This window comes from Coffea arabica, chromosome 10c (genome assembly GCF_036785885.1).
Source record: "Coffea arabica cultivar ET-39 chromosome 10c, Coffea Arabica ET-39 HiFi, whole genome shotgun sequence".
NCBI classification, from domain to species: domain Eukaryota; kingdom Viridiplantae; phylum Streptophyta; class Magnoliopsida; order Gentianales; family Rubiaceae; genus Coffea; species Coffea arabica.
The window spans coordinates 15,399,891-15,471,979 of NC_092329.1; the positions used below are offsets into that span (position 1 = coordinate 15,399,891).

General features: G+C 34.3%; 4 protein-coding genes, 1 long non-coding RNA gene and 1 pseudogene across 5 annotated transcripts; 3 read left to right on the plus strand and 3 right to left on the minus strand.

Annotated features, from left to right (window-relative positions):
• Window positions 1–24,091: 24,091 nt before the first annotated feature.
• LOC113713951 (NAC domain-containing protein 68-like) lies at window positions 24,092–24,718 on the plus strand. Its single transcript, XM_027237752.1, has one exon. The coding sequence runs from the start codon at window positions 24,092–24,094 to the stop codon at window positions 24,716–24,718; it is 627 nt and encodes a 208-aa protein (XP_027093553.1).
• A 5,038-nt stretch (window positions 24,719–29,756) lies between these two features.
• On the minus strand, window positions 29,757–31,530 carry LOC113713229 (probable E3 ubiquitin-protein ligase LUL2). Its single transcript, XM_027236903.2, has one exon. The coding sequence runs from the start codon at window positions 31,015–31,017 to the stop codon at window positions 29,965–29,967; it is 1,053 nt and encodes a 350-aa protein (XP_027092704.1). The 5' UTR covers window positions 31,018–31,530; the 3' UTR covers window positions 29,757–29,964.
• A 17,811-nt stretch (window positions 31,531–49,341) lies between these two features.
• Window positions 49,342–49,941, plus strand: LOC113713952 (NAC domain-containing protein 68-like). Its single transcript, XM_027237753.1, has one exon. The coding sequence runs from the start codon at window positions 49,342–49,344 to the stop codon at window positions 49,939–49,941; it is 600 nt and encodes a 199-aa protein (XP_027093554.1).
• Window positions 49,942–50,239: 298 nt separating this feature from the next.
• LOC113713953 (splicing factor U2af small subunit B-like) lies at window positions 50,240–50,987 on the minus strand (annotated as a pseudogene).
• A 1,530-nt stretch (window positions 50,988–52,517) lies between these two features.
• LOC113713954 (zinc finger BED domain-containing protein RICESLEEPER 2-like) lies at window positions 52,518–54,153 on the minus strand. Its single transcript, XM_027237755.1, has 2 exons — window positions 54,051–54,153; window positions 52,518–53,740 (listed from the first exon to the last, which is right to left on the minus strand). Exons 1-2 carry the CDS (start codon window positions 54,151–54,153, stop codon window positions 52,518–52,520), a joined length of 1,326 nt encoding a protein of 441 aa, XP_027093556.1.
• Window positions 54,154–70,488: 16,335 nt separating this feature from the next.
• Window positions 70,489–71,074, plus strand: LOC113714882 (uncharacterized). The gene is made up of 2 exons (XR_003453796.2): window positions 70,489–70,790; window positions 70,890–71,074. It is a non-coding gene; the product is annotated as an uncharacterized lncRNA (long non-coding RNA).
• Window positions 71,075–72,089: the final 1,015 nt, after the last annotated feature.

Below are 72,089 nucleotides of genomic sequence, written 5' to 3' on the forward strand. Positions count from 1 at the left end.
CGGTTGAGTTTCTAGTTTTTGATGGTGTAGTAGAATTTTCAGTTAGGGTTTGCATTTTTCAGTTTTGATTAGTATTGTTTAACTAGTAAATGATGTTATTGAGTTTGGAAATAGAACTTGTGAAGTGATTATGGGCTTGAGTGGGACTTTGTAAAGTTAAAAGTTGAATTTTCAGCATGTGGTAGTAAAATTTCAGTCCTGCCCCGTTTTTGGTATCAAATTGGGCTGCACATTTCTCCATATTTTAGACTGAATCAACTTTTGGACAAAACATGAAAGTTGTAGGGATTTCAGTTAACTTCGTACCTGCAAATTTCATATCAATCGGATCATTTTAGCTTACGATTTGGCCAGAGCACTCCTGACTGCGCAAAAAACTCTAATTTTCCTGATCTGTTTCTCATGTGCTTCTGACCGTCCCTTTTTGACCCTGAAAATGTGAGAATTGGGTGTTAATGTCTCATAAGAAATGTAGGTCTATGTCTTAGCTTCGAAACGCCATAAAAATTACCTTAATCCGATATAGTTAGCTGCAGTTATGACCAAAACACCGAAAGATGACAAATATGCCACTTATAATTTCTTCTTTAAAACTGGTTTCCATCTTTGATATTGATGGTTTCATTGCTAAATTTCACTTGTATTTGGATGATATTGAGCCTAGTTGAAGAGCTATTTTGTTAAGCTTGTTAATGTGTTGAATTTGGGTTGAATTGAGCAAAAACAATGAAGCCATAAGTGGCTGGAAAATAACTAAATACAAAGGGCATGCTGCCCAAATTTTCACTCAAGGGTTAGGCGTATGTACTCATGACTTGAACGAAGATTTGAGGTTGAATTGGAATTGATTTGTCTAGGGTATTCGAGTTTTTTTGGATAGAGGTATATAAGTTGAGATTTCGCCGGAACTCGTACCCTTGAAAAAGTGAATGTAGTGACCCTATAAAAATACGATTTTCTCGATTTTTTATACCAAGTACGATTTCAAAAGTATAAACCACTTCCTTATCAAAACTAAACGATCGAGCATGAAGTTTTTAGAGTTTGATAAGTAACTTGAATACTACTTAAACGAGTTTTATTTACTTGATCTTCTTGAAGCGAAACTCCTATGTTTTGAACTCTAGTTGATTTTAAACTCTTGAATAATATTTTATTGCAGGTTTGGACTCCATCCAAGGAGTTGCACCTGAGCGTGACCTTGAAAAGCACTAGACCTTTGGTCAGTGCTTCCAAGTGCATGTTTGTATTTGATACTTGCTTTTACATGTTTTATTAATGTGCTTGGATAATATTTGACTTGTTTGGACGAACAAGGGTGAACTTTATCGCACTTGTCCTAAATGAGACTTGTTGCTATGCCTTGATGGCACTTGACTTGATATTCTTGTCTGATGTACTTGTCTATGCGTGAGTACTCTCTGGAATTTCAGAAACTCTGAAGTTAGTTAATCGAGTCAAGTCGGCAAGGGGACTGGTCGATTCGATAACGAACCCTGAGTCTCTTGTTTTGTCTAATGGAGTGATACCTCCTCGACTAATCGATATACTCGAGTATTACCACATGTGTTTATTTTGGTGTTCGGACCCGGTAAGGGGGTTGAATGGTGGACGGATTGGTGTTAAGCGAAGCACTACGGGACTGGTTACTTTACTTGAAAGTTGACGGAGTGTCAACTACAACTTGATCAAGCTCTAGTGAAGCAACGGGAATTTGGCTCTTGAGAGCCATCCATATCCTTATATTTTGAAATGATTATTACTTTCGTGTTATTGTTTTTTTTTTAAAAAACTTTATACTCGCTCATTTTGAGATTTGCTACTTGAAGTGTTATTGCTCACTTTTATGAACTTGTATGCTCATTACTTTGCTACTTTGATATTTGTACTTTTAAAAATATGGTCACTTTGCTATTTGGAATCTCACTGAATTTTATCTCACCATATTCCGTTAAATTTGTTTTCTTACAGGAGGTATGAGCGAGGGTGTGAAACTGGTACAGGCTAGCATAATCAAGTTTTTGAATTTTTACGATTGTATTCGCGCTAGTACTCGTTTAGGATTGAATGTATCTAGAACTCAAATCTTTTGTTATATTTGGGATTGTATGAATGTATGAGATAGAAATGAATATACATCTACGTTCTAAACTTGGGAGCTATTATTTTATTTACTCTTGAGGTCGTAAACTATTTTATTTGAAGTGAGTGAGTGAGTCCTGACGAGAATTGGGCAGGCGGTCCGCTAAACCCTGGGGTACGCCCTAGAGGGAGGTGGGATCGTTACAAATAGTATCAGAGTTGTTTCGCGTGGTCTCTGCGTGAGGTGAGTTTGGACCAAGTGGTGATATGTTCCCAATTATATGAATAAGTATAGAGGACTAAGTGCTTTTCATGAGCGTAAATTGTGAATTATGAAAGTTATAGGCGTAAAACTTTTACCATGATACTTGAGGTAGATAGATATGTATGTCAGGTAGGAATCTTAAATTTAGATGATTTGTACTTGGGAGCGTACGGCCTGAGATGTGAATTCTCCTAGTTTCGAATTCTTGTACCTGAGTATAAAAAATGGAGAGCACTAGAATAAGAATCGATATCTTGATTGAACTTGAAATAAATTTGGATGGTAAAATTCAAGGTGTGAAAAGGTTCTAGTAATGGACTTGAGATTGAACTGATTAAAGAAAGTGGGTTAATGAGTGTCATCATGGACTAGTTTCGTGCATGTCTAGTTAGGGTTTCTGCAAATGATAATTAGTTGTGTGATCGTTGCGAACGTTAAGGCTCTGGTATTGTAGTTTGTTTTATTTCTCCTGTACATGTGTATCCTTGTTTCGTTTTTCTATGATTTTGTTGCAATTTGATTACGGTTATACATGAATTTCTTTTGAACTCGTTTTAACTCTTGCTTGACTATCTTTTTCTATTTTCTACCCTTCTACGATACCGCATAGGAACTTGACTTTGATTCATGTGTAAGGTTTGGATTATATATGAGATTTTGGGGACGAAAGCATGAGTTATATACTTGTATACGAATTTTAGCAGAATTAGGAGAATCATCCTGATGGAGGAGGGGAAAAGCACTTTTGAGGGGTAAAAGGTTACAATTTTTTTTTCTTGAGAGAGTTTATAAGTGAGTGTATACTAAAAAGTGAGTTAAAGCACGGAATTTATACTTTAAGGAATATAATTCTACATTTTGATTTATGGATAAGCGATGGCATTAATTGTCGTGAAAAGACTTAAGAATAGGAGTTAGTACTTATGTTTAGATTTCGTATCTACCTCAGTAGGGTATAATTAAAATTCATATTTCTTGGGTGACTTGCAAGCAAAAAAATGAAAGAGTAATACGGCTAGAGTTTCCAATTGTGATTAGTTATTCATTCCGATCCTTTGATTTTCATGGCAGGCTATCATTTGACCTTAAGAGAATCGGTGATATGACACATTTGGAAAATTTGCATAAGGAACTAGACATCCTTCGAATGGAGGTAGAATTTCAAAAGAAATTGGCTGACTATTGGAAAGGACGATAGAAACAAGAATATGCGGAGAAAATTAAGTTGCTTCACAAGAACATGGAATTGGAAAAGAATTATAAAGGGATCCCAAAAGAGGTGCAGAATAAGTTGAAATTGGTGCATTCGCCTAATCTAGTAGTATCTCAAAACCTTCCTAGTAATCAAGTTGACAGGAGTGAGGAAAGTTCCCACGATACTAAAGGTGATCTAGGTATGCCACCTTCTAAGGTGGGTCGAGAAGCTGGTGATAGAAGAATATCGGGGACACCGAAGGAAGTTCCTCCGAGAGGAGCCCCAGGTGAAGGAGGACAATCGAGAGGTGTCTCACAAGGAGTTCAAACCTCTATCCATCACTTATCTTGTAGATATTGTGGAAAAACCAACTATACTGAGGATAATCGTTGGAGAAAGACCCGAAAATGCTTACGGTGTGGTAGTGCTGAGCATCAGTTTGCAACCTGTCCCCTCAAGTTAAACCATAAACAATCAAATGTGGGAGGAAATAAACCCAGAGTGCCTGCCAGAGGATATAGCTTAAACCACTAACCAGTGCTTAACCCGTCTATAGTGGTAAAAAGTGTGATTCATGTTTTCCATTGTTAGTCAAAATTTTGGCTAATGGTGAGACCTGAGTTATTTACGAATATATGTATGAATTTCGAGGATGAAATTCTTTTAAGGAGGGAGAATATGACACTCCGGATTTTTTATGTAAGAAGAGGAGAGTGTGACGACTTGAAAATTTGCTCATATTTTCTTATAATTCCATCTTATTTTGAATAAACTATTATATAATTCCTTTACTATTACTTTACTTCCTCATTAGTTGTAATATATAAGAGAATCAAGAGTTTTACCTTTAGTTTTATAGTGTGCGTAAATTAGGGTTTTCGCGTATTTTGGCCATGTGATCACTTGGTGAGGTGTGTGTACTAAATTTGGTGGTTAAGAGTGAGTTTTAGATAAGAAAAAACGTGTGATTAGAAGTGTTGTTAATAACTTAGTGAATCATAAGTTAAAATACTAGCACGCGCGAGTTAAGGAAAATAGGGTTCAACCGACATGCACCGTTTGCTACCGATTGAGTGCACCACTTGAACACTACTTTATTACCTTAATCTCCTTGTTATTAATTGAGCAAAAGCATCTCCAAAATATTCCTCAAGGCAGCCAAAATTCTTGACTAAAAGAGTGGGAGAAAAGAAAGAAAAACAATAATTATTCTTGTGGTGACACTTGTTGGATGCCTAGGAAACTTTGACCAACCAATTTCCTTCCTTCTTATCCTTCATTTTTGGTTCATCTTCTTCATTTCTTCACCTTGGTGGCCGAAACTAGGAGAGGGGAAAAGAGAGAAAACCAACTTCATTTCCAACCTTGAATCAAGCCTTGTTTGAGTGAAATCAACAAAACCAAACCGATTAAACTTAGTTCTTGGTGTTTGGAAAGCCTGGTTTGGTGAAATTTTTGGAAGATAGTGGTTTGTTTTTCACTTGCATGCAGCTTTTGGAAGGTATAAGGCTTAAATTTTCTTTTTCCTTACTTAATCTTGTTAATTTTGGTTTAGAAACTTTTAATCTTGGTTTGCTACGGTTGAGTTTTTAGTATTTGATGGTGTAGTAGAATTTTCAATTAGGGTTTGCATTTTTCGATTTTGATTAGTGTTGTTTAACTAGTAAATGATGTTATTGAGTTTGGAAATGGAACTTGTGAAGTGATTATGGGCTTGAGTGGGACTTTGTAGAGTTAATAGCTGAATTTCCAGCATGTGGTAGTGAAATTTCAGTTCTGCCCTATTTTTGGCAACAACTTGGGCTGTGAATTTCTCCATATTTTGAGAACCGGTCAATTGTCCGGTCCGAGTTAACTCTAAAAATCGAAAATTTAAAGAATCGGTCAAAACAGGTCAAAACCCGGGTTTGAACCGGTTTGACCGAAAAAAAGAACCTGGTTTCCTTTTTTTTTTTGAAAGGTCAAAATATTTTAAATATTATGTTTTGACCACTAGGTTGTTAAAAATTATTAATATACTTCAAATATTTCATACTTTATAAATGTTGTCTTAAAGTTTGGTGTTATTTTTCAATTAAATCCATAATTTTGATTCTAACTTGTTAATGCTCATTAAATAACATAAATTGCTACTTGATTGTTCTAATTTCTTTGTATTTTCTTGTTAAATATATTTGAAATATCAAATATATATATATGAATATACCTTTATTAATATTAACATGTTATTAGGTATTTTACATATCATATTTTAATTTTTAAATAATTTTTATTTATGACGTCATTCGGTTCAACTCTTATCGAATTTGGTTGAACCCATTGACCCCTGACACCTGAGCTTGACCGAATCGATATCCGATCCGGTTCTGAAAACATAGGTTTTAGACTGTATCAGATTTTGGACAAAACATGAAAGTTGTAAGGATTTGAATTAACTTCTTACTTGTAAAATTTCAGATCAATCAGATCATTGTAGCTTAGGATTTGGCCAGAGCACTCTTGACTGCGCAAAAAACTCTAATTTTCCTGACCTGTTTTTCATGTGCTTCTGACCGTCCCTTTTTGACCCTGAAAATGCGAGAATTGGGTGTTGATATCTTCATAGGAAATGCAGGTCTATGTCTTAGGTTCGAAACGCCATAAAATTTACCTCTATCCGATAGAGCTAGCTGCAGTTATGACCAAAACACCGAAAGATGACAAATATGCCACTTATAATTTTTTCTTTAAAACTGGTTTCCATCTTTGATCTTGATGGTTTCATTGCTAGATTTCACTTGTATTTGGATGATATTGAACCTAGTTGAAGAGCTATTTTGTTAAGTTTGTTAATGTGTTGAATTTGGGCTGAATTGAGGAAAAACAATGAAGCCATAAGTGACTGGAAAATAACTAAATACAAAGGGCATGTTGTCCAAATTTTCACTCGAGGGTTTGGCGTATGTACTCGTGACTTGAACGAAAATTTGAGGTCGAATTGGACTTGATTTGTCTAGGGTATTTGAGTGTTTTTTGATAGAAGTATATAAGTTGAGATTTCGCCGGAACTCGTACGCTTAAAAAAGTGAATATAGTGACCCTATAAAAATACGATTTCTCGATTTTTTATACCAAGTGCGATTTCAAAAGTATAAACCACTTCCTTATCAAAACTAAACGAGCGAGCATGAAGTTTTTAGAGTTTGATAAGTAACTTAAATACTACTTAAACAAGTTTTATGTAACTTGAATACTACTTAAACAAGTTTTATTTACTTGATTTTCTTGAAACAAAACTCCTATGTTTTGAACCCTAATTGATTTTAAACTCTTGAATAATATTTTATCGTTGATTTGGACTCCATCCAAGGAGTTGCACCTGAGCGTGACCTTGAAAAGCGCTAGACCTTTGGTGAGTGCTTCCAAGTGCATGTTTGTATTTGATACTTGCTTTTATATGTTTTATTAATGTGCTTGGATAATATTTGACTTGTTTGGACGGACAAGGGTGTACTTTATCGCACTTATCCTAAATATGACTTGTTGCTATGCCTTGATGGCACTTGACTAGATATTCTTGCCTGATGTACTTGTCTATGCGTGAGCACTTTCTAAAATTTCAGAAACTCTGAAGCTAGTTAATCAAGTTGAGTCGACAAAGGGCCTGGTCGATTAGATAACGAACCCTGGGTCTCTTGTTTTGTCGAGTGGAGTGATATTTTCTCGACTAATCGGTATACTCGAGTATTACCACACGTGTTTATTTTGGTGTTTGGATCGGGTAAGGGGGTTGAATGGTGGACGGATTGGTGTTAAGTGGAGTACTACGAGACTAGTTACTTTACTTGAAAGTTGACGGAGTGTCAACTATGACTTGATCAAGCTCTGGTGAAGCAATGAATGTACATGTATGTTCCAAGCTTGGGAGCTGTTATTTTATTTACTCCTGAGGTTGTAAACTATTTTATTTGAAGTGAGTTAGTGAGTTTTGACGAGAGTTGGGCAGGCGGTCTGCTAAACTCTGGGGTACGCCCTAGAGGGAGCTGGGGTCGTCACAACAATGTCAATGATAAATCCAACTGATCAGAGTTCTTCTGATCATCTTCATCGTCATCATCATCAAGACTATTTTCTAATTCAATTTCATCGTCATCTTCAAGCAGATCATATAGTGCTTGTCGATCCTCAATTTTTTTTTAAGATGATGGTTTGGCTTTCTTGACTTCCATCTCATGATCAGACATTTCCTGATCAACATCAGCATCATCAAGACTTTCTTCTATGTCACTTATATCATCATTTTCAACCAGATCATGTACTTCTTCTTGATCTCCATTTCTTGATTCAGATGACAATTTGGCTTTGTTGACCTCCATCACATGATTTGACATTTCCTGATCATCATCATCATCATCATGAGGGCTTTCCTCTGTTTCATCAAGATAATCTTCAGGCAGATTTTGCATTTCTTGCTGAACATCATTATCTCTTTTTGCAGCTGATGATTCAACTTTCTTGGTTTCTTTGTAGTGTTGGACAATGGAATCGACAGAAGGATGACCAAAGGCAAAGATATTGTGAGAACTCGAATTTTACTTACTTTTATTTTATTTTATTGGTTTATTTAATTATTTATTCAGCCGTTTTCTACGAATAATTTATTTCAACCATTTTAAATCCATTTACATAGAACAATGCCTTATTTATATTTTTAAAACGTCTCGTTAGCAAATTTAATTTTTCTGTGACTCGTTTAGTAAGGAATATCGAATACACATTTTTCGAGATAATATTCGATCTGAGAGTGCAATAATCTTAAAGAATTAAGAATGATCAATAGTAGATTAAGAAAAGTTAATTGAAGGATTAGATGTGAGTGAGTTCAAATTAAGCTTTTACCGCACACGCGTCAATAGTTTTCCGAAAGTCGCGCCGGTACGACTAATTGGAGATTTGAGGATTTGCTACTAGATTCATAAGAGTGAGTAATTACAATGTTAGAGAAATTACCTTGAAGGATTAGTGTATGAGTGTATCAAACAAAAGAGAAAGTGATAGTACGAAACCCTATTGAGGCACTATTGAGGGTTGACTTTTGCACCAACTTAAAGTAGCTTTTTTCATTCTTTCTCTCCAAGTTTCCAAACCATAACCACTCCCTCATCTCTCTCTCTCTCTCTCGGTCGGCCCTAAGGAGAAAGAAGGGAAAGAAAAACTCCATTCTTCTAGCTTCCATTTCATTTGCAAATCATCATCCAACTTCATAGATTCTTGGGATTTCATTCCATCTTGGAGAAAGAAGCAATCTTGTGGAGTTTCTTAGAGGAATTTTGGTGGAAAAATCTGGTTTTTATCTAGGTTTAAAGGGTAATCACTCTATCTCTTTAACCTTTCAAATTATAAGAAGATTAGTGGTTAGTTTCATGGGTTTGAAACCCTAACTACGTTTATAGGCTAGCGGACTTGAGGAACTTTATTTCTCGCTTTAAATTGTAGGTTAGCGGTCTTGACGAGAATTGTAGGTAGCTAACTTGAGGCATTAATGTTTGATTGTGGTTATTTATGTGATATATAGCTTGATTTTGGTTAGAAAGTTGGAAAAGTTGGGAAAGGCAAGCTGGCCGAAATTCTGTCCGTATTGTTCTGTTTTCAATTCAAAATTTTGATACTTGGTTGGCTGTTAAATTGATGGATATATGTTGTATTATGTGTATAGAAAATGCCTTTCAAAAATCATGTCGAATGGTCGCACAAAACTTGAGTTTTGGTTAAATTTGAATCTGAAAATTCACTAGCAGGATAACCGGACAGTGGTTTATTGTTTGAACATAACTCTTTGAGCAAAAGTCAAAATTGAGTGCCGTTAGCGACATTCAAAACTAGATATTCATAGCTTTCAAATGGTATAAGAATCCCCTGTTAGTTCGTTTTGAGCAAACCGTGGCGACTCAGAAAAGTGAACTGTCCTGCTTTGCCAGTCTGTCCGAGAGAAACTGGGAAATTGCATATTGTGGCTTGATTTTGTTCCACTTGTGAAAAGATTTTCAAAATGATACCTTCTGATGAGTTGTAGCATATTGAACCTAGTTTCCAACGCCATAAATCATTATCAATTTGGATTTGTATAGAGTTAGATATGATTTGATTTTGAAACTGCAACAAAGCTCAAAACTGGAAAATTTTCCTTTCCCTGCTGACCGAATGGTCAAGTCTATTTTGGGATGTTATACTTCGAAAATTTTAGTGTCATTTACCCATAAATTACTCTTTAGATGTTTCTGGAATCTTGGTTTCAAAAATGGAACGAATTGGGGCTGATTTCGTTGGACAAAACTTCTGAAATAGAAAGAGAAATTGGGTTGGCAGATTAGCCTTGAAAAATTTCACAAAGTTTAGTCATTTCATCAACTGCCTTCCCGTGTAAGTTTTTGCCTTAATTTTGATAGAGAAATATTTCATATATGGAAGTTTAAGTGTACCAAATTTGGTGTAATTTCAATACCAGTTCGATAACCAAATAATGCCCCAGAAATTGCTCTTCAAAACTGGAAATCCTCTAATCAGGTTGTGAAAATCAACCAAATTTAAACTGTTATATCTTGTTGCTCAAAACTCCGAATTTAGTTCTGCTTATTTTGTTTGAAACTTGGTTTGGAACTCTTATTGTGGTATAAATTTCAGAGGCTGATTCACTTTTTGTGAATTTTGCCGAATTTCCAAACATTGCTGAAAAACCAAGACTGGTTTGTCCTGTCTTCTTGAAACTGCAACTTTGAGCTGAAATTTGAATGCTTTCTAGTTGGAACCTTCAAAAAATGTCTTCTGAAAAGTTTTAGTACTTTTAATTTAGTTTCCAACGGTATAAAGTTTTCCATTTTTAGAAGTACCAAACTCAAGATACGATTTTCCAAGTTTTGTCGCATAAAGAGGAAAATTTTCGATTTCGTAGAAAATGAGTTTTTAAGAACTTTTCACTTCCTTTCGATATTGATAGTCCATTTTAAACCCGATTTCATGGAGGATACAACTTTCCATCATGATTTTAAATCCTCACTTTTAAATCTCGATTTTCAATAGAGTGAAGCTCTTCTAAGACATTGCCTTAAATTTTAAACGAGTGTACTTTCTTCTTTGAATGTTAAGTGATATAGCGTATAAGTGAGTAATAGTTGGTCACTATTTCTTCAGGTGCTCAAGAGAGGTTTGAAGGGAATTCCGGAGCGGACATTAAAGACTTTACTTGTTCACTTACTTTTGATTTAGTGAGTGTCAAGTGCATGAACTGTTGCTAAATGCTTAAATTGTTCGTTATTAATTGAGTACTTTAGAATTGTCGAGACAAGCGTATACTTTATCGTACTCGTTCTCCTTTAAGTGAATTTATAATTGAATTATATGAAGTGAATATATAGTTGAATTGTATGAAGTGAAAATTATATTTATGTTTGGACTCAATGTCGATTGGAGTGAATCTCATCGACTTATACTTATAATAGTGGGGGACGCCCAAACTCATCGGCCAACCTTGCGACTCGAGCCGGCATGAGCTTGGTCGGGAAGCTTGGTGAGCCATGAGAAAATCATAAGTTTGATCTATTTGAGAGATCTCGCTTGACATACTCGAATAGTATCGCCTTATATAAAAGAAGTGCGGGCCCGGATCAAGGGATGTAACGGTGAACGACAGTGTAAAATAAGTGGAGTTCTACGAACGTAATACTTACCCGGTTGACGGAGTGTCATCACGTGGAGGTATTGGATCGAGTCTCGGCAAAGCAAGTGGAATCTAACTCCTGAGAGATCCTGTATCCTTATTGAGTGTGTTTATTGTTAAATTTTGAATTACTTGAACTTTATTGTTTTACTTTCCGTATCAGTGTTATTGTTACTTGTCCTATGTGTTTGCATGTTTTCTTGGCCTCACTGAGCGTTCGCTCACCCCATTAGTTTGTTTTTCTTAACAGGAGCTCGGATTGGAAAGAATTTTGGGGAAAGCCGACTTGATTACTTTTGATTAAGATCTTGGGATGTAATTGACTAGTTAGCTTATAGTGGTTGTATTTTGGGAAAGTTGATATGCTTCTGAGAACTTGTGATGTAAGACTTGAAAGTTTGTTTAAAGAAGTGACCTTTCTTTACTTCGATTTTTATTCTTTGGTTGTTTATCTTTAAGTTTAGATTTGACTTGCATCGAGTCCTGGCGAGAACTAGACAAGCGTTCCGCGGACATCCTTGGGTTCGTCTTAGGGAGAAGTGGGGTGTCACAAATATTGCAAGCTTCATTCCTGGTGATCATGGCTACCTCTGCATCATATTTCTAGCCTAGTTCCATAGCCATCCTGAACAGCCCTTTTTTCCTCTTACAAAACATAACTCGTTGCATGGCCTTGTCCTCAATTTTCTTAATTTCTATTCTTCTTTTTCCCATACTGAAGATCAAAAATCAGTATTTCTTCTTTCTTGATAGATGTTAATTCAACAAGTACTAAGCACTATGTTGTACTTTCTTGAAACTTAGCCCAGAGGACTACCAGAATTTCTTCAAGTTTCCTTCTATGGTAAGAATTGAAAGAAAGAGTGAAAATCAGATAAAGAAATCAACAGAATGACAATCCATCGCATATGCTTTTTTGCAGCTTCAGTCTGAACCGTCTAAAAATAGGTCGGTGCTGCTAACCGAATAACGGCTTTAACAACACAAATCAACTCCCAGACTTCTTCTCTCTTAAATGACGACTTTTTAGTTACTCAAACAATTTTTTTTCGGGCTTTTCATGTTTTATAAAGTAATTATCTATATGTATATATGTGTGTGTATTGCATGAGAGGTTTTAGTGGAGGCCTCTTGGATGGCTTCCAAATCTCCGATACTTTTTTTTCTGGATTTTTCATTTATTTTAATACATAAATTCAATTAAAAAGTTTGAAATAGTGATTTACAACTAATTTTATGACAATTCAAATTTAAAATTTAAAAACTTTTTCACTTAAAATGAGGCCTTAATAAATCATTTATAATTTGTTTTTAGACTTTAATCCCTTTTTCCTTCCATAATTAAAGAAAATAAATTTGGATAATTTGATTAGTCCCATAATAATATCATTCACCCCAATACAACTTTATCACTTTAGCCCATTTTATTCTTTGATTAATAAAGATTGATTTGTCAAATCTAAGGAATAATATGATTAGTCTCATTTTTTAATTATGTACATAGAAATATTTTTAGCACTTTCCTTCTAGGTATATACATAAATTTGTCAAACATTCAGGTGACATATCCAATTATAACATTCTTTAACCATTTAAATTATTGCAACTAAATCAATTTTTTAGGCTTAAACTTATTCTATTGGGCGATTATTCCAACCAATGAAATAAACACTCTGACATACAATGTCATCTGGATAATTTTTGACTTGCATAAAACTCCATCTGGATAATTTCTCATATAACATGTATATCAAAACGTCCATATAAAATAAAATTTTTCTATGAATTTTAAATTAATAAAAGGGGCATTGAGATTGTTGTTTTTGGGAGCGTTTATCAAAAATTTTAAAACAAATATTTGTTTAAACAATTATCTTGGGTGGTCATCACAAAAAATAGCAGTATTTCACCAAAATTATACCCAATTACTTTTCCTTGACGACTATAATTCTAACTTTTTATTTGCAAAAAAAAAATACTTGAAAAGTGAGTTAACGAATCCCAAATAATAAAAGGAATAGAAGAATAGGAGTACAAGACTGGGAAGGGTAAAAGTGAGGTTATGAATCCTAAATAGTAAAAGGAGTATAGGGTTGGGGAGGTTGAAGTCAAGGGAATTGTAGTTGTGGGTTGGGATGAAACTATCAAAATGAGTGATTTATGTGGGTTAAATATATATAGTTTTACATGATTTTGGTTATCTTATCAATTTACCATCCACTACAAAATTTTATTTATTTTTTCTCCCATATTCTTTGAGCAACAAAATAAGATATCATTGTAAAACACATAATAATAAATAAATAAATTTTTACCTAAAAAATACATAGAAGAACCAATAGCGGTGAGTTTCAAATTTTGCACTCTACAAGAATCTCAAAATAATTTAAGTGTGAATGCAAGAAATAAATTAATACTCAATGAGCTAATTAAAATTTTGATGAAAGGAAGGGAGGAAGTACGATCAAATTTAACAAAAATTAAAGAATAGGAAAAGAACATTAAATATACCTTTGCGAAAAGTAGAATATAATTATTGTATTGGTAGCGATTTAAATTTACTTACTAATGAATTTGAATCTAAGTCTAATTTAATTAGCACTAAATAAGCAATCCCAATCTATCCATTTAAAAGCCAATAATTAATAAGTTCAATTGGGTTACCCATTTGAAACTAATAAAATTGCATATCCATACTCATTTGTTGAATAACAAGTTGAAAAATTGGACACTATTTATAACTATAAATGGGTGGAAAGAGTAGTAGAATAGTGTACACACCAAAATTTTTTATCTTTATTTTTTATTTTTATTTTAAGTAAAATCATTTTTGTTTGGTTGGTTTTTGTAGGAAAATGAAGAAAAAGAAAATGAAACTGAAAATGTAGTTTAAAAAAAAATAACTCACACGCGCACTTCATCTTTTGAAACAAAAAAACGAATGCAAAGCTGGAGCAAATTTTTGAAGTAGCAAAGTCGAATTTTTCTTCCCTTTCTTTTCCTCCTAGCATACTAGTACAAGGAGCCATCTTACCTCTTGCGGGAATCATCAAGAAACATCTAGAAAAGGCCATTAAATGGCCCAAAAGAAGCCAACAAAAAAGGAAGAAAGACATTTCTGGATTAAGAGGGGAGGAAGTGAAACAAAAAACAGCAAAAAAAAAAAAAAGGGGGAGAGGAAAAGGGAAAGAAAAATCGAGAAAGAAAATAAAAAATTTCTAGAAAAACTTTACAGAAAAGGCTGATCATTCGGCCTGCTTGAACCCGATTTTCTCCTTCGATACTACTTCGTTGGATGAGCTTTTGATTTCTACACAATCTACGAACTTAGTAGAAAAAGTTTTGTTTAGAACTTTTCTGGAAATAACGTCCAGAAACCCTTCAAATTTAGCCCTAAAGTTGCTGCTTCATCTTCGCGCAGTACATGCTTGAACAATGATGGAGCCAAGGGGGGGTAGATGGGGGCCATGGCCCCCCCTAAGTTTTAAAAATTTTAATTCATAATATGTAAATATGTGTGTAAAATAAAATTGGCCCCCCTAAATTTTTACAATTTTAGTTTATATTATGAGAGTTGATATATATATATATATATATATATATATGAATTAGTCATCGAGTGGATATATTTCTTGCAACAATTGATTATCAATTGCAAGAGTTACATAGCAGGTTTAATGATCATACCATGGAATTGCTTGTTTTGAGCACTGCTTTAGATCCTAGAAATGGATTTATGCTGTTCAAAATTGATTATATTTGTAAACTTGTAGAGGAGTTCTATCCGAATGATTTTATGGAGCAAGAACTAGTACGTCTAAAAATAGAACTTCAACATTTTGAGCTCGGCATTCCAAATCATCATGAATTGCAAGAATTATCTGGTATTCATGAGTTATGTCAAGACTTGGTGAAGATAAGAAAATCAGTGATATATCCTCTTATTGACAGATTGATTAGACTTGTTCTTACTCTTCCTATATCAACTGCAACTACAGAGCGGGCATTTTTAATTATGAAAATAATCAAGACAAAACTCCGAAAACAAGATGGAAGATAATTTCTTGAATGATTGTCTAATTATATATATAAAAAAAAAGTTGCTAAAAAATTTAGCAGTGATTCAATCATAGATGAATTTAGTTCTATAAAAGAGCATAAAACTCAATTTACTTGTAAGAAAATATGTTGAAATTTCAAAGTATGTTAACATAACCTTTATCTTTTTTCAATTGAAAATAGTTACATTTATGTTACATGGTTATATAATATATATATATATATATATATATATATATATATATATATATATATATTACACAGGTGACATATTGGAGAGCATCTTCTCATAATGTGCAAATTGGATGGTTTGTGATGTTATAAAATATTTAATCAAAAGTTATTTTTTTGTTAGTTTTTGCTATGACTGTACCGCATATTTATGGATAGACATACCTTTATAATTAAATTTAATATTTGATATTTTTAGATGTCATATATTTAAATAGAAGAAAATTATTTTGAACATAATATATTAAGATAATTTTATTAGGAAAAAATTATGGCCCTCCGAAAAAAAAAATTCTGGCTCCGTCACTGTGCTTGAAGCTGCAGCAAACCTCCTTCCATTCGTGTTTTTCTGGTTTCAATCTAGTCCTAAATCATCCTCAGGTATTTCCTCAACTTTTCTCTATTAGATTCGATGTTCATGCAAGAGATTATGGAGTGTTCATGAAAGTTTAAGTATATGGACTTTGAATCTTATTTTTACATGATTTATGATGTTTGGGGACCATATTTGATGATTTGCATGAGTTTATGAGATTGAAAGGATCATGTGTATATCAAAATCTGACTTTAAATGCCCTTGGAAATTTTTTCCAGCGAGATTCCGACCATTTTGGCTGGAATTTTCCATATTCTAGTAGATCGACCCGCGAGAAACTTCATACCCACCAGAAACTTCATACTGATTTATTTCCTATTTATGTTCCTTTTATCTTGTTTTTGTCAGTGTTTTCAGAATCGGACCGGACCTGCCGGTTCAACCGGTTGGACCGCAAACCGGACAGGCCAACGGTCCGGTCTAGAGCTAAACCCGGAGAGTAGTCAAGAACCGCTGGAAACCGGATGATTCGGACGAACCGGAAAAACCCGCTTAGACCGTGAACCGACGGTTTTTGAAACTTTTCAAAATGAAATTCCAAATTGTAGCTGCCAAGAGTCGAACACCAAACCTTGTGTTTGTTATAAGAAGCCCTTACCACTGAGCCATAGGCAGCGGACAGGATTTTTTTGTGCAAATATCTACTTAACTTATTAAATGAAAAACTAAAAACACCCTAAACCTAAGATACATCAAACTTATTTCTTTGTATATAAAACATATATAAATGCAAAGATAGTAATAATTGTTAGTATATGTATATATATAATAAATTAGGTGTATTAAATGTGTTAGGACAACCGTTAAAAAAATCCTTTAATAAAATAGCTTTTTCAATTTATTTTTTAAATTTTTGTAGAAAATGTACGACAACGATTTAATATGTGTAGAATAAAAATAATCAAGAAATAAATTTGTGAAAAAATAAAAAATTAAAAAAAATGACAATCTAATTTGGTAACTAAATTGAATTGTTTAGATAAGTTATTGTTTTCAAAAATTTTAATTACATCAAAAACACTTGTGCTTTACATCACAAATATATTGTTGGTATATCTATGTTTGTTAATGTACTCCCATTGATTATTAATGTAATCCCCTTGATTTTTTAATTTGTGAAAATAAATAAAAATACTTAGACTTTTAATTTCAGTTACAATCTCACAATAAAATAATGGTTGAAATGCAATAATAGATAGAAAGATTGAGTTGGGATATTCTTGCTCAATTGACATTGTAGACAAGTATTTAGGAAAAAAATTGATAAGTAATTATTATTTTTAAAAATATTTATAATTACACTGTACACATTCGTACTTTACATCATGACTCCTTGATTTTTTTTTTAATTTGTGTGAATAAACAAAATACTTAAAAATTTTAATTTCAATTACAATCTCAAAACAATATCGTAGGTAGTAACATTGAATAAGGATATTGTTACCTAACTGACTGGTAAATAAATATTAAATAAGGGAACATTGATAAATAATTGGGCGCTAATAACAATTTTCTAGTGGACAAAAAATGTGAATATGGAGAATTTTTTTCTTTCCAATGAATATGGACTGAGTGAGAAAGTCAAATGGCCGAATTGAAAACACAAATTTGAAAAAAGTTAAGAAAGAATTATTTTTTTAACCCAAATTATTTAATGCTACAACCACTCACTTTTATCTCATTTTTTGTTTCTTATCAAGTTTGCATTTCTATTTTCGATTCTCTTGACTTCTTTCGAACTCCAAACTTTCTTTTTTAAATTGCAATTTCTAAATCCCAGAGGCATAAATTTAAAATTTAAGTTTACAATGTCAAATCCTCATAGACGTGAATTTTGTATAATTTCAAAATATTGTGATATTTTTGGGATAGATTTAAGATTATTTTGGTAGATATAATTGAAATTGAAATGAAATTTATTTGTTTTAACTTATAATTTAAAAAATTTATTTTTGAAAATCCAAGTTATTCAAAAATAGTAAACTTTTCATCATATAAAGTTTTAAATTAGTCTATTGCATGTCTTATTTTGTGCATACATATATTTATATAAATTATTTTTTAAAAAATTCATTGAACCGAGGTTGAACCGGTCCGACCGGTTGAACCTCGACCCTTTCACTTCACCGGTTCAATTGACGGTCCGGGTTTTAAAACATTGGTTTTTGTTTATTACGGTTTGATTCTTCAAATCCGTTTGGGCTGATGTTATTAAATGCTTGTGAGCCAGATTAGTTGGGCTTGTTTTTATTTTGCTTGGGTTTGTGCATGGGTTTTGATGTTCAAACCCAACGATTTATTAAGGCATAGTTTAGTAAAATAAGTTGGGTTGATCTGTTTTTTTAACAAAACAACTGCTTATATTTGTTGGTCCGAAGTAGGTTTAGCCTAAAACAAATAAAAAAGAAAGAAAAGGCCCAGGTTCTATTTTTGTTACGTGATCAGAAAATGATTTTGCAATTTAGCACCTGATCTTCTGAATATTTTTAGTGTAGCCCTAAAATTTGATTTTTGTACTTAGGTCGTAATTTAATTGCATTTTGTTCCCTAAACTTTATTTTTTTCTTGATTTTGATCCTAATTTCTTTAAAAATTATAATTTGACCCTAAAAACTTTTTATTTTTTGCAATTGAGTCTCTAATGGTTTTGTTTTCTTAATTACAATTGTTTATCTTCTTTAAATTGTTAATCATGCTTCATTTAAATGCATCTAATTTATAAATTTTAGAGATTTTATACTTATGCATATTTCTTTAAAATAATAAAGTGAATTTGCTATATGTTTACATTTTTCTTTTAAATCGTTAATTAAATTGGTGCCTTGACCATTTTGTTGATTTTGGAGTATAAATAGAGCAAACTCTACTTCATTTAGCCACTATTTCACGGGAGGTACCCTCTGTTATTCTTTAAACTCCCTTTATGCTCCTATGTGTTTCCTATGTGTTTTTATGTTTGTGATTGCATGCTTTATGTGCTTTTTCTTTTATTTACTTATTTTATTCATTTTAAGGTTTCATTTATTTTATTTAACTTTGATATTTGTTTGGAAGGCATTTAAATGCCAAATTGTAATAGATAGGTTATATTCTCTTGTGCAAGAAATGTAATTAATTAGATAAATGTAGTAGATAAGTTTATTATTATCTTATATTCCCTTTTTTAGATTGTAATTAGAACTCTCAATGTAATAGTTAGGTTTATTGCTTGCATATTTGTGTGTTTATGTGCTTGCATGTTTACTTGCTTTTTTCTAAGATTTTGCATCTAGATATCGTGCCTATGTGCTCTATATGTTTATTTGCTTTAATTATATTCTATATGTTTTATTTATTTATGATGAATGTATGATGTCACCACACTAGTTCAACGCTAGTTGTGGTTTTTTCTCCCCGATTTTCACTAGTCCAACGCTAGTGAAAACTTGTAGAAATGGGTTAGTCCAATGCTAGACCCTTTAAGCCATCGATACGCTAGATTCATAATTTGGTATGACATTTATTACATCTCATGCATTTTTTTCCTATTTTTAGGTTATTTTCATTTGCATGATATTTTCCTACTATTATTCCCTTACCATCTATATGTTTGAACTATATCATTTAAAATTACATCTTATTTTAGGAAATTAGAAGCAAGTTAGTTCATTTGCTTGACTAGATTAGAAGAGTTGCCTTTCAAATATGGGAAATGAGTGAGTATGATTTTTTAACCTTAGCATGATATTACCCATTTATAAGAAGGAATATTGTGTCACGAATCTTAGTTTCCCGTCCCCATTATATTGCATTCCCCTCTTCTAGGTCATGTATATATCATAATTTCCTTTTGGAGTATCATCTTTTATATATTCGTGACCTCTTCGAGAAATCATTCTTGAGCTTCACAATTAATGTGATTTGTACCAATTAAATTTCAAAGAGATATCTCGTCCCTCTCGATACCCCCTAGATCCAGGTTTGTATCCATATAGAAACATCCAAATATGATAAGTTTTATAGGTTGGATTAGGAAAATGTTTGACTAAATCTTGCAACTAGCATTGGCTAGGTTGAAAGGGTGCCTTATATCAAATCTTTTTCTTCCCTTTTTCCAACCCTAACTTCCGAACTCATTTTCTCTCGTTTTTAAAAACCTGGAGTCGTTTAAAAGGATTTTATTTATTCTTTTCATTTAAAATATATTTTGGGTGATTTGGTATACTTAAATTCAATACCAAGTGGCGACTCTATTTTTTTTTCTAAAAATCCTTTTTAGATTATTGGGTCCAAACCGTCGCATTTTCTATGTCCCATTTTAGATCCTTTTTTCTTTATTTTCTAAAATCAAAAACTCATTTTTCTAATACCCTTTTCTATTTTATTTTTCTCTTTTATTTTCAAAAATGAGGTGCGACAAATAGGAGGTAAATAGGTTGCAAAATTGGATAAGAGATTGCGCAATTTAACAGAATCAAGGTAGGGTAAAGAGATAAAAAAAAAGGTAGGGTAAAGAGAAGGTAAAGTTTGTGAGAGGGAGAAGAGTTGGAGGGATGTGGGAAGTTGGGTTAGGAAGGTAAGGACGAGAGTAACGAGGAATAGGGGAATATTGAGGGGGAGTAACGCAAAAAGAGAAAACATGGAAAGAAGGGGTAACAAAATTGTATTTGGTATACTTTTAGTATTTCTTTAGGTATTTTTATGATCTTTGCTCATATTTTTTTAATATACTTTAAGGTTTTAAATAAGATACATAAATACAATATAAATTAGATACTAAAATAGTGCTCTTTTAATTTTTTAACCTTTTTTTCATGTAACAAATAAAAATAATTTATTTATTATTATTATTATATTAAACGTAAATCCGTGCATAGCAGGTGTTACAATACTAGTTAAGTATTAACCCTTAGATTACAAATGACTTTGATTTGAAGGTCGAAACTTTATTGCCTTTCATTCTTCACAAAATGAGAAATGGGTGGCTGTTGGCCTAATATGGGATCAAAAGGATTTTGAGAATTGCTTTATATAAGTTCAACATACAGAGAGTTGCCTCTAACTTTTTTTTTTTTAGACAGAAAGATCTTTAAATTTGGCTGACTATGTTCATTGGACGGAATGTGGTGGATTTGTTTGGGAAAAATAATACTAAATTTCACTATTCGGCCTTGTCCCCAATTTTGATTAATTTCCACTCCCCTGGTTCTTGGGCACCATGTTCATTTACTTGTTGATTGAATGTTGATTCAAGAGTTTGTGTGGTTAATTTCTTGAAACCAAGAGAATGGTGCATAATAAACCAAAAAAATAGAATAATTTATATCTATACCTCACTGATGATTACTGTTCAAATACCTCCCCCTCAATATGAGTAATAAATAGACCTACTTCCCTAAGCCTCTAAGCCATGACACCAAATCCCAATCCCAGGCCATAAGCATCCAAATCCCAGGCCATAACACCCTCTTCTAAGTGGCTACTAGAATGGAAAAAAATCAGGCTGTAGGTTGGGGCTGGCTGGCTGCTCCTGTCAATGCTCCACTGCCAGATAGTGGATGTATACTATCTCTACATTGACTGCGGTGTACTATATCCATTAATACGTGCCTTCTGCCATCTCCAGGCTACCCGCAAACTCTCCTGAAGATCGGTATATTTTGTAGTCAGAAATAGCCAAAAACAATGTTAACCAAACTAATAAAATGTAGCTTGAGTCGTGCTTAATAACACTGTTCTAAAAAATTATTTCGTGAGGTTGAAATGTTTCTCCAGGATTAAACAAGCCTTTTTCTTGTTTATAACAAGAAGGATCAAAACTTCAGCAACCATCAATTAAATCCAGCAGAAAGGGAAAGAAGGAGAAGAAGAGAAGTAGAGCAAGAAAGCTGGCAGGAAGGTCTCTATTGTCACTGTCAGCTGTTGGTATATCTCTAAAGTGGAAGCACAGCTGCTATTTATAGGCAGCAGCTAGTGTCCGTTGGTGAGAAATAATATCTGATAACATAAAAAAGACATGGCTAATTTTCTATGAAACTGAAAGTAATGTTTAATTTATTCTGTGTAACCGAAAGTAACGTTAAAAGGAACGTTATGAAACATACCAAAACTTCGTAACTGATGAAATAAAAGTTTATCTTCTCAGGAAAGAGTCAAATTTTGATTTGTAAAATATGAAGTAAAATTTATTCTTGGTCACAGGAAAACTCACTTTGGCCGCGCTTAACCCACGCGCGAGAGGGAAATCCATCAGTTTGTACTGAAACGGCCCAACTCAACTTTCCTCTCATGCGCGCGAGCCCACACTAGTTACTAACTTAACACAAGCCAATAAGAGACTACGCATTATAAATGATGAGAAGTCCTTTTAGTTTTTTGATGTGGGACAAGATCTTTTGAAATTTCTCTTTTATTTACAACATATTTTGCTGTCCAGTTTAGTTCTTTCCTAAGTTTAGTTGGATCACTGTAAACTTCAGCATAATCACCAGGCCGACGGGGAAGGTTGTCGACCTTGAGAGGTACTCCTGTGGCCTTCTTGCAGGCCTCCACAAACTCCTTTACAGATCAACCTGAAATAGAAAAATATGATTCGCATAAGAAACGGCTAATATGGCCAACTAAGTTACAGGTTATAACAAGAAATGTCTTACCTCTCCCTATTCCAACTTTCCCAGGCTCTGCCTTCTCAAGGGCTTTGACATGAGCATCAACAAGATCAGTGACATCAATATAATCCCGGATACAAGTTCCATCTTCAGTCTTGTTGTCTGTTCCTCTCACATATAGCACGTAGTAATTTAACCAAAATGAACCCACGAAAAGACACAATAAGGGTACCAACGAGTCAAGTCATGTTCAAATACTAATATATTTGAGCTTGAGCTTGAAGATATTTAACCTAACTCAAACTTGAAGTTGACAAATGTTTATTTGGGAAAGGGTGCCAACATTGATGCTCTTATATAAGGGCCGTCTAGACTTTATATTAAAAAAAAAATATTACACTATCCCCACATTTGGTACATTTGGTACATAGTAATGGCCTAAAAAGGAAAGGGGTTTCTAATTTGTCCATTATATTCCAAGTTTGATATAGATCATTTAAGTGAAAAAGTTCTTTTCCTCTAAACTACTGTTTTTTTTAGTAGAATCCCCAAAATTCAAAAAATATCTTGGAAAAACTCTTTCCAACTTTATTACAAAATATCCAAAACAGTAGGATGTCAAATTTATTCTTATAAATCTTTTTTTCTACCTCATCATATCGTAGGATATTTGTGAGCTCAATTAGTAATTGAATGTATTTTTTATAATAAATTATTTTTCTTGTGTTAAAATAAAATTTTCTTTCTTACTAGCAAACATATGTTTTAAAATACTTTATTCTTTGACTTTGAATAATTGTGTGAAATTTTTTTTTTGAATTTCATATAAAAAATAAGAGCATTATAAAAAATTAAAATTTTATCATATTTGTTTTGATTCATGTAATTTACATTGCTAATTATATATCTTGCGGATGCAAAACTATAACATAAAAATCTATAGGCCACAATAAATCAAATATTACAATTGAAAAATTTGAGTACCAATCCTCAATTATTCTAAAAGCAAAAAATGACTAAATTTCACATAAATAAACCAGTAACATAGTAGAACAAATAAAGCAAAAGTAATAAAAATGGTATGTTCTATAAATAAATCCAGAATAATTAACTCAAGTTTGTATTAATTGTATTTTATTCTGGCATCTAAATCTTGATTATATCAAACACGGAAAAATGAAAGAACAATCTACTCTGTTAGTATACTAGACATTGAAATAAATAAAAACAATAATCTTCCTACCATTTTTAGATATCGTAACCAAAACCTATTTATTATATCAAACACCGGAATCAGAAGGTTCAATGGACAATCTAGGAATATTATTTTAAGACTTGACAGTCAACTTCATTGACTAACGTCAATGAACCAAGGTCAAGTATACATTCCTCTGTAAATAGGATTGACTTTTCCTTAACCTCGAGTGCAGCAACCCCGTTTTCGAAACTTTCCTAATATCTTTCCTAACCGTTTCTTTTGTGGATTCTCTCTTAGGAAAATCTGTCCCTATATATTACCTCTTTCTCGATTCAAGAATTTAACTTACCTAGCCCATTCGCCTCTTTTAACAGAAGACAAGAAAATATACAGAGTGATAGATAAATGGCTGACAACATTCCTATAGGGTTTCGTTTTAGACCCAGTGAGGAAGAACTGATCTCCCTACTTTGGCTGAAGGTTACAAACCAGCTTGATGAAACGGACCATGTGAAGGAGAAAATACTTTACGGCGAAGGTGCAGAACCGTGGGATGTTTTGGGGGATGATGATGTTCGTTGGCAATTCTGTGATAATAGCGGAAAAGGGGCTAGTACGAAAAGAATGGTCTATGTCTTTACCAAGTTGAGGAAATTGAGCGCCAAGAAAACTGCGAGAACGGCTGGTTTGGGGACGTGGGACGGAGAAACGAAGTCGTACCCAGTTGAGGGTATGATTACTGGTGAGAAAATTGGGTCAAGGAAGATGCTAAGTTATGTTCTGAATTCTGGTTCAATAGGGGTGAAAGGTGGCTGGATAATGCACGAGTATTCGCTGGATGGTGCATCATTGAATGGGTTAAACAGCAGTCATAATACTGATTATGTTCTTTGTAGGATAATAAAGGATGATTCAAAGTATACCAAAGTCAAAGAATCTGCAACGAAAGGAAAGGTTGCCAAAGAAAAGGAGGTTGGAAATCGTGGATGCCGTGAAGTTGTCCTGGGCAAGAGAAAGATGAATCTTGAATAAGAAAGTTCACAAGCGAGTAAGCAGTCATGTAACAATCCAATGGATGAGTTGCCTAATTTGGTTAATTGTGAGTATGATGGATACACAAGAAGCCTACAAACATATACAGGTTTGTTGGATGATGTTGTGCAGCCAATCATCTGTTGGAATGGCGACCCTTACTTGGGATCAGTTCCTGATATGGTGCACTGTTCCCTTAGAAATTAATTTTGTAGTGGCTTACATTCAAAAAGAAAAAAACTGTAGTTAAATATTTGATTTTGTAGTTTTGGATACTAAATTTATTAGTAGTGGGCTGCGTGTGTGTGATGATCACATAAAACAAGATGGGTGGATTTTCAAGAATAAAGCAACATGATCTTGTAGAATTTGATTTTATCGTTTTAGCAACTTACTATACCAGCAACAAGATGGATTCCATAAAAGGGTGAACAGTTGTATCGAAAAAGCTGAAGTGGAGTTTATGTGATTGTGATGCTTAGAAAATGCAAAAAGCAACGATTTTCAACTGTAGAAAGTACATAATCTTTTCAGCTTGAAAGGAACTAGCAATCCATCAGCAAAGTAAATGTTGCAAGTTATCTGGTACTCGCCTCTAACTCTAAAAGTCAATTGTCCAAAATAGTTGGTTTCACAGCAAAATCTGTCAAATCTGTAATGAAGCCAATGAAACAAGTGAATTTGATGCTATTTATTTCTGTCATTTTTCCTTTTTTTTTTTTAAATTTCTTCCAAAGAATTACAATAATTAGAAATGCAATATTACCCTTTCTGCTTCTTCAAGGTTTTGAACATCATCTTCAACACAGCTGGAAGAATGTGAGGGGAGAAGCCAACTTTTAGTGGATAAAAGCACCTGCAACATCTTTGAACCCTTTCCACTAAATGAATCACGAATATAACCTGCTCTGCTAAATTTAGATTCCAGAGCAGCTCTGGAGACGGGAACAACTAACAGATCATGAGCCATATTTGAGAGAATGGGGAACCTATGATTATTGCCCTTCCACCAACCCAAAACATCAAAATAATCCCAATCTTGTTCAGTAGGTTCATCCAGATACCTCTCCAAATCTGATTTTCCATCAGCAAAAGCAGCAAGAGCTTCCTCCCTTCTCTTTTGAATCAGATACTTCTTAAAGTCACTGGGAAAAGATCTTGCACCTGATTCAGGTTCTTTCTCGCTAGAAGATGACTTTTCAGGTACATATAATCTTTTATATTCATCAAACAAGGTAAAAGCAGCCTCTCTCGCAATTTCTCCCATTTCTGGAGTCAAATGTAATTCTGAAGGTAAAGATTCAAGAATTTCCAGCTTGTATCGAGGATCAAGGATAAGGGCAAGGTAGATTACCAAATTCATCTCTTTATATTTTCCCCAATAGTCTGTATATTTTCCCCTCAATCTCCTAGCCATCGAACTGATGCCCATTTCAGTACTGTCTTGCCATTCACTCAAGAGATGATGAACCTCAAACAACCGAGCAAAGATTGTGTTTGTTGTGACATGTCTAGAGCATGAAAGATGCAATGTTAGCCCATACAAGTGCCTCAATATCTCGATAAACCACTTGACCTTTTGCCAATCATCTCTGTTAGGCATACCAGCACCCATAGTTTCACTTTTACAATAAGGATCTGATTCCTTTTGGTTAAATTACAACATGCCATGTGTGAAGCCAAAATCCATCTTTTAATTCTGCTTCTTAGATAATGTGCCGTATGCATACTGCTTCATTACATTAATTAATAATATCTTTGAACGGCATAATGTGGTAGATTATGAATTTTAACTTTCTTTTATATTAAAAATGTATAACTTAAATGCAAAACAAATAAGAACACAAAATAAATGATTATCCAAGAAATGAATGAATTTGTGTGAACAAATTACACCAAAAAAAAAAGGTATTTGTGTGATCTAAGATACAAATAGTTAATTTCCAACTATGCATATAGATTTTTAAGTAGTTATCAGCTCAATAGTTAAACAACTCAAGTATATTGATAAATTCCAGTTCTTAGTTTATGGCACACACAAACATTAATGCCAGATTGCCACACCACTTTTATTTATACACCAAGGCTTTCCTAATAAACTAAAGTTAAATTCGATTTGTCAAAGGAAACAAAATAGAGTTGGTCACGGACAATCAACTCGATCCGGACTCCGACACAACTATTAACCGCCCAAACATTTAGAAACAATTAATTTAGCAACTAACAAATAATAAAATTCTCACTTAAAAAAATAAAAAGGCTTTTCTAACGGATGCCACGTGAGCACTCGTTAGCAAATCTATATACTAATTAACCTATCATGTATATACATACACTAACAATTATTACTTTTTCTTACATTTATACACTTTCCTTAATTAATCCATGCATTTTTATGTTTTCCGTAATTAGTTTTATATTTCTAAAATTCAACACCTGAAATACATCTTAACGGATGTCCAGGCAGGCCGAAAATAAAATACTTGATTTAGCTCCTGCATTGCCTTCATTCTGGAAACAGTTGATCCTCTATAATGTCAAGAAGATGAGAAAACTGAAAATTTTTGTTAATTAAAGGACTGTTGGTTGACTTTTACTTCTATTGCTATATAAAAGATGAGTAAATTTATGTTGACCACTGAGCAAGTATTTAGTCAATGAACCTCTTCATAGATATTTGGGAGGCAAGGATACCTTATTACCACCTTCTCCTATTGGGCTTAATCAATTAGTGCACATTATTGCTGGTTCTTGAAAAGTGCAATAAGCCCCAAACTTTTTTTCCCCTTCTCCAAAATTTAAAAAAAAAATTAGGCTTGAACCATTTATATTTGTTCAGTGCAATCTTAATTTCAGCATGTTTTTCAATGAATGCATTGTGGGATTAGTTTTTCATTCAATTAATAGTTCAAGGGAAAAAAAAGCAAGAATCATTTTTGTTTTGTTCTTTACCTATAACACTATTAGTGTTTAAAGTGAAAATTGTTTGAAGAAATTTTGTAGAATAACATTATATCACTTTTTATGATGTTACATTTGCGAGGAAAAAAAGATGATTAAAAAGATAAAGAGGTAATTCAAGAGGGTTATAATGTAACTAAATAATTGTTTCAATAGTGAGGTATCTCCTTTATCCTTTGAGAAATATCCACTTCGAGTTTAATCTGAGTAGGACATTTCTAGCCATAAATCGACTTTGATTTCGATAAATAGATCACTTTTTAAGATACCTTTATGTTAAATTTTTATTGCAGAAATCATCTGAAAACACTGGCAAGGGAAAAATATCTAAATATCAAGGGCAAACAAATAAGTTCATTAATTTAGTGCAGTTTATATTTTTGATGAAATTTGCAAATCATGAGTGCTAAATTATGAGTGCTCTATTTCTGTTTTAGGCTTCTAAACTTTCATTTTTAAGTGATATATTTATGTTCGTATCCATTCAAAATATTTGAAAGTATTTATTATGGAAAAAATGATTCAAAAAATTAGGGAAAAAGAATGCTAAGAGAAAGGCTAAGGCCGCAAACACTTCTCAAATTTAAACATACAAGCATACATGCATACATAACCACAAACACACATAAATTCGTATATATATTGTACTCATGCTCCGAAGTGTCTTATGGCTAGCAACGCATGAATTTTGTCATTCTAGACTAAGAGAATGGGCATTAATTGCAAGTTTCTTGTTAATGCTGGTTAGCATATTAAATTCTTAAGCCTAGCAACATATACATTTTGCCATATTGTGTTACCTAGTAAGTTTGGTTAAGACTGAATCCATGCTTGATAATTCAATTTAGCACTTAAAGTTAACGGATTCAAATCTTAATATGTTCAAATGCATTTGATAACCAAAAATTGAACATGTGAATTGATTAAGTGGCACTGAATTTTTTAGACAAAATTTGTTCCAAAAAATAAGCGATATGCTATTCATTTATTATTGAATATGATATACAGTCAAATATATTTGATTTAATACTTAACAATTCAATAATTTAATAGATTCATGATTCAGATTCATTTTCAGTTTTAGATTTCAATTTTAACAAACGCACCCTAAGTTTAAAAGATTTGAAGTATTAATTTGCAGTTGTTTGCTAAACAGCCTGATGTTAGTACACAAGATGTTGGATCCTTTTTTCATAATAAGTATCCGTAATGAATTAACATTTCTCGCACATTATTTTAGTCATTAACTGTTGACTAAAGGCAAAGAGGCTGCAAGCTTCTTCATACATGCTTATCATTGCTACCTCTACATCTATTTCTTGCCAAGTTCATTGGCCTTATTGACTAGCCCTTTTTTTTTTTATCCAAGTTCATTACCCAAAAAAAAAAAGAAAAAAATGGGGACTGGAGCAGCCCTTTTGCCTTTGACAATTGAACTAGCAATGCTTAAATGTGATCCTAAGTTGATATTGCAGCTTTGCTGTCTCTCTAGTTCCTTGACAATTGAACTAGCAATCATTCAATTTAGCCCACCATCAATTTATTTTATTGACCCTTTTGTGTCGGTAAAATTGCTCAAATGGTTCCTAAAATGTTACATATTAGCAATCACAAAATGAGGTTAAGACAGTAACATTCAACATTCTTTGATGGTAGTTAGAATTTGACAATTGAAATGCATTGTTGGAGAAACATGAATCTGCAAGATACACAAAATTGTGATGATGAAGACCATGAACTAATTCAGATAAGCTAATTACTTCGGAACCTAACACTTCTTTTCTTGCTTCTAAACTAACTAACCAACCCATCACAATTCATTAAAATTGGTTTTTAATCTGCAGTGAATCTTAATTACTAGCTAAACAAAGCAAAGAATTACATCAAACGGGCATAAAACTAAGTTTGCTACTGTAACACTATCTACTACAAATTAAACTACTACTAAATCAGACCTCCTGATGATCAGATCATGACACATTTATACTCGCGAATTTATTATGATTCAGAAGAAACTACGCTAAATTTAAGTCATTAATGAATTGTTGTTGTTTTTTTTTTTTTTTTGAGCAAATAATGAGTAGCAGGAAGTATCATTAAGCACCTTACGAGTAAGGAGCCATTAAACTATGAGCAATGAGCTCAGTTTGCATTACATCCAAGACTCGTGCACTTTCCTGCCTGATTAAAATCATATCAAAATAGGCGCAACCAAAACATGGGTGCAGACGAGAAGACAAAAGAAAAGGAGATAAAAGAAACTTTACACAATGGAACACTCGTCTTCATTCCTCAGCTGCATTGCTAACCTTAATCTCCAGAAGCCGTTCAACTGGCTGCCTGCAAATTGGGCACCTATTTGTTTGGAACCTCAAAACTTTGGCACATCCGTTGCACATACACATGTGTCGACATGGAAGGACAGTAGTGTCTCGGGGTTCTGAAAGACATATTACACATTCTTTTCCTGGATCATTTCCATCGAAGTCACTGTCAACTGAATTGCCTATCCCAAATATTTCTTGCAATTCATAGCTCATGCCATTGACCCATAAGATTTGCTTCACCACCCTGACCTGATATTCACCTTTCTCTTTCTCAAACACCGCCTGGGTAATCTGAGAGTTTGTCGATCCAGGTTCTGGCTCTGTGTTTCCATCCGCTGATGTACTCTGATTATCTGCAAATGCCTCTGCCTTCACAGCTAGGGGATAAACATCCATCTCCCCCTCCTTCAACAAATCTGCTTCCTCAAACATTGAGAGGTCTAGGCCAGTTCCAGAGGGCTGTCTAAACTTCTGTGCGAAGCCCTTTTCGAAAGACACCGTTACTGGTGGAAGTAATCTATCCTTCATTGGAGTAAGAGTACAGTCTTCACCTTCTTTTGCAAAGAAAATTATGGTGATGCTCCCAGCAACCGTAGCATCAAACGTGAAAGCAACAAGATACTTGCCAGGATTGGCCTCGTCGGGCTCAATCCGCAAAGTTTCCTTCTTCAGATTAACATCGTTCCGAATGGTGACCGCCTTCTGATTCTCCACAAAGGGTGTGGGTGGTTGCATCATTGGCCCGCAAGGGTAACGGCCACTGACCCAATTGGCATGGGGCGGGTCCATGCGGTGGTGGTGATCGTATGGAGCCGGTAAAGGCACCGGCACAGCCGGTGGCGGTGCCGGATAGTAGCCAGTGTACTGGTAATAGGGAGGCGGAGCATTAGGGTTTGGGTATCGGGGAGTAATCTCAGGTTGAGGTGGCTGGGGGGGCGGCGGCGGTGGGTGGGTCCGCCGGCTGCCGCTTCTTCGCCGGTTGTTTACGCCTGTACTTCCAATATTACCCATACTATTTTCAAACTAATTGAAAAGAAATGATTTCTGTATAAATGAAAAAGAAAAGATTTCTGTGCGAATGAAAACTAATATACAATTAGGCCGCAGGCATCATGAAAATCGAATCCTTGACATGATCATAGAGAAGATTTTTGATACCGAAATTTCTTCCCAAAAAAAAAATTTTGGCTTAAGCGGAAGGATTCTGCAGGTCAAAAAATGGGGAAACGAAAGCTTCAGGGTTTTGCAGGGGGTTGAGGTGAATTGGGGGCTGGATGGGCAAGAAAGAAGTGTATCAGTATTGAAGGTATGTGATAAGAACAACTGTTGAATGCATATAATACGCGGAGGGAGGAAAAGGCGGTGGGAAAAGAAGGAAATAGGAAGAGAGGAGAAGGGGGAGCAAGGAATATTATGAATTGAGAGAGAATTATGATGCAGGGATGGACGGACGGACGTGGGCAAATTCGGGGGTGGGGGCTGTTACTTTGCCTTGTTGGGTTGGGAGAGGATCAGGATAATGGGATTGCGTAAAGGTCCACCAGCGCCACAACGACGCCATCAATGAGTTCTGGCGGAAAAAAAAAATGCCAAATTTTCTATTTTCCTTCACCTTCTTAATGAATTGTTGTTAAAATCATGTTATTGAAGATAATTTCCATGTCAATACATAACTGATAAATTGAATACATTAGTGTTGTATATGAGTCAATTGAAGAAGAACAGTAAAGGTCAAGAATCAGGGGTAGATACAGAAGATTACAACCCAAGTAATAACTCTGCCCTACAAAAGAAAACTTCACAAGAAAAAATAAAAAAACAACTTCGACCAAATTCAATCAGACAATGTTGATATTATAGAAACAAAGAACTTTCCAACATCAGATTCAAAGAAACAAGTCAAGAAGGGTGGACTAAACGTACCTTCCATTTAGGAGAAACATAATTTCCAGCAATATTGTTTCTAGGCTATCCCAAGAACTAGAAATATGAAACCCAACTTGACCAAAATTCAGAAAGTACAATACAACCCAATTATTTCAACTTTGCCTACTGATTAGACATGATCTACAATGAACTACTGCCTATTGATCAAAGTATATATGATTCCTGAAAGAATCTTACGAACTTTACACTTTCGAATGGTTCCATAGATGACTAACTAATATCTTTGCTGCATCTCTGACTCAGTTCATTGCCAAAATGGCTCTTTCAATCTTCAGAAAAGCAAAAAAAAAAAAAGAAAAGAATCTTCTATCAACGTGTTTTTCAACTACCATATCAACAAAAAGGTTGAGACTTAAATCTCCTAGTGTGCTCTCCATTTCAGGTCCTTGCATCTTTATTGCAGTCACCGGAAGAATCAGTGCTGCTCTGTCTGATTTGATTTACTTGATCTATTATTTTCTTTTTCATCTATTCCATCTGAGCCATAATTTCTTGAAGTTCATGGAGCTCCAAATCTTCAACTGGGGGCACATCCCTTATCAAGCTGGGCATCATAATTGAGTTTGCAATTGAATCCCCTATTTTTTCACCACATTCCCATTTGTCTTGTACTTCTGGATTAGTAGCATTCTTTTGGCTTCCCCTTGCAGGCAAACAAATAGCCAAGCCCTTTGCAGATTCAGATTTCTGCTTGATCATCATGCCAGGGCTCTTATCTTCTTTTTCTGCACTAGTCTTCAGTGGCAATGGTAATGACAATTATGACACCCCGGATTTTTTATGTAAGAAGAAAATAGTGTGATGACTTGAAAATTTGCTCATATTTTCTTATAATTCCATCTTATTTTGAATAAACTATTTTACAATTCCTTTACCACTACTTTACTTCCTCATTAGTTGTAATATACAAGAAAATCAAGAGTTTTACCTTTAGTTTTATAGTTAACGTAAATTAGGGTTTTCGTGTATTTTGGTCGTGTAATCACTTGGTGAGGTGTGTGTACTGAATTTGGTGGTTAAGAGTGGGTTTTAGATAAGAAAAAGTGTGTGGTTAGAATGCTATTAATAAGTTAGTAAATCATAAGTTAAAACACTAGTACGCGCGAGTTAAGGAAAATAGCCTTGAATCGACGTGCACCGTTTGCTACCAATTGAGTGCACCACTTGAACACTATTTTATTAGCTTAATCTCCTTGTTATTAATTGAGCAAAATCAGTCCCAAAATATCCCTCAAGGCAGCCGAAATTCTTGACTAAAAGAGTGGGAGAGAGGGAGAAAAGAAAGAAAAATAAGAATTATTCTTGTGGTGACACTTGTTGGAAGCCTAGGAAACTTTGACCAACCAATTTCCTTCCTTCTTATCCTTCATTTTTTGTTCATCTTCTTCATTTCTTAACCTTGGTGGCCGAAACTAGGAGAGGGGAAAAGAGAGAAAACCAACTTCATTTCCAACCTTGAATCAATCCTTGTTTGAGTGAAATCAACAAAACCAAACCGATTAAACTTACCCCTTGGTGCTGGGAAAGCTTGGTGTGGTGAAATTTCTGGAAGATAGTGGTTTGTTTTTCACTTGCAAGAAGCTTTTGGAAGGTATAAGGCTTAAACTTTTTTTTTCTTGCTTAATCTTGCTAAGTTTGGTTTAGAAGCTTTTAATCTTGGCTTGCTACGGTTGAGTTTCTAGTTTTTGATGGTGTAGTAGAATTTTCAGCTAGGGTTTGCATTTTTCAGTTTTGATTAGTGTTGTTTAACTAGTAAATGATGTTATTGAGTTTGGAAATGGAACTTGTGAAGTGATTATGGGCTTGAGTGGGACTTTGTAAAGTTAGAAGTTGAATTTTCAGCATGTGGTAGTGAAATTTCAGTTCTGCCCCGTTTTTGGTATTAAATTGGGCTGCACATTTCTCCATATTTTAGACTGAATCAACTTTTGGACAAAACATAAAAGTTGTAGGAATTTCAGTTAACTTCGTACCTGCAAATTTCATATCAATCGGATCATTTTAGCTTAGGATTTGGCCAGAGCACTCCTGACTGCGCAAAAAACTCTAATTTTCCTAACCTGTTTTTCATGTGCTTCTGACCGTCCCTTTTTGACCCTGAAAATGCGAGAACTGGGTGTTAATGTCTCATAAGAAATGTAGGTTTATGTCTTAGCTTCGAAACGTCATAAAATTTACCTTGATCCGATATAGTTAGCTGCAGTTATGACCAAAACACCGAAAGATGACAAATATGCCACTTATAATTTCTTCTTTAAAACTAGTTTCCATCTTTGATCTTGATGGTTTCATTGCTAGATTTCACTTGTATTTGGATGATATTGAGCCTAGTTGAAGAGCTATTTTGTTAAGCTTGTTAATGTGTTGAATTTGGGCTGAATTGAGGAAAAACAATGAAGTCATAAGTGGCTGGAAAATAACTAAATACAAAGGGCATGCTGCCCAAATTTTCACTCGAGGGTTAGGCGTATGTACTCGCGACTTGAATGAAGATTTGAGGTCGAATTGGACTTGATTTGTCTAGGGTATTCGAGTTTTTTTTTGATAGAGGTATATAAGCTGAGATTTCGCCGGAACTCGTACCCTTAAAAAAGTGAATGTAGTGACCCTATAAAAATACGATTTTCTCGATTTTTTATACCAAGTGTGATTTCAAAAGTATAAACCACTTCCTTATTAAAACTAAATGATCGAGCATGAAGTTTCTAGAGTTTGATAAGTAACTTGAATACTATTTAAACGAGTTTCATTTACTTGATCTTCTTGAAGCGAAACTCCTATGTTTTGAACCCTAGTTGATTTTAAACTCTTGAATAATATTTTATCGTAGGTTTGGACTCCATCCAAGGAGTTGCACCTGAGCGTGACCTTGAAAAACACTAGACCTTTGGTAAGTGCTTCCAAGTGCATGTTTGTATTTGATACTTGCTTTTACATGTTTTATTAATATGCTTGGATAATATTTGACTTATTTGGACGGACAAGGGTGTATTTTATCGCAGTTGTCCTAAACGTGACTTGTTGCTATGCCTTGATGGCACTTGACTTGATATTCTTGTCTGATGTACTTGTCTATGCGTGAGTACTCTCTGGAATTTCAAAAACTCTGAAGTTAGTTAATCGAGTCAAGTCGGCCAAGGGACTGGTCGATTCGATAACGAACCCTGAGTTTCTTGTTTTATCGAGTGGAGTGATACCTCATCGACTAATCGGTATACTCGAGTTTTACCACACGTGTTTATTTTGGTGTTCGGACCCGGTAAGGATGTTGAATGGTGGACGGATTGGTGTTAAGCGGAACACTACGGAACTGGTTACTTTACTTGAAAGTTGACGGAGTATCAACTACGACTTGATCAAGCTCTGGTGAAGCAACGGGAATTTGGCTCTTGAGAGTCATCCGTATCCTTATACTTTGAAATTATTATTACTTGTTATGTTATTGTTTCTTTTAAAAACTTTACACTCGCTCATTTTGAGATTTGCTATTTGAAGTGTTATTGCTCACTTTTATGAACTTGTTATGTTCGGTACTTTGCTACTTTGATACTTGCACTTTTAAAAACATGGTCAATTTGCTATTTGGAACCTCACTGAGCTTTAGTTTATCCTATTTCGTTAAATTTATTTTCCTTACAGGGGGTACGAGTGAGGGCGTGAGACTGGTACACGCTAGCATAGTCTAGTTTTTGAATTTTTGCGATTGTACTCGCACTAGTGCTCGTTTAGGATTGAATGTTTCTAGAACTCAAATTTTTTGTTATATTTGGGATTGTATGAATATTTGAGATAGAAATGAATGTACATGTATGTTCCAAGGATGGGAGCTGTTATTTTATTTACGCCTGAGGTTGTAAACTATTTTATTTGAAATGAGTTAGTGAGTCTTAGCGAGAGTTGGGCAGGCGGTCCGCTAAACTCTGGGGTACGCCTTAGGGGGAGGTGAGGTCATCACAACAATGTCAATGATAAATCCAACTGATCAGACATTGTGTTCTTCTGATCATCTTCATCGTCATCATCATCGAGACTATTTTCTAATTCAATTTCATCGTCATCTTCAAGCAGATCATATAGTGCTTGTCGATCTTCAGTTTTTTTTTAAGATGATGATTTGGCTTTCTTGACTTCCATCTCATGATCAGACATTTCCTGATCAACATTAGCATCATCAAGGCTTTCTTCTATGTCACTTATATCATCATTTTCAACCAGATCATGTACTTCTTCTTGATCTCCATTTCTTGATTCAGATGACAATTTGACTTTGTTGACCTCCATCACATGATCTGACATTTCCTGATCATCATCATCATCATCATCATGAGGGCTTTTCTCTGTTTCATCAAGATAATCTTCAGGCAGATTTTGCATTTCTTGCTGAACATTATTGTCTCTTTTTGCAGTTGATGATTCAACTTTCTTGGTTTCTTTGTAGTGCTGGACAATGGAATCGACAGAAGGATTACCAAAGGCAAAGATATTGTGAGGACTCGAATTTTACTTAATTTTATTTTATTTTATTGGCTTATTTAATTATTTATTCAGCCGTTTTCTATGAATAATTTATTTCAACCATTTTAAATCCATTTACATGGAACAATGCCTTAATTATATTTTTAAAACGTTCCGTTAGCAAATTTAATTTTTCTGTGACCCGTTTAGTAAGGAATATCGAATACACATTTTTCGAGATAATATTCGATCTGAGAGTGCAATAATCTTAGAGAATTAAGAATGATCAATAGTAGATTAAGAAAAGTTAATTGAGGGATTAGATGTGAGTGAGTTCAAATTAAGCTTTTACCGCGCACGCGTCAATAGTTTCCCGAAAGTCGCGCCAGTACGACTAATTGGAGATTTGAGGATTTGCTACTAGACTCATAAGAGTGAGTAATTACAATGTTAGATAAATTACCTTGAAAGATTAGTGTATGAGTGTATCAAACAAGAGAGAAAGTGATAGTACGAAACCCTATTGAGGCACTATTGAGGGTTGATTTTTGCACCAACTTAAAGTAGCTTTTTTCATTCTTTCTCTCCAAGTTTCCAAACCATAACCACTCCCTCATCTCTCTCTCTCTCTCTCGGTCGGCCCTAAGGAGGAAGAAGGAAAAAAACTCCATTCTTCTTGCTTCCATTTCACTTGCAAATCATCATCCAACTTCATAGATTCTTGGGATTTCATTCCATCTTGGAGAAAGAAGCAATCTTGTGGAGTTTCTTAGAGAAAAATCTGGTTTTTACCTAGGTTTAAAGGGTAATCACTCTATCTCTTTAACCTTTCAAATTATAAGAAGATTAGTGGTTAGTTTCATGGGTTTGAAACCCTAATTGCGTTTATAGGCTAGCGGACTTGAGGAACTTTATTTCTCACTTTAAATTGTAGGCTAGTGGTCTTGTCTTGACGAGGATTGTAGGTAGCTAACTTGAGGCGTTAATGTTTGATTGTGGTTGTTTATGTGATATATAGCTTGATTTTGGTTAGAAACTGGAGAGAAAGTTGGAAAAGTTGGGAGAGCCAAGCTGGCTGAAATTCTGTCCGTATTGTTCTATTTTCAATTCAAAATTTTGATACTTGGTTGGCTGTTAAATTGATGGATATATGTTGTATTATGTGTATAGAAAGTGCCTTTCAAAAATCATGTCGAATGGTCGCACAAAACTTGAGTTTTGGTAAAATTTGAATATGAAAATTCACTAGCAAGGTAACCGGACAGTGGTTTATTGTTTGAACATAACTCTTTGAGCAAAAGTCAAAATTGAGTGCCGTTAGCGACATTCAAAACTAGACATTCATAGCTTTCAAATGGTATAAGAATCCCCTATTAGTTCGTTTTGAGCAAACCGTGGCGACTCGGAAAAGTGAACTGTCCTGCTTTGCCAGTCTGTCCGAGAGAAACTGGGAAATTGCATCTTGTGGCCCGATTTTGTTCCACTTCTGAAAAGATTTTCAAAATGATACTTTCTAATGATTTGTAGCATATTGAACCTAGTTTCCAACGCCATAAATCATTATCAATTTGGATTTGCATAGATTTAGATATGATTTGATTTCGAAATTGCAACAAAGCTCAAAACTGGAAAATTTTCCTTTCCCTGCTGACCGAATGGTCAAGTCTATTTTGGGATGTTATACTTCGAAAATTTTAGTGTCATTTACCCATAAGTTACTCATTAGATGTTTCTGGAATCTTGGTTTCAAAAATGGAACGAATTGGGGCTGATTTCGTTGGACAAAACTTCTGAAAGAGAAAGAGAAATGGGGTTGGCAGATTAGCCTTGAAAAATTTCACAAAGTTTAGTCGTTTCATCAACTGCCTTCCCGTGTAAGTTTTTACCTTAATTTTGATAGAGAAATATTTCATATATGGAAGTTTAAGTGTACCAAATTTGGTGTAATTCCAATACCAGTTCGATAACCAAATAATGCCCCAAAGATTGCTCTTCAAAACTGGAAATCCTCTAATCAGGTTGCGAAAATCAACCAAATTTAAACTGTTATATCTTGTTGCTCAAAACTCCGAATTTAGTTCTGCTTATTTTGTTTGAAACTTGGTTTGGAACTCTTATTGTGGTATAAATTTCAGAGGCTGATTTACTTTTTGTAAATTTTGCTGAATTTCCAAACATTGCTGAAAAATCAAGACTGGTTTGTCCTGTCTTCTTGAAACTGCAACTTTGAGCAGAAATTTGAATGCTTTCTAGTTGGAACCTTCAAAAAATGTCTTCTGGAAAGTTTTAGTACTTTTAATCTAGTTTCCAACGGTATAAAGTTTTTCATTTTTGGAAGTACCAAACTCAAGATACGATTTTCCAAGTTTTGTCGCATAAAGAAGAAAATTTCCGATTTCGTAGGAAATTAGTTTTTAAGAACTTTTCACTTCCTTTCGATATTGATAGTCCATTTTAAACCCGATTTCATGGAGGATACAACTTGCCATCATGAATTTAAATCCTCACTTTTAAATCTTGATTTTCAATAGAGTGAAACTCTTCTAAGACATTGTCTTAAATTTTAAGCGAGTGTACTTTCTTCTTTGAATATTAAGTGATATAGCGTATAAGTGAGTAATAGTTGGTCACTATTTCTTCAGGTGCTCAAGAGAGGTTTGAAGGGAATTCCGGAGCGGACCATTAAAGACTTTACTTGTTCACTTACTTTTGATTTAGTGAGTGTCAAGTGCATGAACTGTTGCTAAATGCTTAAATTGTTCGTTATTAATTGAGTACTTTAGAATTGTCGAGACAAGCGTATACTTTATCGTACTCATTCTCTTTTAAGTGAATTTATAATTGAATTATATGAAGTGAATATATAGTTGAATTGTATGAAGTGAAAATTATATTTATGTTTGGACTCAATGTCGATTGGAGTGAATCTCATCGACTTATACTTATAATAGTGGGGGACGCCCAAACTCATCGGCCAACCTTGCGACTCGAGTCGGCATGAGCTTGGTCGGGAAACTTGATGAACCATGAGAAAATCATAAGGTTGATCTATTTGAGAGATCTCGCTTGACATACTCGAATAGTATCGCCTTATATAAAAGAAGTGCGGGCCCGGATCAGGGGGTGTAACGGTGAACGGCAGTGTAAAATAAGTGGAGTTCTACGGACGTAATACTTACCCGGTTGACGGAGTGTCATCACGTGGAGGTATTGGATCGAGTCTCGGCAAAGCAAGTAGAATCTAACTCCTGAGAGATCCTGTATCCTTATTGAGTGTGTTTATTGTTAAATTTTGAATTACTTGAACTTTATTGTTTTACTTTCCGTATCAGTGTTATTGTTACTTGTCCTATGTGTTTGCATGTTTTCTTGGCCTCACTGAGCGTTTGCTCAACTCATTAGTTTGTTTTTCTTAACAGGAGGTCGGATTGGAAAGAATTTTGGGGAAAGTCGACTTGATTACTTTTGATTAAGATCTTGGGATGTAATTGACTAGTTAGCTTATAGTGGTTGTATTTTGGGAAAGTTGATGTGCTTCTGAGAACTTGTGATGTAAGACTTGAAAGTTTGTTTAAAGAAGCGACCTTTCTTTACTTCGACTTTTATTCTTTAGTTGTTTATCTTTAAGTTTAGATTTGACTTGCATCAAGTCCTGGCGAGAGATAGACAAACATTCCGCGAACACCCTTGGGTTCGTCTTAGGAAGAAGTGGGGTGTCACAGATATTGCAAGCTTCATTCTTGGTGATCATGGCTACCTCTGCATCATATTTCTAGCCTAGTTCCATAGCCATCCTGAACAGCCCTTTTCTCCTCTTACAAAACATAACTCGTCGCATGGCCTTGTACTCAATTTTCTTAATTTCTATTCTTCTTTTTCCTATACTGATGATCAAAAATCAGTATTTCTTCTTTCTTGATAGATGTTAATTCAACAAGTACTAAGCATTATGTTGTATTTTCTTGAAACTTAGCCCAGAGGACTACCAGAATTTCTTCAAGTTTCCTTCTATGGTAAGAATTGAAAGAGAGAGTGAAAATCAGATAAAGAAATCAATAGAATGATAATCCATCGTATATGCTTTTTTGCAGCTTCAGTCTGAACCGTCTAAAAATAGGTCGGTGCTGCTAACCGAATAACGGCTTTAACAACACAAATCAACTCCCAGACTTCTTCTTTCTTAAATGACGACTTTTTAGTTACTCAAACAATTTTTTTTTGGGCTTTTCATGTTTTATAAAGTAATTATATATATATATATGTGTGTGTGTGTGTGTGTGCGTGTGTGTGTGTGTATTGCATGAGATGTTTTAGTGGAGGCCTCTTGGATGGCTTCCAAATCTCCGATACTTTTTTTCTGGATTTTTCATTTATTTTAATACATAAATTCAATTAAAAAGTTTGAAATAGTGATTTACAACTAATTTTATGACAATTCAAATTTAAAATTTAAAAACTTTTTCACTTAAAATGAGGCCTTAATAAATCATTTATAATTTGTTTTTAGACTTTAATCCCTTTTTCCTTCCATAATTAAAGAAAATAAATTTGGATAATTTGATTAGTCCCGTAGTAATATCATTCACCCCAATACAACTTTATCACTTTAGCCCATTTTATTCTTTGATTAATAACAATTGATTTGTCAAATCCAAGGAATAATATGATTAGTCTCATTTTTTAATTATGTACATAGTAATATTTTTAGCACTTTCCTTCTAGGTATATACATAAATTTGTCAAACATTCAGGTGACATATCCAATTATAACATTCTTTAACCATTTAACTTATTGCAACTAAATCAATTTTTTAGGCTTAAACTTATCCTATTGGGCGATTATTCCAACCAATGAAATAAACACTCTGACATACAATGTCATCTGGATAATTTTTGACTTGCATAAAACTCTATCTGGATAATTTCTCATATACCATGTATATCAAAAAGTCCACATAAAATAAAATTTTTCTATGAATTTTAAATTAATAAAAGGGGCATTGAGATTGTTGTTTTTGGGAGCGTTTATCAAAAATTTTAAAACAAATATTTGTTTAAACAATTATCTTGGGTGGTCATCACAAAAAATAGCAGTATTTCACCAAAATTATACCCAATTACTTTTCCTTGACGACTATAATTCTAACTTTTTATTTGCAAAAAAAAAAATACTTGAAAAGTGAGTTAACGAATCCCAAATAATAAAAGGAATAGAAGAATAGGAGTACAAGACTGGGAAGGGTAAAAGCAAGGTTATGAATCCTAAATAGTAAAAGGAGTATAGGGTTGGGGAGGTTGAAGTCAAGGGAATTGTAGTTGTGGGTTGGGATGAAACTATCAAAATGAGTGATTTATGTGGGTTAAATATATATAGTTTTACATGATTTTGGTTATCTTATCAATTTACCATCCGCTACAAAATTTTATTTATTTTTTCTCCCATATTCTTTGAGCAACAAAATAAGATATCATTGTAAAACACATAATAATAAATAAATAAATTTTTACCTAAAAAATACATAGAAGAACCAATAGCGGTGAGTTTCAAATTTTGCACTCTACAAGAATCTCAAAATAATTTAAGTGTGAATGCAAGAAATAAATTAATACTCAATGAGCTAATTAAAACTTTGATGAAAGGAAGGTAGGAAGTAGGATTAAATGTAACAAAAATTAAAGAATAGGTAAAGAACATTAAATATACCTTTGCGAAAAGTAGAATATAATTATTGTATTGGTAGCGATTTAAATTTACTTACTAATGAATTTGAATCTAAGTCTAATTTAATTAGCACTAAATAAGCAATCACAATCTATCCATTTAAAAGCCAATAATTAATAAGTTCAATTGGGTTACCCATTTGAAACTAATAAAATTGCATATCCATACTCATTTGTTGAATAACAAGTTGCAAAATTGGACACTATTTATAACTATAAATGGGTGGAAAGAGTAGTAGAATAGTGTACACACCAAAAATTTTGATCTTTATTTTTTATTTTTATTTTAAGTAAAATCATTTTTGTTTGGTTGGTTTTTGTAGGAAAATGAAGAAAATGAAACTGAAACTGAAAATGTAGTTAAAAAAAAAATTACTCACGCTCACTTCATCTTTTGAAACAAAAAAACGAATGCAAAGCTGGAGCAAATTTTTGAAGTAGCAAAGTCAAATTTTTCTTCCCTTTCTTTTCCTCCTAGCATACTAGTACAAGGAGCCACCTCACCTCTTGCGGGAATCATCAAGAAACATCTAGAAAAGGCCATTAAATAGCCCAAAAGAAGCCAGCAAAAAGGAAGAAAGACATTTCTGGAGTAAGAGGGGAGGAAGTGAAACAAAAAACAGCAAAAAAAAAGGGGGGAGGAAAAGGGAAAGAAAAATCGAGAAAGAAAATAAAAAATTTCTAGAAAAACTTTACAGAAAAGGTTGATCATTCGGCCTGCTTGAACCCGATTTTCTCCTTCGATACTGCTTCGTTGGATGAGCTTTTGATTTCTGCACAATCTACGAACTTAGTAGAAAAAGTTTTGTTTAGAACTTTTCTGGAAATAACGTCCAGAAACCCTTCGAATTTAGCCCTAAAGTTGCTGCTTCGTCTTTGCGCAGTACATGCTTGAAGCTGCAGCAAATCTCCTTCCATTCGCTTTTTTCTGGTTTCAATCTTGTCCTAAATCATCCTCAGGTATTTCCTCAACTTTTCTCTATTAGATTCGATGTTCATGCAAGAGATTATAGAGTGTTCATGAAAGTTTAAGTACATGGACTTTGAATTTTATTTTTACATGATTTATGATGTTTTGGAACCATATTTGATGATTTGCACGAGTTTATGAGATTGAAAGGATCATGTGTATATCAAAATCTGACTTTAAATGCCCTTGGAAATTTTTTCCAGCGAGATTCCAACCATTTTGGCTGGAATTTTCCAGATTCTAGTAGATCGACCCGCTAGAAACTTCATACCCACCAGAAAGTTCATACTGATTTATTTCCTATTTATGTTCCTTATATATTGTTTTTGTTTGTTACGGTTTGATTCTTCAAATCCGTTTGGGCTGATGTTATTAAATGCTTGTGAGCCAGATTAGTTGGGCTTGTTTTTATTTTGCTTGGGTTTGTGCATGGGTTTTGATTTTCAAACCCAACGATTTATTAAGGCATAGTTTAGTAAAATAAGTTGGGCTGATCTGTTTTTTTAACAAAACAACTGCTTATATTTGTTGGGCCGAAGTAGGTTTAGCCTAAAACAAATAAAAAAGAAAGAAAAGGCCCAGGTTCTATTTTTGTTACGTGATCAGAAAATGATTTTTCAATTTAGCACCTGATCTTCTGAATATTTTTAGTGTAGCCCTAAAATTTGATTTTTTTACTTAGGTCCTAATTTAATTGCATTTTGATCCCTAAACTTTATTTTTTTTATTTTGATCCTAATTTCTTTAAAAATTATAATTTGACCCTAAAAACTTTTTATTTTTTTGCAATTGAGTCTCTAATGGTTTTGTTTTCTTAATTGCAATTGTTTATCTTCTTTAAATTGTTAATCATGCTTCATTTAAATGCATCTAATTTATAAATTTTAGAGATTTTATACTTATGCATATTTCTTTAAAATAATAAAGTGAATTTGCTATATGTTTACATTTTTCTTTTAAATCGTTAATTAAATTGGTGCCTTGACCATTTTGTTGATTTTGGAGTATAAATAGGGAAAACTCTACTTCATTTAGCCACTATTTCAAGGGAGGTACCCTCTGTTATTCTTTAAACTCCCTATATATGCTCCTATGTGTTTTTATGTTTGTGATTGCATGCTTTATGTGCTTTTTCTTTTACTTACTTATTTTATTCATTTTAAGGTTTCATTTATTTTATTTAACTTTGATATTTGTTTGGAAGGCATTTAAATGCCAAATTGTAATAGATAGGTTATATTCTCTTGTGCAAGAAATGTAATTAATTAGATAAATGTAATAGATAAGTTTATTATTATCTTATATTCCCTTTTTTAGATTGTAATTAGAACTCTCAATGTAATAGTTAGGTTTATTGCTTGCATATTTGTGTGTTTATGTGCTTGCATGTTTACTTGCTTTTTTCTAAGATTTTGCATCTAGATATCGTGCCTATGTGCTCTATATGTTTTATTTATTTATGATGAATGTATGATGTCACCACACTAGTTCAACGCTAGTTGTGGTTTTTTCTCCCCGGTTTTCACTAGTCCAACGCTAGTGAAAACTTGTAGAAATGGGTTAGTCTAATGCTAGACCCTTTAACCCATCGATACGCTAGATTCATATTTTGGTATGACATTTATTACATCTCATGCATTTTTTTTCCTATTTTTAGGTTATTTTCATTTGCATGATATTTTTCCTACTATTATTCCCTTACCATCTATATGTTTGAACTATATCATTTAAAATTACATCTTATTTTAGGAAATTAGAAGCAAGTTAATTCATTTGCTTGACTAGGTTAGAAGATTCGCCCTTCAAATATGGGAAATGAGTGAGTATGGTTTTTTAACCTTAGCATGCTATTACCCATTTATAAGAAGGAATATTATGTCACGAATCTTAGTTTCCCGTCCCCATTATATTGCATTCCCCTCTTTTAGGTCATGTATATATCATAATTTCCTTTTGAATCTCATCTTTTATATATTCGTGACCTCTTCGAGAAATCATTCTTGAGCTTCACAATTAATGTGATTTGTACCAATTAAATTTCGAAGAGATATCTCGTCCCTCCCGATACCCCCTAGATCCAGGTTTGTATCCATATAGAAACATCCAAATATGATAAGTTTTATAAGTTGGATTAGGAAAATTTTTGACTAAATCTTGCAACTAGCATTGGCTAGGTTGAAATAGTGCCTTAGATCAAATCTTTTTCTTCCCTTTCTTCAACCGTAACTTCCGAACTCATTTTCTCTCGTTTTTAAAAACCTGGAGTCGTTTAAAAGGATTTTATTTATTCTTTTCATTTAAAATATATTTTGGGTGATTTGGTATACTTAAATTCAATACCAAGTGGCGACTCTATTTTTTTCTAAAAATCCTTTTTAGACTATTGGGTCCAAACCGTCGCATTTTCTATGTCCCATTTTAGATCCTTTTTTCTTTATTTTCTAAAATCAAAAACTCATTTTTCTAACACCCTTTTCTATTTTATTTTCAAAAATGAGATGCGACAAATAGGAGGTAAATAGGTTGCAAAATTGGATAAGCGATTGCGCAATTTGACAGAATCAAGGTAGGGTAAAGAGATAAAAAAAAAAGGTAGGGTAAAGAGAAGGTAAAGTTTGTGAGAGGGAGAAGAGTTGGACGGATGTGGGAAGTTGGGTTAGGAAGGTAAGGACGAGAATAACGAGGAATAGGGGAATATTGAGGGGGAGTAACGCAAAAAGAGAAAACATGGAAAGAAGGGTAACAAATTTGTATTTGGTATACTTTTAGTATTTCTTTAGGTATTTTTATGATCTTTGCTCATATTTTTTTAATATACTTTAAGGTTTTAAATAAGATACATAAATACAATATAAATTAGATACTAAAATAGTGCTCTTTTAATTTTTTAACCTTTTTTTCATGTAACAAATAAAAATAATTTGTTTATTATTATTATTATATTAAACGTAAATCCATGCATAGCACGTGTTACAATACTAGTTAAGTATTAACCCTTAGATTAAAAATGACTTTGATTTGAAGGTCGAAACTTTATTGCCTTTCATTCTTCACAAAATGAGAAACGGGTGGCTGTTGGCCTAATATGGGATCAAAAGGATTTTGAGAATTACTTTATATAAGTTCAATATACAGAGAACTTTTTTTTTTTTTTTAGACAGAAAGATCTTTAAATTTGGCTGACTATGTTCATTGGACGGAATGTGGTGGATTTGTTTGGGAAAAATAATACTAAATTTCACTATTCGGCCTTGTCCCCAATTTTGATTAATTTCCACTCCCCTAGTTCTTGGGCACCATGTTCATTTACTTGTTGATTGAATGTTGATTCAAGAGTTTGTGTGGTTAATTTCTTGAAACCAAGAGAATGGTGCATAATAAACCAAAAAGACAGAATAATTTATATCTATACCTCACTGATGATTACTGTTCAAATACCTCCTCCTCAATATGAGTAATAAATAGACCTACTTCCCCAAGCCTCTAAGCCATGACACCAAATCCCAATCCCAGGCCATAAGCATCCAAATCCCAGGCCATAACACCCTCTTCTAAGTGGCTACTAGAATGGAAAAAAAATCAGGCTGTAGGTTGGGGCTGGCTGGCTGCTCTTGTCAATGCTCCGCTGCCAGATAGTGGATGTATACTATCTCTACATTGACTGCGGTGTACTATATCCATTAATATGTGCCTTCTGCCATCTCCAGGCTACCCGCAAACTCTCCTGAAGATCGGTATATTTTGTAGTCAGAAATAGCCAAAAACAATGTTAACGAAACTAATAAAATGTAGCTTGAGTCGTGCTTAATAACACTGTTCTAAAAAATTATTTCGTGAGGTTGAAATGTTTCTCCAGAATTAAACAAGCCTTTTTCTTGTTTATAACAAGAAGGATCAAAACTTCAGCAACCATCGATTAAATCCAGCAGAAAGGGAAAAAAGGAGAGAAATAGAGCAAGCAAGCTGGCAGGAAGGTCTCTACTATCACTGTCAGCTGTTGGTATATCTCTAAAGTGGAAGCACAGCTGCTATTTATAGGCAGCAGCTAGTGTACGTTGGTGAGAAATAATATCTGATAACATAAAAAAGACATGGCTAATTTTCTATGAAACTGAAAGTAATGTTTAATTTATTCTATGTAACCGAAAGTAACGTTAAAAGGGAACGTTATGAAACATACTAAACCTTCGTAACCGATGAAATAAAAGTTTATCTTCTCAGGAAAGAGTCAACTTTTGATTTGTAAAATATGAAGTAAAATTTATTCTTGGTCACAGGATAACTCACTTTGGCCGCGCTTAACCCACGCGCGAGAGGGGAAATCCATCAGTTTGTACTAAAACGGCCCAACTCAACTTTCCTCTCATGCGCGCGACCCCACACTAGTTACTAACTTAACACAAGCCAATAAGAGACTACGCAATATAAATGATGAGAAGTCCTTTTAGTTTTTTGATGTGGGACAAGATCTTTTGAAATTTCTCTTTTATTTACAACATATTTTGCTGTCCAGTTTAGTTCTTTCCTAAGTTTAGTTGGATCACTGTAAACTTCAGCATAATCACCAGGCCGACGGGGAAGGTTGTCGACCTTGACAGGTACTCCTGTGGCCTTCTTGCAGGCCTCCACAAACTCCTTTACAGATCAACCTGAAATAGAAAAATATGATTCGCATAAGAAACGGCTAATATGCCCAACTAAGTTACAGGTTATAACAAGAAATGTCTTACCTCTCCCCATTCCAACTTTCCCAGGCTCTGCCTTCTCAAGGGCTTGGACATGAGCATCAACAAGATCAGTGACATCAATATAATCCCGGATATACAAGTTCCATCTTCAGTCTTGTTGTCTGTTCCTCTCACATATAGCACGTAGTAATTTAACCAAAATGAACCCACAAAAAGACACAAAAAAGGTACCAACGAGTCAAGTCAAGTTCAAATACTAATATATTTGAGCTTCAGCTTGAAGATATTTACCCTAACTCAAACTTGAAGTTGACAAATGTTTATTTGGGAAAGGGTGCCAACATTGATGCTCTTATATAAGGGCCGTCTAGACTTTATATTAAAATATAAATATTACACTATCCCCACATTTGGTACATAGTAATGGCCTAAAAAGGAAAGGGGTTTCTAATTTGTCCATTCTATTTCAAGTTTGATATAGATTATTTAAGTGAAAAAGTTCTTTTCCTCTAAACTACTGTTTTTTTTAGTAGAATCCCCAAAATTCAAAAAATATCTTGGAAAAACTCTTTCCAAATTTATTACAAAATATCCAAAATAATAGGATGTCAAATTTATTCTTATAAATCTTTTTTTCTACCTCATCATATCGTAGGATATTTGTGAGCTCAATTAGTAATTGAATGTATTTTTTATAATAAATTATTTTTCTTGTGTTAAAATAAAATTTTCTTTCTTACTAGCAAACATATGTTTTAAATACTTTATTCTTTGACTTTGAATAATTGTGTGAAAATTTTTTTGAATTTCATATAAAAAATAAGAGCATTATAAAAAATTAAAATTTTATCGTATTTGTTTTGATTCATGTAATTTACATTGCTAATTATATATCTTGCGGATGCAAAACTATAACATAAAAATCTATAGGCCACAATGAATCAAATATTACAATTGAAAAATTTGAGTGCCAATCCCCAATTATTCTAAAAGCAAAAAATGACTAAATTTCACTTAAATAAACCAGTAACATAGTAGAACAAATAAAGCAAAAGTAATAAAAATGGTATGTTCTATAAATAAATCCAGAATAATTAACTCAAGTTTGTATTAATTGTATTTTATTCTGGCATCTAAATCTTGATTATATCAAACACGGAAAAATGAAAGAACAATCTACTCTATTAGTATACTAGACATTGAAATAAATAAAAACAATAATCTTCCTACCATTTTTAGATATCGTAACCAAAACCTATTCATTATATCAAACACCGGAATCAGAAGGTTCACAAGTTCAATGGACAATCTAGGAATATTATTTTAAGACTTGACAGTTCCTCTGGTAAATAGGATTGACTTTTCCTTAACCTCAAGTGCAGCAACCCGTTTTCGAAACTTTCCTAATATCTTTCCTAACAGTTTCTTTTGTGGATTCTCTCTTAGGAAAATCTGTCCCTGTATATTACCTCTTTCTCGATTCAAGAATTTAACTTACCTAGCCCATTCGCCTCTTATAACAGAAGACAAGAAAATATACAGAGTGATAAATAAATGGCTGACAACATTCCTATAGGGTTTCGTTTTAGACCCAGTGAGGAAGAACTGATCTCCTTACTTTGGCTGAAGGTTACAAACCAGCTTGATGAAACGGACCATGTGAAGGAGAAGATACTTTACGGCGAAGGTGCAGAACCGTGGGATGTTTTGGGGGATGACGATGTTCGTTGGCAATTCTGTGATGATAGCGGAAAAGGGGCTAGTACGAAAAGAATGGTCTATGTCTTTACCAAGTTGAGGAAATTGAGCGCCAAGAAAGCTGCGAGAGCGGCTGGTTTGGGGACGTGGGACGGAGAAACGAAGTCGTACCCAGTTGAGGGTATGATTACTGGTGAGAAAATTGGGTCAAGGAAGATGCTAAGTTATGTTCTGAATTTTGGTTCAATAGGGGTGAAAGGTGGCTGGATAATGCACGAGTATTCGCTGGATGGTGCATCATTGAATGAGTTAAACAGCAGTCATAATATTGATTATGTTCTTTGTAGGATAATAAAGGATGATTCAAAGTATACCAAAGTCAAAGAATCTGCAACGAAAGGAAAGGTTGCCAAAGAAAAGGAGGTTGGAAATCGTGGATGCCAGAGAAAATTCTAAAACTATTATGGAAAAAAAAAAGTTTTCCATTTGAGGGGTTGTTTGTGTTGGGTTTTCTAAGAATAGGTACTTCGCATTTGCAAAATGCGAGCTCACTGAGCTCGCATTCAACGAATGCGATTTATTATTGAATTTTTGATTTTACAAAAAATCTGAAAAAAAAAATTTTTTGCTTCAAACCTCGCATTTCACAAATGCGAGGTCAGCACCTCGCATTTAACATATGCGAGATTTGAAACCTTTTAATTTTTTAATATTAATAAATTCTAGCAAACCGTGTAGCACTTAGCATTGTCTCCTAATTCTCCTTCCTCTGTCGATTCCACTGCTCAATCCTAGCTCTTCGCTCCTCGCTACCTTCTCTCACAGGACTTTTACTCCGCCTGGGACTCGCTGCATGTCTTCTCCTCCCTCCGCTGCTGTCGCTCTCATGCCTGGCGTGCCGGTCTCCTCCGCTCCTCCTACCACTTGCACGATAATCCCTTTCACTGTCACGGCTCCTATCGTAGTCCCTTTCCCTTTCTCTTTCCCTCCGGTGATGGTGGTGTGGATGGGGATTGGCACTTCTACTGCGACTCCTGCTCCTTCGGTACTTAAGAATATGACTCCCAAAGAGCTTCCTCCTGAGGTCCCTCCCAATCATCTTGATGTGCATAAAATTGCAATATCCACCACGACTGCTCCTTCGGTAGGTGGCCTCGCGGAAGTCGGTGACAGGGGAGAAGTCGGCAATGATGGTGCAGCCAGAGTAGAAGTGGCCCTGCAAAGCCTGGAGGGCGGCGGCAGCCTGGTCCTCCTCCTTGAACTGTGGTCGGCAAGGTTGTCGCAGATGTTGAGGCTCTCGATCTCGTCGAACTTGCCGAGTTCCTCGAAAATGTCCTCGTAGAAGTCCTTGAAATGCTCCTGAATCTTGCGGGGTTCGATGGGTTGGCCCTGGGGGTCGACTCCAGGGGTGATCATGTCAGGGCGCTGGTACATGTTGGACAGCAAAAGGGTGGGGGAGATGGTAGGACGGTTATGGAGGCGGGAGCAACGGTCGCCGTAGCGCCAAGCGCCAATCTTGAAGTAGAAAGGGCAGTTGTGTCGGTCCTTCTCGGTGCCGAAGATGGAAGCTAATTGCTTGACCTCGCATATGACTAAAAACTAAAAGGTTTCAAATCTCGCATATGTTAAATGCGAGGTGCTGACCTCGCATTTGATAAATGCGAGGTATGAAGCAAAATTTTTTTTTTTTAGATTTTTTGCAAAATCAAAAATTCAATAATAAATCGCATTTGCTGAATGCGAGCTCAGTGAGTTCGCATTCAGCAAATGCGAACATCACTTAGACGGAATACTACACTCAAAAAGCCTTATTTGTAGAAAAATTTTAAATTTCATCATAAGTTTAGAAATTTCTCTGGATGCCGTGAAGTTGTCCTGGGCAAGAGAAAGATGAATCTTGAACAAGAAAGTTCACAAGCGAGTAAGCAGTCATGTAACAATCCAATGGATGAGTTGCCTAATTTGGTTAATTGTGAGTATGATGGATACACAAGAAGCCTACAAACATATACAGGTTTGTTGGATGATGTTGTGCAGCCAATCATCTGTTGGAATGGCGACCCTTACTTGGGATCAGTTCCTGATATGGTGCACTGTTCCCTTAGAAATTAATTTTGTAGTGGCTTACATTCAAAAAGAAAAAAACTGTAGTTAAATATTTGATTTTGTAGTTTTGGATACTAAATTTATTAGTAGTGGGCTGCGTGTGTGTGATGATCACATAAAACAAGATGGGTGGATTTTCAAGAATAAAGCAACATGATCTTGTAGAATTTGATTTTATCGTTTTAGCAACTTACTATACCAGCATTTACGAATTTTATCATGCTTACACTTGGCATATTTGTTATTTTCGATAAATCTATTTTCTAGTCCCAAAGGCAACACTATTAAATCAGCTCATTGACGCCAAATGAATAAATTGGGAAAATCCATCATACAATAAGAAAAAGTTTGTAAAACAAAAATTTAGACTAAAATATCCCCAAAAAACAGTATAGGCATAAATATTGAAGTAAAATAGAATGTTAAAACTGCAATGCATTGTAGCAGAAACATGATTTGCCTTGAATCGAATCCAGTAATAAGCCATAAGCCCCTTGACATTAACAGCCAGTCTTCAAGACTTCAAAGTATCTGGATTCCATAAAAGGGTGAACAGTTGTATCGAAAAAGCTGAAGTGGAGTTTATGTGATTGTGATGCTTAGAAAATGCAAAAAGTAATGATTTTCAACTGTAGAAAGTACATAATCTTTTCAGCTTGAAAGAAACTAGCAATCCATCATGCAGAGTAAATGTTGCAAGTTATCTGGTACTCACCTCTAACTCTAAAAGTCAATTGTCCAAAATAGTTGGTTTCACAGCAAAATCTGTCAAATCTGTAATGAAGCCAATGAAACAAGTGAATTTGATGCTATTTATTTCTGTCATTTTTCCTTTTTTTTTTAATTTCTTCCAAAGAATTACAATAATTAGAATGCAATTATAGAATATTACCCTTTCTGCTTCTTCAAGGTTTTGAACATCATCCTCAACACAGCTGCAACATCTTTGAACCCTTTCCACTAAATGAATCACGACTGTAACCTGCTCTGCTAAATTTAGATTCCAGAGCAGCTCTGGAGACGGGAACAACTAACAGATCATGAGCCATATTTGAGAGAATGGGGAACCTATGATTATTGCCCTTCCACCAACCCAAAACATCAAAATAATCCCAATCTTGTTCAGTAGGTTCATCCAGATACCTCTCCAAATCTGATTTTCCATCAGCAAAAGCAGCAAGAGCTTCCTCCCTTTTCTTTTGAATCAGATACTTCTTCAAGTCACTGGGAAAAGATCTTCCACCTGATTCAGGTTCTTTCTCGCTAGAAGATGACTTTTCAGGTACATATAATCTTTTATATTCATCAAACAAGGTAAAAGCAGCCTCTCTCGCAATTTCTCCCATTTCTGGAGTCAAATGTAATTCTGAAGGTAAAGATTCAAGAATTTCCAGCTTGTATCGAGGATCAAGGATAAGGGCAAGGTAGATTACCAAATTCATCTCTTTATATTTTCCCCAATAGTCTGTATATTTTTCCCTCAATCTCCTAGCCATCGAACTGATGCCCATTTCAGTACTGTCTTGCCATTCACTCAAGAGATGATGAACCTCAAACAACCGAGCAAAGATTGTGTTTGTTGTGACATGTCTAGAGCATGAAAGATGCAATGTTAGCCCATACAAGTGCCTCAATATCTCGATAAACCACTTGACCTTTTGCCAATCATCTCTGTTAGGCATACCAGCACCCATAGTTTCACTTTTACAATAAGGATCTGATTCCTGAAACTTCTCAAAGGTTTTTTGGAGCTTTTGGGCTGTATCCAACATAAAAAAGGTGGAGATCCAGTTGGTGTGGACATCCATGCATAGCATTCTCTTGTTGTCTATTTTCTCTAATTCCACACATTCTTTAAACTTTATTAACCTAGCAGGAGAAAGCACAATAGAGTGGACCATTTCCCGAATGCGAGCAACTGATTCACCTATTTCTAGCAAGCTATCAGAAGCCATAAGTTTGATCACATTATCAATGTATCTTAGATGAAGATACTTGCCACCAAGCAAACTGTTCTCTGAATTAGAGAATCTTGTTTTCAAGTTATGAATGGCAACATCATTTGACTGCGAGTCCTCCACAGTTATAGCAAAAATCTTATCTATTCCCCAATCAAGTAAGCACTTCTCAACTGCCTTTCCTATGGCCCCTGCACTATGATCAGATATCGGACAAAACTCTTAACACATTTTTTTCAGTTTCCAGTTGGAATCTAGAAAATGGGCTTTGACACATAAATAAGTAGTTTCCTGCTCAGATGTCCATGCATCCACAGAAAGACTAACCCTTTTATCACACAAGATGTTCTTTAACTTTGTCTTCTCCTCCTCAAACAGTTCATAGCAGTCCCGATTAACCGTCGAACACGATGGTATCCGAAATGAAGGACATGCCAGAGACATAAAAATCCGAAACTTTTCCCTCTGAACATCGCTTGGAGTCTGTTCATCACAAATTACGAGCAAGAGCTTTCCTACAATCTTTCTGACTAAATACAAACTTATCAGGATCTTGATCACCCCGAGCAGTCCACACAAAAGTTCTTATCAAGTGGTCCTTCATGATGTTAGGAATGGAATAATTATAATCTTCAAAACTTGAATTAACAACTCCTCACTAAGAGCTCGCCCAATATGCTTTAAAGGTAAAAATGGGGACCAAAAACAGAACTTTTCTTAATGAACATTTTCCAGCAAATGCAAGGGAACTAAAGGGTATAGAGTAAAAGTGGCTAAGAAATGAAACACAAGAAAAGAAAACAAGAAGAATGATAATAATGGTAGTATATAAATGGGACAAAACGCAAACGGGGCAAAAAAAAAAAAAAAAAAAGGCAAGCTCAACCCACAATGCAGTTCAATTGAAAGAAGGGGAAAAAAAATCTTGAAGGGGATAAAAGGGCTTACAGTTGAGAGCAAGAGGCTGCATCATGATCATGGAACTTTGGCTTTTCCCCGAGATGAGGAGGAGATGGTTATTTGGTTGTGAGGTAAAATGTGATAGTCATTCTTGATTGAAGAACCTTAGTGGAACATAAAGATCTGAAGACCAAAGGATAGGTTCTACCTCTCGCTTTAGCACCGATTCTTTAGTCTGTGAAACAGAGAAGAGGAGAGGAGACTGGAGATTTGAGTATTTTTTTTTTTTTTTTAATTTCGTGCTTCCCGCTGTCACCATGAAATCTACACTACATATACGTATAAAGGGAGGGGGCTTTTGGTATACATAAAAATTTGTAATATTATATATTTTTAAATTATCTTGGATAACAATCTATTACAAATATAGCTTTCTATTAAGTAATATGTATTTTTTCTGATTTCATTTTTCAACTTATTAGGTAAATCTTAATGTTTATTAGCAACTACCAATTATGTTTACGAATTACGATTACTAGTATATAACTATTTTTTATACACTTGATAAATTCTCTACATATGTATCATCAAAATATAAAACTAATTTTTTAAGAAATAATTTCAATGAATATACCCAAAAAATTTTACAAATATTTTTCCTATTACTTGCACACACATCAATATGTGCCTTGAACACTAATATAGTTTATGTATTCACATTATATGAAATTTTATCTCCAAAGTATGATTATTATATGAATTTTTTATAGTTAAAAATTTTGTTAAACAAATACAAGTTTGACAAAAATAATTATGCGTGATTAATATGGATATGTTTAAAAATATTGGTTGATTTGGTATGCATTTTAGATGTTATGCTATATTAATATTAGTCTTTACTTATAATTTTTTGGGTGAAAATAAATCTAGTTATAATTTTATCAAATTATTGACATTATATACTCACAAAAGAGTACCACATAAGTTTTTTTTCTTTTAATTTTTTTCAACAAGATAAGGATAGGATTTAAGAATCACATGAGCGGAATGGAGATGCACTAATCTCGCATTCAATAATCCACTTGCAATTAATATATCTAGGTTACAGAGTGAACTAATAAACGAATGAATTTGTGTGAACTAAGATATAAAGAGATAAATTACAACATGCCATGTGTGAAGCCAAAATCCAACCACCTTTCAATTCTGCTTCTTAGATAATGTGCCGTATGCATACTGCTTCATTACATTAATTAATAATATCTTTGAACGGCATAATGTGGTAGATTATGAATTTTAATTTTCTTTTATATTAAAAATGTATAACTTAAATTTAAAACAAATAAGAACACAAAATAAATGATTATCCAAGAAATGAATGAATTTGTGTGAACAAATTACACCAAAAAAAAAAGGTATTTGTGTGATCTAAGATACAAATAGTTAATTTCCAACTATGCATATAGATTTTTAAGTAGTTATCAGCTCAATAGTTAAACAACTCAAGTATATTGATAAATTCCAGTTCTTAGTTTATGGCACACACAAACATTAATGCCAGATTGCCACACCACTTTTATTTATACACCAAGGCTTTCCTAATAAACTAAAGTTAAATTCGATTTGTCAAAGGAAACAAAATAGAGTTGGTCACGGACAATCAACTCGATCCGGACTCCGACACAACTATTAACCGCCCAAACATTTAGAAACAATTAATTTAGCAACTAACAAATAATAAAATTCTCACTTAAAAAAATAAAAAGGCTTTTCTAACGGATGCCACGTGAGCACTCGTTAGCAAATCTATATACTAATTAACCTATCATGTATATACATACACTAACAATTATTACTTTTTCTTACATTTATACACTTTCCTTAATTAATCCATGCATTTTTATGTTTTCCGTAATTAGTTTTATATTTCTAAAATTCAACACCTGAAATACATCTTAACGGATGTCCAGGCAGGCCGAAAATAAAATACTTGATTTAGCTCCTGCATTGCCTTCATTCTGGAAACAGTTGATCCTCTATAATGTCAAGAAGATGAGAAAACTGAAAATTTTTGTTAATTAAAGGACTGTTGGTTGACTTTTACTTCTATTGCTATATAAAAGATGAGTAAATTTATGTTGACCACTGAGCAAGTATTTAGTCGATTATTGGATTGACCAAGTTTGAATTATCATGGACATGGAGTAATGTACATAATGGATATTTTCCATAGCCAAAAGATGAACCTCTTCATAGATATTTGGGAGGCAAGGATACCTTATTACCACCTTCTCCTATTGGGCTTAATCAATTAGTGCACATTATTGCTGGTTCTTGAAAAGTGCAATAAGCCCCAAACCTTTTTTTCCCCTTCTCCAAAATAAAAAAAAAAATTTAGGCTTGAACCATTTATATTTGTTCAGTGCAATCTTAATTTCAGCATGTTTTTCAATGAATGCATTGTGGGATTAGTTTTTCATTCAATTAATAGTTCAAGGGAAAAAAAAGCAAGAATCATTTTTGTTTTGTTCTTTACCTATAACACTATTAGTGTTCAAAGTGAAAATTGTTTGAAGAAATTTTGTAGAATAACATTATATCACTTTTTATGATGTTACATTTGCGAGGAAAAAAAGATGATTAAAAAGATAAAGAGGTAATTCAAGAGGGTTATAATGTAACTAAATAATTGTTTCAATAGTGAGGTATCTCCTTTATCCTTTGAGAAATGTCCACTTTGAGTTTAATCTGAGTAGGACATTTCTAGCCATAAATCGACTTTGATTTCGATAAATAGATCACTTTTTAAGATACCTTTATGTTAAATTTTTATTGCAGAAATCATCTGCAAACACTGGCAAGGGAAAAATATCTAAATATCAAGGGCAAACAAATAAGTTCATTAATTTAGTGCAGTTTATATTTTTGATGAAATTTGCAAATCATGAGTGCTAAATTATGAGTGCTCTATTTCTGTTTTAGACTTCTAAACTTTCATTTTTAAGTGATATATTTATGTTCGTATCCATTCAAAATATTTGAAAGTATTTATTATGGAAAAAATGATTCAAAAAATTAGGGAAAAAGAATGCTAAGAGGAAGGCTAAGGCCGCAAACACTTCTCAAATTTAAACATACAAGCATACATACATACATAACCACAAACACACATATATTCGTATATATATTGTACTCATGCTCCGAAGTGTCTTATGGCTAGCAACGCATGAATTTTGTCATTCTAGACTAAGAGAACGGGCATTAATTACAAGTTTCTTGTTAATGCTGGTTAGCATATTAAATTCTTAAGCCTAGCAACATATACATTTTGCCATATTGTATTACCTAGTAATTTTGGTTAAGACTAAATCCATGTTTGATAACTCAATTCAACACTTAAAGTTAACGGATTCAAATCTTAATATGTTCAAATGCATTTGATAACCAAAAATTGAACATGTGAATTGATTACGTGGCACTGAATTTTTTAGACAAAATTTGTTCCAAAAAATAAGTGATAAGCTATTCACTTATTATTGGATGTGATATACAGTCAAATATATTTGATTTAATACTTAACAATTCAATAATTTAATAGATTCATGATTCAGATTCATTTTCAGTTTTAGATTTCAGTTTTTTCAAACGCACCCTAAGTTTAAAAGATTTGAAGTATTAATTTGCAGTTGTTTGCTAAACAGCCTGATGTTAGTACACAAGATGTTGGATCCATTTTTCATAATAAGTATCCGTAATGAATTAACATTTCTCGCACATTATTTTAGTCATTAACTGTTGACTAAAGGCAAAGAGGTTGCAAGCTTCTTCATACATGCTTATCATTGCTACCTCTACATCTATTTCTTGCCAAGTTCATTGGCCTTATTGAATAGCCCTTTTTTTTTTTTTTATCCAAGTTCATTACCCAAAAAAAAAAAAAGAAAAAAATGGGGACTGGAGCAGCCCTTTTGCCTTTGACAATTGAACTAGCAATGCTTAAATGTGATCCTAAGTTGATATTGCAGCTTTGCTGTCTCTCTAGTTCCTTGACAATTGAACTAGCAATCATTCAATTTAGCCCACCATCAATTTTTTTTATTGACCCTTTTGTGTCGGTAAAATTGCTCAAATGGTTCCTAAAATGTTACATATTAGCAATCACAAAATGAGGTTAAGACAGTAACATTCAACATTCTTTGATGGTAGTTAGAATGTGACAATTGAAATGCATTGTTGCATAAACATGAATCTGCAAGATACACAAAATTGTGATGATGAAGACCATGAACTAATTCAGATAAGCTAATTACTTCGGAACCTAACACTTCTTTTCTTGCTTCTAAACTGACTAACCAACCCATCACAATTCATTAAAATTGGTTTTTAATCTGCAGTGAATCTTAATTACTAGCTAAACAGAGCAAAGAATTACATCAAACGGGCATAAAACTAAGTTTGCTACTGTAACACTACCTACTACAAATTAAACTACTACTAAATCAGACCTCCTAATGATAAGATCATGACACATTTATACTCATGAATTTATTATGATTCAGAAGAAACTACGCTAAATTTAAGTCATTAATAAATTGTTGTTAAAATCATGTTATTGAAGATAATTTCCATGTCAATACATAACTGAGAAATTGAATACATTAGTGTTGTATATGAGTCAATTGAAGAAGAATAGTAAAGGTCAAGAATCAAGGGTAGATACAGAAGATTACAACCCAAAGTAATAACTCTGCCCTACAAAAGAAAACTTCACAGGAAAAAAATAAAAAAACAACTTCGACCAAATTCAATCAGACAATGTTGATATTATAGAAACAAAGAGCTTTCCAACATCAGATTCAAAGAAACAAGTCAAGAAGGGTGGACTAAACGTACCTTCCATTTAGGAGAAACATAATTTCCAGCAATATTGTTTCTAGGCTATCCCAAGAACTAGAAATATGAAACCCAACTTGACCAAAATTCAAAAAGTGCAATACAACCCAATTATTTCAACTTTGCCTACTGATTAGACATGATCTACAATGAACTACTGCCTATTGATCAAAGTATATATGATTCCTGAAAGAATCTTACGAACTTTACACTTTCGAATGGTTCCATAGATGACTAACTAATATCTTTGCTACATCTCTGACTCAGTTCATTGCCAAAATGGCTCTTTCAATCTTCAGAAAAGCAAAAAAAAAAAAAAAAAGAATCTTCTATCAACGTGTTTTTCAACTACCATATCAACAAAAAGGTTGAGACTTAAATCTCCTAGTGTGCTCTCCATTTCAGGTCCTTGCATCTTTATTGCAGTCACCAGAAGAATCAGCGCTGCTCTGCTTGATCTGATTTACTTGATCTATTATTTTCTTTTTCATCTATTCCATCCGAGTCATAATTTTTTGAAGTTCATAGAGCTCCAAATCTTCAACTGGGGGCACATCCCTTATCAAGCTGGGCATCATAATTGAGTTTGCAATTGAATCCCCTATTTTTTCACCACATTCCCATTTGTCTTGTACTTCTGGATTAGTAGCATTCTTTTGGCTTCCCCTTGCAGGCAAACAAATAGCCAAGCCCTTTGCTGATTCAGATTTCTGCTTGATCATCATGCCAGGGCTCTTATCTTCTTTTTCTGCACTAGTCTTTAGTGGCAATGGTAATGACAATTATGACACCCCGAATTTTTTATGTAAGAAGAAGAGAGTGTGATGACTTGAAAATTTGCTCATATTTTCTTATAATTCCATCTTATTTTGAATAAACTATTTTATAATTCCTTTACTACTATTTTACTTCCTTATTAGTTGTAATATACAAGAGATTCAAGAGTTTTACCTTTAATTTTATAGTTAGCGTAAATTAGGGTTTTCGCGTATTTTGGCCGTGTAATCACTTGGTGAGGTGTGTGTACTAAATTTGGTGGTTAACAGTGGGTTTTAAATAAGAAAAAGTGTGTGGTTAGAAGTGCTATTAATAAATTAGTGAATCATAAGTTAAAACACTAGTACGCGCGAGTTAAGGAAAATTACCTTGAATCGACCGATTGAGTGCACCACTTGAACACTACTTTATTAGCTTAATCTCCTTGTTATTAATTGAGCAAAATCAGCCCCAAAATATCCCTCAAGGCAGCCGAAATTCTTGACTAAAAGAGAGGAGAAAGGAAAGAAAAATAAGAATTATTCTTGTGGTGACACTTGTTGGAAGCCTAAGAAACTTTGACCAACCAATTTCCTTCCCTCTTATCCTTCATTTTTGGTTCATCTTCTTCATTTCTTCACCTTGGTGGCCGAAACTAGGAGAGGGGAAAAGAGAGAAAACCAACTTCATTTCCAACCTTGAATCAATCCTTGTTTGAGTGAAATCAATAAAACCAAACCGATTAAACTTACCTCTTGGTGCTTGGAAAGTTTGGTGTGGTGAAATTTCTGGAAGATAGTGGTTTGGTTTTCACTTGCAAGAAGCTTTTGGAAGGTATAAGGCTTAAAATTTTTTTTTTCTTGCTTAATCTTGCTAAGTTTGGTTTAGAAGCTTTTAATCTTGGCTTGCTACGGTTGAGTTTCTAGTTTTTGATGGTGTAGTAGAATTTTCATCTAGGGTTTGCATTTTTCAGTTTTGATTAGTGTTGTTTAATTAGTAAATGATGTTATTGAGTTTGGAAATGGAACTTGTGAAGTGATTATGGGCTTGAGTGGGACTTTGTAAAGTTAAAAGTTGAATTTTCAGCATGTGGTAGTGAAATTTCAGTTCTGCTCCATTTTTGGTATCAAATTGGGCTGCACATTTCTCCATATTTTAGACTGAATCAACTTTTGGACAAAACATGAAAGTTGTAGGGATTTCAGTTAACTTCGTACCTGCAAATTTCATATCAATCGGATCATTTTAGCTTAGGATTTGGCCAGAGCACTCCTGACTGCGCAAAAAACTCTAATTTTCCTAACCTTTTTTTCATGTGCTTCTGACCGTCCCTTTTTGACCCTGAAAATGCGAGAACTGGGTGTTAATGTCTCATAAGAAATGTAGGTTTATGTCTTAGCTTCGAAACGTCATAAAATTTACCTTGATCCGATATAGTTAGCTGCAGTTATGACCAAAACACCGAAAGATGACAAATATGCCACTTATAATTTCTTCTTTAAAACTGGTTTCCATCTTTGATCTTGATGGTTTCATTGCTAGATTTCACTTGTATTTGGATGATATTAAGCCTAGTTGAAGAGCTATTTTGTTAAGCTTGTTAATGTGTTGAATTTGGGCTGAATTGAGGAAAAACAATGAAGCCATAAGTGACTGGAAAATAACTAAATACAAAGGGCATGCTGCCCAAATTTTCACTCTAGGGTTAGGCGTACGTACTCGCGACTTGAACGAAGATTTGAGGTCGAATTGGACTTGATTTGTCTAGGGTATTCGAGTTTTTTTTTTAGAGGTATATAAGCTGAGATTTTGCCGGAACTCGTACCCTTGAAAAAGTGAATGTAGTGACCCTATAAAAATACGATTTTCTCGATTTTTTATACCAAGTGCGATTTCAAAAGTATAAACCACTTCCTTATCAAAACTAAACGATCAAGCATGAAGTTTCTAGAGTTTGATAAGTAACTTGAATACTACTTAAACGAGTTTCATTTACTTGATCTTCTTGTGGCGAAACTCCTATGTTTTAAACCCTAGTTGACTTTAAACTCTTGAATAATATTTTATCGCAGGTTTGGACTCCATCCAAGGAGTTGCTCCTGAGCATGACCTTGAAAAGCACTAGACCTTTGGTAAGTGCTTACAAGTGCATGTTTGTATTTGATACTTGCTTTTACATGTTTTATTAATGTGTTTGGATAATATTTGACTTGTTTGGATGGACAAGTGTGTACTTTATCGCACTTGTCCTAAACGTGATTTGTTGCTATGCCTTGATGGCACTTGACTTGATATTCTTGTCTGATGTACTTGTCTATGAGTGAGTACTCTCTGGAATTTCAGAAACTCTGAAGTTAGTTAATCGAGTCAAGTCGGCAAAGGGACTGGTCGATTCGATAACGAACCCTGAGTCTCTTGTTTTGTCGAGTAGAGTGATACCTCCTCGACTAATCGGTATACTCGAGTATTACCACACGTATTCATTTTGGTGTTCGGACCCGGTAAGGGGGTTGAATGGTGGACGGATTGGTGTTAAGCGGAGCACTATGGGACTGGTTACTTTACTTGAAAGTTGACGGAGTGTCAACTACAACTTGATCAAGCTCAGGTAAAGCAACGGGAATTTAGCTCTTGAGAGTCATCCATATTATTATATTTTGAAATGATTATTACTTTCGTGTTATTGTTTTGTTTTTTAAAACTTTACACTCTCTCATTTTGAGATTTGCTACTTGAAGTGTTATTGCTCATTTTTATGAACTTGTATGCTCGTTACTTTGTTATTTTGATACTTCCACTTTTAAAAATATGGTCAACTTGCTATTTGGAATCTCACTGAGTTTTATCTCACCCTATTCCGTTAAATTGATTTTCTTACAGGGGGTATGAACGAGGGCGTGAGACTGGTACATGATAGTATATTCTAGTTTTTGAATTTTTACGATTGTACTCGCGCTAGTACTCGTTTAGGATTGAATGTATCTAGAACTCAAATCTTTTGTTATATTTGGAATTGTATGAATGTATGAGATAGAAATGAATGTACATCTACGTTTTAAATTTGGGAGCTATTATTTTATTTACTCTTGAAGTCATAAACTATTTTATTTGAAGTGAGTGAGTGAGTCCTGACGAGAATTGGGCAAGCGGTCCGCTAAATCCTTGGGTACGCCTTAGGGGGAGGTGGGGTCGTCACAGATGGTATCAGAGTTATTTCGCGTGGTCTCTGCGTGAGGTAAGTTTGGACCAAGTGGTGATATGTTCCCAATTATATGAATAAGTATAGAGGACTAAGTGCTCTTCATGAGCGTAAGTTGTGAATTATGAAAGTTATAGGCGTAAAACTTTTACCATAATACTTGAGGTAGATAGATATGTATGTCAGGTAGGATTCTTAAACTTAGATGATTTGCACTTGGGAGCGTACGGCCTGAGATGTGAATTCTCCTAGTTTCGAATTCTTGTACCTGAGTATAAAAAATGGAGAGCACTAGAATAAGGATTGATATCTTGATTGAACTTGAGATAAATTTGGATGGTAAAATTCAAGGTGTGAAAAGGTTCTAGTAATGGACTTGAGATTGAACTGATTAAAGAAAGTGGGTTAATGAGTGTCATCATGGACTAGTTTCGTGCATGTCTGGTTAGGGTTTCTGCAAATGATAATTAGTTGTGTGATCATTGCGAACGTTAAGACTCTGGTATTGTAGTTTGTTTTATTTCTCCTATACCTGTGTATCCTTGTTTCGTTTTTCTATGATTTTGTTGCGATTTGATTACGGTTATACATGAATTTCTTTTGAACTCGTTTTAACTCTTGCTTGACTATCTTTTTCTATTTTCTACCCTTCTACGACACCGCATAGGAACTTGACTTTGATTCATGTGTAAGGTTTGGATTATATATGAGATTTTGGGGACGAAAGAATGAGTTCTATACTTGTATACGAATTTTAGCAGAATTAGGAGAATCACCCTGATGGAGGAGGGGAAAAGCACTTTTGAGGGGTAAAAGGTTACAATTTTTTTTCTTGAGAGAGTTTATAAGTAAGTGTATACTAAAAAGTGAGTTAAGACACGGAATTTATACTTTAAGGAATATAATTCTACATTTTGATTTATAGATAAGCGATGGCATTAATTATCGTGAAAAGACTTAAGAATAGGAGTTGGTACTTATGTTTATATTTCGTATCTATCTCAGTAGGGTATAATTAAAATTCATATTTCTTGGGTGACTTTCAAGCAAAAGAATGAAAGAGTAATATGACTAGAGTTTCCAATTGTGATTAGTTATTCATTCCGATCCTTTGATTTTCACAGCAGGCTATCATTTGACTTTAAGAGAATCGGTGATATGACACATTTGGGAAATTTGCAAAAGGAACTAGACATCTTTCAAATGGAGGTAGAATTTCAAAAGAAATTGGCTGACTATTGGAAAGGACGATGGAAACAAGAATATGCGGAGAAAATTAAGTTGCTTCACAAGAACATGGAATTGGAAAAGAAGTATAAAGGGATCCCAAAAGAGGTGCAGAATAAGTTGAAATTGGTGCATTCGCCAAATCTAGTAGTATCTCAAGACCTTCCTAGTAATTAAGTTGACAGGAGTGAGGAAAGTTCCCACGATACTAAAAGTGATCTAGGTATGCCACCTTCTAAGGTGGGTCGAGGAGCTGGTGGTAGGAGAATATTGAGGACACCGAAGGAAGTTCCTCTGAGAGGAGCCCCAGGTGAAGGAGAACAATCGAGAGGTGTCTCACAAGGAGATCAAACCTCTATCCATCATTTATCTTGTGGATATTGTGGAAAAATCAACTATACTGAGGATAATCGTTGGACAAAGACCCGAAAATGCTTATGGTGTGATAGTACTGAGCATCAGTTTGCAACTTGTCCCCTCAAGTTAAACCCTAAACAATCAAATGTGGGAGGAAATAAACCCAGAAAGCCTGTCAGAGGATATACCTTAAACCACTAACCAGTGTTTAACCCGTCTATAGTGGTAGAAGATGTGATTCACGTTTTCCATTATTTAGTCAAAATTTTGGCTAATGGTGAGACCTGAGTTATTTACGAATAAATGTATGAATTTAGAGGATGAAATTCTTTTAAGAAGGGAGAATATGACACCCCGGATTTTTTATGTAAGAGGAAGAGAGTGTGACGACTTGAAAATTTGCTCATATTTTCTTATAATTCCATCTTATTTTGAATAAGCTATTATATAATTCCTTTACTACTACTTTACTTCCTCATTAGTTGTAATATATAAGAGAATCAAGAGTTTTACCTTTAGTTTTATAGTGTGCGTAAATTAGGGTTTTCCCGTATTTTGGCCGTGTGATCACTTGGTGAGGTGTGTGTACTAAATTTGGTGGTTAAGAGTGAGTTTTAGATAAGAAAAAATGTGTGATTAGAAGTGTTGTTAATAACTTAGTGAATCATAAGTTAAAATATAGCACGCGTGAGTTAAGGAAAATAGGGTTCAACCGACATGCACCTTTTGCTACTGATTGAGTGCATCACTTGAACACTATTTTATTACCTTAATCTCCTTGTTATTAATTGAGCAAAATCATATCCAAAATATCCCTCAAGGCAGTTAAAATTCTTGACTAAAAGAGTGGGAGAAAAGAAAGAAAAATAATAATTATTCTTGTGGTGACACTTGTTGGATGCCTAGGAAACTTTGACCAACCAACTTCCTTCCTCCTTATCCTTCATTTTTGGTTCATCTTCTTCATTTCTTCACCTTGGTGGCCGAAACTAGGAGAGGGGAAAAGAGAGAAAACCAACTTCATTTCCAACCTTGAATCAAGCCTTGTTTGAGTGAAATCAACAAAACCAAACCGATTAAACTTAGCACTTGGTGTTTGGAAAGCTTGGTTTGGTGAAATTTTTGGAAGACAGTGGTTTGTTTTTCACTTGCAAGCAGCTTTTGGAAGGTATAAGGCTTAAATTTTCTTTTTCCTTACTTAATCTTGTTAATTTTGGCTTAGAAACTTTTAATCTTGGTTTGCTACGGTTGAGTTTTTAGTTTTTGATAGTGTAGTAGAATTTTCAATTAGGGTTTGCATTTTTCGGTTTTGATTAGTGTTGTTTAACTAGTAAATGATGTTATTGAGCTTGGAAATGGAACTTGTGAAGTGATTATGGGCTTGAGTGGGATTTTGTAGAGTTAAAAGTTGAATTTCCAGCATGTGGTAGTGAAATTTCAGTTCTGCCCTGTTTTTGGCATCAACTTGGGCTGCGAATTTCTCCATATTTTAGACTCTGTTTTTAAACTCGGACCGGACTGGCCGGTCCGACCGAGAACCGGTCAATTGTCCGGTCCGAGTTAACTCTAAAAATCGAAAATTTAAAGAATCGGTCAAATCAGGTCAAAACTCGGGTTTGAACCGGTTTTACCGGAAAAAAGAACCTGGTTTCCTTTTTTTTTTTTAAAAGGTCAAAATATTTTTAATATTATGTTTTGACCCCTAGGTTGTTAAAAATTATTAATATACTTCAAATATTTCATACTTTATAAATGTTGTCTTAAAGTTTGGTGTTATTTTTCAATTAAATCCATAATTTTAATTCTAAACTTGTTAATGCTTATTAAAGAATATAAATTGCTACTTGATTGTTCTAGTTTCTTTGTATTTTCTTGTTAAATATATTTGAAATATCAAATATATATATGAATATACCTTTATTAATATTAACATGTTATTAGGTATTTTAGATATAATATTTTAATTTTTAAATAATTTTTATTTATGACGTCATTCGGTTCAACTCCGATCGAATTTGGTTGAACCCATTGACCCCTGACATCTAAGCTTGACCGAGTCGATATCCGGTCCGGTTCTGAAAACATAGGTTTTAGACTGTATCAGATTTTGGACAAAACATGAAAGTTGTAAAGATTTGAGTTAATTTCTTACTTGCAAAATTTCAGATCAATCAGATCATTGTAGCTTAGGATTTGGCTAGAGCACTCTTGGCTGCGCAAAAAACTCTAATTTTCCTGACCTGTTTTTCATGTGCTTCTGACCGTCCCTTTTTGACCTTAAAAATGCGAGAATTGGGTGTTGATATCTTCATAGGAAATGCAGGTCTATGTCTTAGGTTCGAAACACCATAAAATTTACCTCTATCCGATATAGCTAGCTGCAGTTATGACCAAAACACCGAAGGATGACAAATATGCCACTTATAATTTTTTCTTTAAAACTGGTTTCCATCTTTGATCTTGATGGTTTCATTGCTAGATTTCACTTATTGAAGAGCTATTTTGTTAAGTTTGTTAATGTGTTGAATTTGGGCTGAATTGAGGAAAAGCAATGAAGCCATAAGTGGCTGGAAAGTAACTAAATACAAAGGGCATGCTGTCCAAATTTTCACTCGAGAGTTAGGCGTATGTACTTGCAACTTGAACGAAAATTTGAGGTTGAATTGGACTTGATTTGTCTAGGGTATTCGAGTTTTTTTTTATAGAAGTATATAAGTTGAGATTTCGCCGGAACTCGCACTCTTGAAAAAGTGAATGTAGTGACCCTATAAAAATACGATTTTCTCGATTCTTTATACCAAGTGCGATTTCAAAAATATAAACCACTTCATTATCAAAACTAAACGAGCGAACATGAAGTTTCTAGAGTTTGATAAGTAACTTGAATACTACTTAAACAAGTTTTATTTACTTGATTTTCTTGAAATGAAACTCCTATGTTTTGAACCCTAGTTGATTTTAAAATCTTGAATAATATTTTATCGTTGATTTGGACTTCATCCAAGGAGTTGCACCTGAGCGTGACCTTGAAAAGTACTAGACCTTTGGTGACTGCTTCCAAGTGCATGTTTGTATTTGATACTTGCTTTTACATGTTTTATTAATGTGCTTGGATAATATTTAACTTGTTTGGACGGACAAGGGTGTACTTTATCGCACTTGTCCTAAATGTGACTTGTTGCTATGCCTTGATGGCACTTGACTAGATATTCTTGTCTAATGTACTTGTCTATGCGTGAGCACTCTTTAAAATTTCAGAAACTCTGAGGCTAGTTAATCGAGTTGAGTCGGCAAAGGGTCTGGTCGATTAGATAACGAACCCTAGATCTCTTGTTTTGTTGAGTGGAGTGATACCTTCTCGACTAATCGGTATACTCGAGTATTACCACACGTGTTTATTTTGGTGTTTGGGTCGGGTAAGGGGGTTGAATGGTGGACGGATTGGTCTTAAGTGGAGTACTACGGGACTGGTTACTTTACTTGAAAGTTGACAGAGTGTCAACTACGACTTGATCAAGCTCAGGTGAAGCAACGGGAATTTGGCTTTTGAGAGTCATCCGTATCCTTATACTTTGAAATGATTATTACTTGTTGTGTTATTGTTTCTTTTTAAAAACTTTACACTCGCTCATTTTGAGATTTGCTATTTGAAGTGTTATTGCTCACTTTTATGAACTTGTTATGTTCGGAACTTTGCTACTTTGATACTTGCATTTTTAAAAACATGGTCAATTTGCTATTTGGAACCTCACTGAGCTTTAGTTTATCCTATTTCGTTTAATTTATTTTCCTTACAAGGGGTACAAGTGAGGGCGTGAGACTGGTACATGCTAGCATAGTCTAGTTTTTGAATTTTTGCGATTGTACTGGCACTAGTGCTCGTTTAGGATTGAATGTTTCTAGAACTCAAATCTTTTATTATATTTGGGATTGTATAAATATTTGAGATAGAAATGAATGTACATGTATGTTCCAAGCTTGAGAGCTGTTATTTTATTTACTCCTGAGGTTGTAAATTATTTTATTTGAAGTGAGTTAGTGAGTTCTGGTGAGAATTGGGCAGGCGGTTCGCTAAACTCTGGGGTACGCCCTAGGGGGAGGTGGGGTCGTCACAACAATGTCAATGATAAATCCAACTGATCAGACATTGTGTTGTTCTGATCATCTTCATCGTCATCATCATCAAGACTATTTTCTAATTCAATTTCATCGTCATCTTCAAGCAGATAATATAGTGCTTGTCGATTCTGAGTTTTTTTTTAAGATGATGATTTGGCTTTCTTGACTTCCATCTCATGATCAGACATTTCCTGATCAACATCAGCATCATCAAGGCTTTCTTCTATGTCACTTATATCATCATTTTCAACCAGATCATGTACTTTTGCTTGATCTCCATTTCTTGATTCAGATGACAATTTGGCTTTGTTGACCTCCATCACATGATCCAACATTTCCTGATCATCATCATCATCATCATGAGGGCTTTCCTCTATTTCATCAAGATAATCTTCAGGCAGATTTTGCATTTCTTGCTGAATATCATTGTCTCTTTTTGCAGCTGATGATTCAACTTTCTTGGTTTCTTTGTAGTGCTGGACAATGGAATCGACAGAAGGATGACCAAAGGCAAAGATATTGTGAGGACTCGAATTTTACTTACTTTTATTTTATTTTATTGGTTTATTTAATTATTTATTCAGCCGTTTTCTACGAATAATTTATTTCAACCATTTTAAATCCATTTATATGGAACAATGTCTTCATTTATATGGAATATGGAACAATTTAATTTTTCTGTGACTCGTTTAGTAAGGAATATCGAATACACATTTTTCGAGATAATATTCGATCTGAGAGTGCAATAATCTTAGAGAATTAAGAATGATCAATAGTAGATTAAGAAAAGTTAATTGAGGGATTAGATGTGAGTGAGTTCAAATTAAGCTTTTACCGTGCACGCGTCAATAGTTTCTCGAAAGTCGCGCCGGTACGACTAATTGGAGATTTGAGGATTTGCTACTAGACTCATAAGAGTGAGTAATTATAATGTTAGAGAAATTACCTTGAAGGATTAGTGTATGAGTGTATCAAACAAGAGAGAAAGTGATAGTACGAAACCCTATTGAGGCACTATTGAGGGTTGACTTTTGCACCAACTTAAAGTAGCTTTTTTCATTCTTTCTCTCCAAGTTTCCAAACCATAACCACTCCCTCATCTCTCTCTCTCTTATATGGAACAATGCCTTCATTATATTTTTAAAACGTCCCGTTAGCAAATTTAATTTTTCTGTGACTCGTTTAGTAAGGAATATCGAATACACATTTTTCGAGATAATATTCGATCTGAGAATGCAATAATCTTAGAGAATTAAGAATGATCAATAGTAGATTAAGAAAAGTTAATTGAGGGATTAGATGTGAGTGAGTTCAAATTAAGCTTTTACCGTGCACGTAGGGCTATCAACGGTCCGGGTCTGGACCCGTCAATATTTGCCGGGTACGGGTAGACATATAGTTCCGGGACCCGGACCCGGACCCGGACCCGTTTAACCTAATAGATTTGCGGGTAGGATACGGAATATGCCGTTCCGACCTGTATAGGACCCGAACCCGTTTTTTAATTAATTAATAATTAAAAATATATACCCAATTTTGTTCAACCCTAAATCCCTAATAGTCTAATACCCACGTAACCCACCGCCGCCGCACTCTCTTTTCCTTTGCTCCTTACCCAGCCGCAGCGACCATTTTTCTCCTCTGCCTCCCAACTCCTGAGTCACGCCTCCACCACCACCACTCACCGCTCACCAGATCTGCAATTTTTCAGGAAATGTGTTTCCAAGCTTGATCGCCAGGAGATCCGCCGTTATCTGGAAATGTTTTATGCTCTCAAGTATCGCAAGTTGGTAAGTTATCTGGTCTTGAGTTGATGAATCTGCATTGTTCAGCTCTCCTCTTTCAAAAGCATTTCTTCTAACAATCGTGTTCTCTGTTTTGGGTTCCAGGCTGAAGCTGTTCCATTGGCTATTGATCAGTAAGAGTTTGCGGCAGAAAAAGTTGGAAGCAGCGGGAGGGAGACAAATAAATAAAAGAGCTTGAGATCGTGTAAAAAGAAGAGGATTGTGTTTTTGTTACTTCTGCCAGTCTTGCCTTTCTTTATTGTTGGTTGGTTGTGTCTTTTTAGTCCCTGTTCCAAGTGTCAATTAGGTCCTTCTTGTAGGTCATTTTCGTTGGGTTGTTTGCCATTTCCTTTTCTTTTCCTGCTTCCGGATTCGGGACCCGTCGGGTACGGGTCCGGTGACAGATTAGAAGACCCGTCGGGTATTCGGGTCGAATCCGGAATTAATCTAGTATAACGGGTCCGGGTCTGGATATATGCATTCCGACCCGGACCCGGCCCGTTGACAGGCCTACGTGCACGCGTCAATAGTTTCCCGAAAGTCGCGCCGGTACGACTAATTGGAGATTTGAGGATTTGCTACTAGACTCATAAGAGTGAGTAATTATAATGTTAGAGAAATTACCTTGAAGGATTAGTGTATGAGTGTATCAAACAAGAGAGAAAGTGATAGTACGAAACCCTATTGAGGCACTATTGAGGGTTGACTTTTGCACCAACTTAAAATAGCTTTTTTCATTCTTTCTCTCCAAGTTTCCAAACCATAACCACTCCCTCATCTCTCTCTCTCTCTCGGTCGGCCCTAAGGAGGAAGAAGGGAAAGAAAAACTCCATTCTTCTAACTTCCATTTCACTTGCAAATCATCATCCAACTTCATAGATTCTTGGGATTTCATTCCATCTTGGAGAAAGAAGCAATCTTGTGGAGTTTCTTAGAGGAATTTTGGTGGAAAAATCTGGTTTTTATCTAGGTTTAAAGGGTAATCACTCTATCTCTTTAACCTTTCAAATTATAAGAAGATTAGTGGTTAGTTTCATGGGTTTCAAACCCTAATTGCGTTTATAGGCTAGCGGATTTGAGGAACTTTATTTCTCACTTTAAATTGTAGGTTAGCGGTCTTGACGAGGATTGTAGGTAGCTAAATTGAGGCGTTAATGTTTGATTGTGGTTGTTTATGTGATATATCGCTTGATTTTGGTTAGAAAGTGGAGAGAAAGTTGGAAAAGTTGGGAGAGGCAAGCTGGCCGAAATTCTGTCCGTATTGTTTTGTTTTCAATTCAAAATTTTGATACTTGGTTGGCTGTT

Coding starts and splice junctions, on each gene's coding strand:
- LOC113713951 (XM_027237752.1), top strand. CDS start 24,092: ATGGCTGACAACATTCCTATAGGGTTTCGTTTTAGACCCAGTGAGGAA.
- LOC113713229 (XM_027236903.2), bottom strand. CDS start 31,017: ATGGGTAATATTGGAAGTACAGGCGTAAACAACCGGCGAAGAAGCGGC.
- LOC113713952 (XM_027237753.1), top strand. CDS start 49,342: ATGGCTGACAACATTCCTATAGGGTTTCGTTTTAGACCCAGTGAGGAA.
- LOC113713954 (XM_027237755.1), bottom strand. CDS start 54,153: ATGAAGGACCACTTGATAAGAACTTTTGTGTGGACTGCTCGGGGTGAT. Junction 53,741..54,050: donor TTGTAGGAAAGCTCTTGCTC/GTAATTTGTGAT, acceptor ATCATAGTGCAG/GGGCCATAGGAAAGGCAGTT.